Source organism: Lissotriton helveticus, chromosome 8 (assembly GCF_964261635.1).
Source record: "Lissotriton helveticus chromosome 8, aLisHel1.1, whole genome shotgun sequence".
Classification (NCBI taxonomy): domain Eukaryota; kingdom Metazoa; phylum Chordata; class Amphibia; order Caudata; family Salamandridae; genus Lissotriton; species Lissotriton helveticus.
The window spans coordinates 1,296,938,429-1,297,010,517 of record NC_136069.1 but is presented as its reverse complement, the minus strand read 5'-3'; positions in this window follow the sequence as shown (position 1 = coordinate 1,297,010,517).

The window sequence follows — 72,089 nt, the reverse complement described above, 5'->3', positions numbered from 1 at the left end:
CACCCAATTGACCTGTAATCAGTCTCAGGTCAGCTGGAAATGTATCTTAAGTTATACTGAATTCAGAATGGTCAGAGCGTATGGCGGTAGATGTGCCCTGAACGTTAGCAAGGGTACAATATCTGGCCCATATATACTATGTGGATTTCCATAGATGAAATGGAGTGGGCAAGCAATAGTAGCCATTTTACATCAGTATTCATCAAGAGTATTTGTGGCAATAATGTGGTCACTGTGTTCATGAAAGAGGCCAGAAACTTTCATTCATACATCTTCAAATGAACTGGGGGAATTTATGTGTAGATTTCCCTAATTTTTTGTGGAAATGTCCAATTGCAGAATTATATCCAGGAAGCAAATCGAGAATTAAAGGTACAAAGCTTCGGCCATATGAATTGCATCGCATAGAGAAGGTGTTCTACCTGAGGTCAAACGAGGAAACAGCCAACATCTGATTGAATTTCAACTATGTTATGTTATGTTATGTTATTGGGGGATTTATATAGCGCTCAGCTACTCAGACAGAGTGTCCCGGCGCTGACAGACCCGTCCAGGCACAAAACGAAAGACACAGGTGAAAGCCATGTCTTAAGCTCTTTTCTGAATGATAAGAGATTGTCGATCCTGCTTAGTGTCACTGGCAACGCATTCCAGGCCTTAGGCGCCAGATATTTAAAAGAGCGCCCTCCTGTTCGGGCCCTTTTTATGGCCGGTGTTCTGGCCATGGCCCGTAAAGCTGAGCGAAGGGTCCTGGATGGATGGTGAAAGCCAATCCTGTTCCTCAGATATTGCGCGCCCTTGCCATGCAGGGCTTTGAATGCGATAGTGAGGGTTTTAAAAACAATACGCTGTCGAATGGGCAACCAGTGGAGCGTTTGCAGGATCCCAGATGCATAGTTGACACTGATAAAATCATCACATGTGCTGCTTTATTAATTGACATTATAGATTAAAGTAAAATCAGGCAAACCTGTCAAGTAGAGACATTTATTAGGACGGACCAGTCTTTCGACATTACAACCTTATGCTAGCAAAGAATGACATTGGTTTAATAGGATTATAATTGAAACAATCGCTGACATTATTAAATACATTTTCCACAGAAATGTCATCTGAAGGCTATGTCAGGCAATGACAATTAATGAAGATAAATGAAAGAAAATGACCAAATACGAGACAACTGAAATAACGCCCCGGGAACCTCGAACTAAATGATTTCTGCAATTAAAACGTGGGGTGTCTAAAATGGCTCGGTGATCATGAGAAACTATTGTACTAAAAAATCAAAATATGCGCTGTGTGATGCTCGTGGAACATTTATATTTTGGTGAAAAAATTAGCTTACGAAGTAAGGTAATTAAAATCTAAAAGTCACAAACCCAACGACTGCAGTAACTGAATTAGTCAGGGAAAATAAGAACCAAAAGGAACAACAGTAAGAGTACTGAAGTACGAAATAGGGAAACCAAGTTGGAAATTGACATTATTATGAAAAGAGATATTTGTAATAGTTGCCAGGATAAATTGATGCTTGCGTTCTTCACCTGCAACTTATACTTACAATTACAGGATTCCTACAAAAATGAAGAATTGAGAAAACCAACATGTCTGGATTTTTTCCAGATGTGGAAATGGGTTTTCATTGATTGGTAAGTTTGTCAGTAAGCGTGTGAGTGACAGCTGAGTGTGAGAATGAGTCAGCTTTAGATGAATGAATGAGTACATAGATGGATGAATTTTTGCACGTTGAAGAGCGTGTATAAGTGAGATGGTACATGGGTGGACAACTTGATGAATGGGTAAGTGCATGGACGAATGAAGTCCAGACCAATGTATTAGTTAATAGCGCTGTCTAGTGGACAAATGTGTTTTTAGTGCTAATGGTAATGTATGGGGTCATGAGCAGTGTATATGTGGGGCAAAGTAAATGGGAGACAAACAGCAGCATATAGAGGAGTTGGCTTTGTCTGCTTAGGCAGAGGAGGTACTCAAGGAGGTACACTATTCTACATGATGTTTGGGGCCACAGCAGAATTTCCTGCCTCTCGATCCTTCATTAACCAATCATCAAAATCATTGCCCAGATGTGAGGCTAAATTCTCTCCTTTTGCCTCTATGAGTGTGGGGATTATATCACTGCTATCACTGCTAATATTGATCAATGCCACAGTCTGAAGCAGCTATGCAGACACGGTTGAGAAATTTCCTCTGAAGTGGAGATACGGCAAGCTGGAGAGGTGGTGGTCTATGGTAGAGGCATATTGGCTCCATCAGTGGGGTAGTATGGGCCCTGGGAGAACGAATATAAGAGCAGCTTATATCCATGCATCGCAATTGCAAAGCATGGATGGCCCATCCTCCGTGCACTGCATTGAAATGCAAATTCTATAAACCCCTTCCCTATGAAGATGCATTTCTACCTTCTTAATGAACTAGCATATGCCAATGAAGAGGAAAATCTCGATGCAGCATGATTGACCATTACCATCCCTTATTTGCCTCAAGGATGTGGAGTGATCAATGACAGTTACTACATTCAATGGCTGAAGGGGGCATAGCTTTCCCACTCTCTCTCTTTCTCTTTCCCTGTAGTGTATACAATTTACAAGAACTTTCTCCAGGCTTGCTAGAAACAATATTTATTATCAGAATACAGTGACAAACTAAAACAACAAAAAAATTGTAATTTTTAAAATGTAATTTCTGAACTGTCGGTCTAACGGTCATCATATCTTGGAGAACCGGGAGGTAATCAATTTTTTTTCTGGGCTCATTCTAAGGTCCTAGGTATGTACCAGTGAACTATTAATGTGCGGTCATCTTTGGCCTCATTTGGATCTTAGTTTTGGTCACCAAAGGCAAGCATGCCTGCACCCATCTGCACTCGACTGGCCTTGGAATTACAAGACTGCTGGGCTGCATTCGTCATACTTTCTACTTCAATGAAGATCTTCTAACCATCTGCCACAAAGATAACTATTACCCAGCTTACATCATCTCAAATCTCCGCACACTTAACACATTTTATGGGTAATAAGAGGTAAATGTGGTATTGTGTTGCCTTTCACATTATTTGTCTTCCTATTCTTCTTCTGCTTCTCATTCTTATTATTAAGCACCTGAATGTTAATGTAAGAAATCACTTTCCTTTCGTTCCCTTTCCCTCATCCTATGTTCCTCATTCCATGTTGTTGATTCCCCAGATTATATTCCAGTATTCCTTTGTCTTTGAACCTATGTCAGTTGTTTGCTCCTACTGTCATCTTATCACTCTCTGTACTTTCTCAAATCTCTCCAGTATTTTGAGCAATCAATCTACTCTTTGATATGAGTTCATAGAACCAGTAGACCCATGTTTTCTATTTCGGCTTCACTCAGTTCCATTTTAAATATTCTACACAAGTACTTACTTCTGTACAGATCAGTTTCACATTCTTCTACTAAATCATCAAGCCTGTGGGATGCTTGCCTAATCAAATATTTTGGTAAACATCCTTTACAACGCAACTTTTACCACGCAGTGCCTTTACGACGCAACTTTTACAACGCAAACCATTACAACGCATTGCGCTGGGGGGCGCTCTAGGATAGGGAATAGGTTTAATGTACTATCCAACACCTTCCCTACTATCCACGGGGACTGAAGATGGAATAGTAAATTAAACTATTCACTATCCAGCGCCCAAAAGCACTATGTGTTGTAATGGTATGCGTTGTAAAACTTGCGATGTAAAGGTAGGCGTTGTAAAAGTATGCGTTGTAACGTCATACATCCAAATATTTTAGTTCATCTGAGTTATATACAACATTAATCCTGAATCAATTGTGAACTGCAAAATTTCTCTAAACTCAATTTTGAGATTGACAATATTAATTTTGCTTCTCTCAGATGATGTTCATCCCACTAAGATGAGGTAAAGCTGACAATGCACTCTCAAGCAGAGCGCTCTCAGGTGGAACACTTGTGATACCAAATGCTATTATTTCATGTATACTCAATCCTGACTCTCTTATACCCATCTCACGTGCTAGCATTTTTGGTGCCTGCTTTATCAGTGCAAGGAGGAGTTCTAGAGTCCAACATGTTTAAGAAATGATCCTCTTTGGTGCCATTTTCTTTGTCTCTCTTTTGATTTCAGCATTAGAATCACCAGAACTATTCACAATTTCGGTTTTATCTGTCTCGCTAATTACTGTAGGAAATTCACCACACCTTGCATTGTGCCTTTTCCCCATCTCTTTCTCTGCATACCGTCCTGGATTCTAACCAGCGACTCACTGTGTTTCTAACCTGCTTCTTCATTCTTTCCTTTCTTCTCAATTGCATCACACTGACTGCCTAATATTGCTTAGGTCTAGAGTCCGGCTTTCTTTCACACATTGTTTGCCTTTGGTAATAGAGCTTCCTAATATTGAAAGTACCCTCTAAGGGAATCACAATGCCTTTCACCACCACAACACATGCAAATAAACAAAATAAATTGTGTATTCTCAATCTTATATTTGAGGAAAAAGAAAGAAATGAAGGAAACCATTATAATACATCAAAGGAAATAGAGCCAGCACCTCTGTGGCACTTGTAAATCATAAATTCACACTAAGGCTAGATTCTCGTCCAGTGGTAATCCATCACTAATCAGCGCGTTAACTCCTGTGCACAAAAGAATAAACCAACACCAATCTAGATCAGAACTTATTCAACCTAAAGTTCAGATTAAGTCAGGAAAATCCCTGTCCCAGTGTGCATTCTGTGCCTCACAAACCACACCACTGTGCAGACAAATTCAACAATATCTCGAGATCCTGAATTGAGAGGAATCGGAGTACCTTAACCAACAATAAACATAGAAAATCCAACAGTTCACGCGCAAACAACACAAAATCAGACCATTCTCATTTCAACAGATGCAATGACAAATATCTACTCTCTAACTCACAAATACAACAAAAACATCATAAGCACAGTAACTAAACTACCTAATAAACCACAGATCAGAAGCACATAATTAAAATACTCACATGCAATGCAATTCATGACTCTACAGAAATCTGCACTCTCAACTGCAAATCCGACAATGTAAAATCAGATTGCCACAATGACTCACAATTCAGTTGACCCTACCAATACTCTCCATCCGTCACTCGGGAACACATAGATAACTGGAACACTACAAATAATCCAAATCATGGATTTTGAGGAATGCAGAAATAATGCAGATTGGGGGCAAACATTATCTCAGGAAATACCTTTTATCTTATCTCTAATCTTCTCCACACTGGCCACCGAAAACTGTGGGATCACTGGTGCTATCACTTACATAATCTGAATGATAGTAGTTTCCAGATTGACGGGTGGGACATGGTGTTGACCTCAGCAGCAGATGAGGCAATGTGTCCCGAAAGATTTAAAACAGCATTGCAAAAATACATTTAAAAAGTAAAGAAAAACGGACTGAAAAAGGGTATTTGAGATAGGTAATTTTAGGACATAGAAGATCATTTGCCATGAAGGCTCTGAGTAATAGAAATAGATGCAGTAATGAACATAATCAGAAAAACAGTTTAAGTCCAAAATCTGCAGAAAATCAATAGAGATTTGGGCAGCATCTCTGGACATTCAGTAAACAGTTACAGCTCACTCCAAAATTCAGGGGTCTTTTATAATGAATTTCACCATAGAAAGCAATGAGGAACTGCACAGTCAGCATCGGATGAGCAAATGTATTGTTTAATTTACAAATTACAGTATTATAAAATGCAATATAAACACATTGTGTGTATTATCCTCAAAAATTAATATATCAAACTCGTTTTGTCCTAATGTCATCGGAGGTGGCAGAATAAAGGCATTACACTAAACAATGGAAAGAATCATGAATGTTCTCTCTTCAGCCCACCAACAGGAAGAGCCTTGGATGCAGCAAAGGCTTCCCCTGGAGTTCTTTGAGAACTGCTTATCATTAGAAAATTCACAGTGCACATTTTGCGATTATTATGAGAAAGCAGGCATTATTTTTAAAATAAAGACGAGGCTTCGTTGAGCCCTAGTTAAGCACGGGCTAGAAAAATGCATTTCTAAACATCTCAGTGTTTTCTTTTAAATTGTAATTGATTAAAGTTAATAAAATATATGATTCTTAATAGACAATATCTTCCATGCCACCATATACTTGGTACTGTTTTCATATCCACGGCATGTGCCTGGGTACAGCGGATCACTAGTTCAGACTGGCTGCTGCTCTCTGGGGTTTCATGGGGGTCACAAAATTGTTGGTTCTGAGTGTAAGGAAGAAGTCTATGCCTACACATCCCTGGATGAGGTATGAGGAGTGGGTGCTCAGTTTGACACCAAATTGGCTATGGATGAGGGTTAGGGAGTGGGAACTCAGTTTGACACCAAATTGGCTCTGGCCCACATTAAGCGTAAGGGCACATGAACAGCCAGAGTGGTGTCATATCTGATGCTGCAGCCACCATTATTGAACAGAGCCACCCCTCCTGCAACACACAGATCAATAACAAGCTCCCTGAAGGGTCAATGGTTGATGTAACTGAAAACAAAATATGGAAAAAAGGGTCTAAGGGGAAAGTCTTTAAAGACCAGCTTGCATCCTATCCCCCAATCTAACTGGTACAAAACACACAGGGGATGCTAAGGGTCTTGAGAGAGAAGTGGGAATCTGTACACTCAAATGTAGTGTAAAGGGGTAGCCAATGTAAGGAGAGATCAGGACAGCAAAGTGGTATAGCAAAGTGTAAGAGAGATGAGATATAGCAAAACAATGGTTGATGTGACTGATAGTGGCTGGAGATGGACCGTTTTACCTTTCCACGCTGCACATGAAAAGACAGGAATGCATTTCCTCAAAATGGCTGACACCTCAGTGAAGCCAACAAACCAATGCATGAAGCAAGCTGACCCATTGCCCTGTTCTGTGTATGCTCCCCTGTGGGCTGATCCAGAATGTGTACGCCATTGCAGCAAAGCAAAAGTCACAAAGACTGACCGAAGACTCAATTCTGTGTATTATTTATGAGGTATTCATTTAAAGAAAACTGACAGGCAGCTATAACATTGTCTATGAATTCACCCAGGCCACTGTACTGGCCAAAATGAGACAGCAGTACCTGACTGTTGCAACGTGTGACCCACAAGGATAAGCATAAGCCTTCCTCCCATCAAATGAAAATTTTGACAATTAAAAGAAATCACACAGAGTTTAATTTACAGCCATAATCAATAAATATTTGGAGAAATAAAAATGATACATATTCATCGGTGAAGTTTTCTGCTTTCAAATCATGTAAATGAGGGAGCATCATTAGCACACAGCGCTTCACATTCCCCAAGTTATTCAGTCATAAAAACACTTAATATGATTCCAGTGTAAACACTTCGAGAAGCAAATTGGGAAATATATTTCTACGTAGTGGAATATAGTGTTTTCGACTTTATCTTGGATGTTTAGAAGAAGCCACACAGACCATGGAAACAGCTGGTTATGTACACATCTTGGCCCGAGTTCTATTTGGGTTTATCAATGCCTCCCCTGTGGTGTAATGTATGACATACAACACTAGCAGTTATATTTAACAAAATACACCCAGTTTTTGCATTACCATTAACTGTTTAGCACTCCCACATAAACAATCTGCATATTACCTAGATACAAATTAAAATACGCTTGCCATTCTGCCCATCACATAGTGCTGTTTAAAGTTATTAAGGTGGTGCATTTTGTGACTACCCATCTCCCTTTTTAGGCACCCATTTAGTAATTCCCATAGCAAGGGGCTCCATATGAAATCGAATATGTGGCCTTTTCATTGCCATTACTTTCTAAGCATTTTCAATTATTACATTTTATGGGTCTGCATGTATTTAAAAATGGGTTGAGAAGATCCGAAGGAAACAAAAACCCGAGAATCCGAATAAGCCAGAATTTTGTTTAATTATGACCTTTACAGATGAAGCCCAAGACATTTCCACAATCATTTAACATAATTGGCATATCTTGAAAACGGACCATGTAATAGGAAAGGAGCTATCTACCTATCCTAAAATTACATAAAGGAGATGCAGATCACTAAGAGACAATCTAGTGCTGTCATTTGGATAGTAACAAAAAGAATACCTGTTTGAGTAGTTTAACCGGCTTCTATCCCTGCACACGGTGTAAGGCTTGCAAACACAGCAGTAAGATACTGTCTTTCAAGGTACCAGGCTTAAACAAGGATATAAAAATCAATACGTTTCTTACGTGTAATACCCCATTCTGTGTATACTGTCTCTCCTGCCCATGCAACTTGTTATATATAGGAAGCACCATACATCCCACAAAAAGACACACCCTTGAGCATGCTCGAGCTATTGAGAAAAAGGATCCTGCATATACAATTGCAAGACATTTTGCTGAATTACACTCCAGCAATAGAAATCTTTTACGATTCTTTTATATTGACCATGTACCTCCGAATGAAAGAGGGGGAACAGAGAACTCTGTTTACGCAGGCTAGAATCAAGATACCTAATTGACCTGCAAACGAGGGCCCCAGGAGGTTTGAATACGGAAGAAGACTTGGCTATTCATGTGGGTTGAGGCTTCTCTCAGATATAACATCAATTGAGTTCTTAGAACAGACTATTCAGTTAGTCTAAAATGTGACAAAACAATGCCTTTGCTATTGACTTAAAAACATAGGGAAGGTGCTTTTCTCACTTTAAATGATTGACAGTATAGAGGGTTAAAATGCTCATTGAGAGCTTAATCGAAGACACACAAACTGTGATATAGATATTTTTAGCTCACCTAGAGCGGAATCAGTTCACGGTAATGACATCATGTTAGAACTCTATCTGTCCAGTATATTATGTGATTGGAAAGATATGAACTCATTGATGTTATATATATATATTTTTTCATTAGACACACCCCGGATGTTTATGAAAAGTGAAAGAAATACCCACTTTAAACTGATGATCGCTATCATTTGAAAAGACTGGCTTCGCACACTTTTTATTTTGAACATAGGATAGCTAGAAATTAATTAATTAATTTTTGTAATCGTTGACATTACTTTGAATGAAGAAATTAATGAATTTTGCTTTGAATATTGATGTTAAGCCAAACGGGTAGAAAAACCACTCAGTAATGGCGTCCGCTATCAGTCACAAACATCGACTTGTGTAAGCTGCTTTTCATTTCTATATTGAATGCAATTGTGCATGTGTGAGAATACGTTAAAATGGCGTGTAATGTTGGTAAACGATTTGTGGTAGAGGAAGGCGCCAGCCGAAACGCGTCCCGCCTTTTGTTAATAAATGGATATGAATTTACACCTGTGAGTGCAGTACCTACTTTCCGTGGAATGAAAGTCTGAGCTGAATATATGTATATATATATATATATATACTAGCAGCCCGTCCCGACGTTGTCCGGGTATGAAATGTGTGTATTTGGCAAGGGCAATTTATTTTAAAATCTCGCGGTAGACAACATTTTTTGTTTCATTAGAATAGGGACGGAGGAGGCCCAGCTAAAGCCCTGGTTGATGTTAGCAGGCGCGTGTAATTGGTGTAGTGATCCGCCGCCTGAGCCCGGCTACAGCCCTGGTTGATGGTAGCAGGCGCGTGTAATTTCGTTGAATGTGAGAGTTCAGTAACAGCGAGCAGGAGAGGCTGCAGTAATGTTACTTACCAGGCCTCCAGGTGAACGCGTTTGTCACGCCCCTAGCACACGGCCACAGCAGACGATCTTCTGATTAATGTACGTCCCACATGGCATGAAGGGCGGAACGTAGCACATGCACCCAGCGTTTCTCACACCCCCAGCGTGCCCCTTGATGCGGCGCAATTGCGTTCACATGGCATGAAGGCTGGACTCAGGCCACCAGTGTTTCTCGTGCCCCCAGGGTGCCCCTTGATGCTGCGCAGCAACGTAATTGGTGCTTGTATGTACGACTCACATGGCATGAAGGGAGGACACACGCCCCCAGCGTTTGTCACGACCCCAGCTTTTGTCACGCCCCCAGCACACGCCCATAGCCCACGATGTGATGGCCGTACCACACGCCCCCAGCGTTAGTCACGCCCACAGCACAGCGCAGACACGCCCACAAGGGACTACTTTGCTGCCACGGTTCCTTTACCTTTTAAATGTATAGAGGAGTTGGCCTAACGGCTAAGGCGCTCGACCTCGGACCTGGGGATCTGGGTTCAAGTCTTGGTAACGACGCCAAACATCCTGTGATTCTGGGCAAATCACTTCATCTCCCCGTGCCTAACAAAAATGAATGTGTGTCCTCATGTAACGTAACTGGTGCTATGTAAGGCGCTCTGATACCTGATTCAGTTCAGGTCAAGTTTGCGATACATAAAACTCTGCAAAAAAAAATAAAAAAAATATGGTGGCTGTCTGCATAGCCTATGTCCTTCTGCTGCAACTGCCCTTTCCAATGCTGTATTGGGTGTTGTGATTGGTGCTGTGGTTACTGAGATTACCCGCCTCAAAGGTTTGGGCTCTCTCTTTATAATATTAGTATGGAGATATATATATATAGAAATATCTCCGTTTCCCTTCTGCAGAGCCCAGCCGGGACAAAAAACTAATACTATATAGTGCCGGTATTCGAACTCGGACCGCCCGTGACAGCCTGATACCTCTCTACTGGCAAATGTGGAGCGGGGAGATATATATATACATATATATATCTCCCCGCTCCACATTTGCCAGTAGAGAGGTATCAGGCTGTCACGGGCGGTCCGAGTTCGAATACCGGCACTTCCGTAAATCCTTTCCCACAGGTCCCCGTCACTTTCAGGAATCACTTGAACACTCCAATTGCTTCAAATGTTTATTTTGCAAGTGAAAAAACAACGCGTTTCGGTTGTTACACCTTGATCACGATCACAAATACATCTACATGCCATGTTTAAATACACTTCAAAGCAATGTCATTAAACAACGGACTCACCACCCATGTGATTTACAGGCAACTGGCGCGGGCATTTTTAAATGAGCAATTCATCACAATTGATTATACAAAATTACCATAAATATATGTGTGCAAATTGAAAATATTGTGTACTTCAGTTAAATACATAATATTACTTGAATGACACAAAATAAACGTGTGCAAAATGAAAAATTCCAATATTGAAATATGTTGCGTACTTCAGTTAAATACATGATTTTGCTTAAATGTCCTAAGCAATACTCTGAATTAGCACAATACACATAAAAAGCGGAATGTCTATTGCAAGGATTACAAGCCTCGATATGGCTCTTCGACAAACCAACCCCCAATTCCCAGCACCGACGTTGTGACGCGTTGAGTGGGTGGGCATATCTCTAGCATCGGGACGCGTCTTGCTTTCAAAACACTAACGTGAATAACTTTATTGAAGCAAATCCATATACAGACAATAAAGCCGAAGTGGGCATAGTGCTGCAAGAGACACTGCTACTAAACGATCTAAAATAAGACCCACAGTAAGACAATAATGCACAAGTGGGCAAGTTCACCACAACGAGTTTAGTCACTCCAGGCTTTCCCCAAGACAGTTAAACACTTTCAGTTCATTTTCTTAATACTATCCCTCTTATAAACTAGGTATAATACCATGCAATATAATTCTTGTCCCAATCATGTAGATTATAGTTCAAAATTCCACGTGTCAATGTAGTTACTCCTTGCGTTACCCATTCCTCCATCATTTAATCAATATTCCGACAGTTGCGAAACAGAGTGCCCCAATCTGGAATAAAAACATGATTTAAAATACAGAAACAAACTAACTGAACACAGATATATGTACATTTTACTCATACAAATGAATTGCCAGTTCTTCGCTCATGTTCAGTCCTTTTGGTGCCAGACTTTCCAGATCTATATTGTAGCGCGATTCGAGTTTCCTCAAAGATAACTCTCGGTTACCATCCCTCATACCTAGATTCACATTGTCAATAACCACCATGCGTACCAGAGTTTCATCCTGCAAGTGATTCTCATGAAAGTGGCGGACTATGGGGTACTGTTTATTGTTGTTCTTTATTGCTCATAAATGGTCTAACACCCGTTTTTTGGCTTCATGCTTGGTACTGCCCACGTACCACTTGTCGCAAACTATAGGTGGAAAATGTCAGTTGAAGTTTCCTTGGAAGTGGGGAATGTGGGTGTACCCCCAGGAACTGGAGATCCCGCCACCCTGGAATCCCTGCACCAACATCCAGCAAACCGATTCAGAGAGCCTAAGTAGTAACTCACACCCACAAATTCAGACATTATAGTATATTTCTATATTATTACATAATATTTTTTCTTACCTCGTTAAAACAGCTTCATTCACCAAGACTGGTTCCACAATTCATAGCTGATCTTCATCACATGGCAGGGTCAACCCCAGTTAGAATGGAGGATAATGCACTGTTGTGTGCTTGTTTCAAACCCAAAAAGCCATCTGGTTTCAAATCCAGGGTTTATGGAAGTGACTTCTGAAATAGAAAGAAATACTTTGGTAAACCATCCAAAAGCAATAACACATAGATTCAAGATGATGAGCATGTAACAATTTAACACTTCTTATTTACTTGTCTCTTTAAATTTGCTACCTAAAAAACATAGAACGGCCATAGTTTAAAAAGGCACAGTGTAAACAGACACAGAACCTAAATGCTCATTTATCTATCAAGCATATTTTAGATGGGAGTTCAAGCTGTGTTTCTAAAAGGAATAGTCGCAAAGCTAATGACCCAAGCAGCATTCAGAAACTTCTCAGAACAGGCAGTCAATCACTCCTTCCATATTGACAGCATATGTTAGACCTCTGCTAAGTATCCTACTAGGTCTTTGGCCAAGTATACCACTGTTGTTTTCTCTCCTACGAGTTGCATAAATGGGAAAAAGCAATCATAGATAAGTCATATGTTACAAAGGATCTTGATCTGAGGATATTCAATCTGGCCTAGCTAAATAAGCCTTCTCTCGTAGTGGTTTTGCACGGAAGTTAAATATTACTTTGGCTGAGTGTTAATTTCAAATGTGCCTGAACTAGGAAGATACACATGTTTCTTTCTTTCTAGCATAGGCCACTTTCTTTATTTTACCCTTGTGAACTTTAGTGCTTTTGTTTGCAGATCGGCAGTCGGAACGAGGGGAATATTGACCGTGCAAGCACACTCGCCTGCAGAGATCACCTTACGGAACCTCTATAAATAGGAGTCACAACTTTATATTGGGAACAGAAAATTTAACAAATATACTACCGGGATGGAAGTAGAACCGTCAGTAAGGTTTATTGTACCTTTCATTAATGAAGTGAGAAAGCCCTGAGGAAGTCGTGGGTTAATCCTGACATGCCGAGAACACATGTTGGCTAAAGGCTTAATGAAGATTGAAAATGAAGAAAACCCAACAAATATTGATTGCATTTGTATTAAAATAACCTAATCAATTATATTTTTCACAGAAAGTGTGTGCTCAGGGTTAAGCTTGAATAGTATTAGGACTACATAATTAGGTCCTATTTGGGGAGTTGAAGGGTGATTATCTCCTTCCTTTAAGCACTGCAAGATTTTACTGTCTAAGAATATATGGACACTATATACAGTGGGTGCCCAATCAGTCTCTCATCTCAAATTCACCCCCTGAGACTCCTATGGTTTATTTTAAACCAATAATAACGTATGCTTTTGATAATGCTAATATATTATTATTGTTTTTAACAACAGCAGCACAACAACAGCATTTATCACAATAACACTAAAATGAATGACAGCGATGATGAGGATGCTGATGATAATAATAAATATAATAATAATAATACCATTGTAGCCTTAAATGCCTCAACATTACAGAGGATTTTTAACAAATTGTATGCCCTTGACACTGGGCTACATTTCTATAATATTATTATTATTGTTGTTAAAATTGTTATTTAGTGTAAAGCTACTTTGAAGCAAGGACATGCCTATGATTTCTTCGTGCTATATTTTTAAATGAACAATTCAGCTCTCAAAATTGGCATATCATACCCTCTGGACTTGCTGTAGAATGTAATTGTAATGGACCATACTCCAGTTTTTAAATCGTATATTTGCTGTTTTGCTAAATGTACAAAGCACAAATAAATAATATGCCATTTATATACGATACAAGACATGACACAAGAATATTGCATGTCTGACAACATAATTCACAATAACCAGTTCTGGCCATCTTTAAATTATGTGCTTATTGGTAATTTCCACTCAATAGTAATAATAGTGGGCCATCTGTATGGATACAAAAATAAAATATTTACAATGAAAACTGGATTACCCAATTTGTTCAGATAGTCCAGAATAATCTATTTTGGTTTGAGGTTCGATTGTAAAGTCAATGTCTATTGTAGCCCAAATTTCTTTATCCCAAAACTCGATTCAGCCCAATCCCAAAGCACAGGCTTTCAGTTGCTTTTCATCTTTAAGGTGCATTTTGGACAAGTATTGAGTATGGAAGGTGAAGTTGTATTCAATCTTGTGGGAGTTGACTAAAATAGTCCATCCAGGGATGGATTATATTCTATGCAACTTTGTCCCTCTCAGTGTAATGCAACCAATTATTTTCAAATCTTACCATTCTGTTGGGCTGCACTTGACATTCAACCAATACATGTATCAATTTCTTCAAGATTTGCTAGTTTTGGAACTCCTACCTTTGTCCAACATTTTACAAACCTTCTTGTAATAGTCTGTAACAACGACCTTTGGTATGGAGGTATACCAGGGGCATTTCTGCACGAAAAGAGTAATTTTACCCATAAAGTAAAAGGTCACCCTTTTAGACTAAATAGAATGAACAGTCTTAACTTTTTGGCAACCATGGGAAGTATTTATAAAAGTGGTTAAATCCAGTATATTCAAATTAGAAAGCAGATTTTTGAAGATTCCATTATTAAAGCCCATTACACCTGTTAAACATCAATTACATTTTATAACAGCTGCCACGAAGTCAGAATCTGGTAAATGGAGGCCTCGATCATCCTGTGGCATTTAAAAAGAATCATTCGTATTATGGGACTTTTTATGGTCCAAATGAAACTGGTATAACGCCTTTCAACTTTATTAAAGAAACTACTTAAAATTATACTAGATATCGAAAGAAAAAAAGAGGAAGAAACCGATTTATCATTTAACTGACTAGTAGACTATAGTTTAAATCATAAAGATCGTCCAGATTTTCAGAAAAAATTAACTTCTAAAAATCTCTTTGATTTAACCAGATAGTTATACCTTAACTTTGGGGGTAAAACCTATTCAGCAGCATGGAATAACAAAAATGTAGTCATAGCTTCATTTTTCCCATATCAGTCCTAGACTTGAATACATTTTAAAAGCATCTTGAATGAATTGGATATTTTATAAATTCATCTTCAGGAAAAGAGCCACATCATCTGCATAAAGGCTTAATTTACAGATCTCAGTTAATGGTGATAAAAAATGTCCTCAGAATAAATATGTTGCAATTGTGGTATGGACTGTCAAGTTTCCAATTCGGAAATAGGATTTATAAATTGCATGAATGCTTCTTTTTCTACAGCCATAACAGAAAAATCCTGATGAAAAGAGCAATAATGTTAAAACTATAATTACCATATTATACTATATTCCCTATCAACGGAGTAGAAACTGGGCCTCTGAAGTGCGATTACATTGCTCTCTGGCTGACCAAGTTAAGCAAGCATTTGCAATGCAATAGGTCTCGCATTAGGAAAGTTTGAGCATTGGTATTGCGAATTACATTTTTTTTATTTATGTGTTGGTTGTGAAAATAGCTATAGTAATAGCTAAAGTAATAGCTTTGTCATTTACAATGCCAATAGTTTTAACTTTCACAAATGTGACACCTATAGCATTTGCAATGCAATATGTGTTGTATTTTCACAAAAATCCAAGAACAGAAGTGAAATATTAACATTTTTTGTGACATTTATAAGACAGACGTTATTGTTGTTCGAGTACTTTACGCTGGTGTTTGGATTCCTGTAAATCCCCAGTGTTGCAGGGTGCTTAAGAATTTTGTGATCACAGTGGTACTGTATTCCGGGCTACCTTTGATACTTGCACAAGTGCCACCTTGCCCATGTAACGCTTGTTCCTGAGCCTGAGTGTCTAGCACTTATTGCAGGACTATACCTCTAATCATATTCTGTTTTCTCTTATAACTGCACACTTGTCACTTTCATTTCCTCTGGTGCACTTTTGACTACCTCATGTATTTTGTTTGCTCACAATTATTACTCAAGTATTTTGTTTGCTCACGATTGTCACTATTACCTTTACTACCTCATGTATTTTTGGTTGCTCATAGTTTTTACTACCTCATGTATTTTGTTTGCTCACAATTATCACTATTACCTTATGTAAGTAACGTATGTTTTTGCAACCTGTTCTTTTGTAATGTTTCTCATTATGTTTCATTTCTGTAACTGTTGTGAAGCCTCCGACGCCTTCGGGTAAAGTCCGCGCTATATAAAAATGCATAAATACATGAATAAATAAATACCGCCTTCGGGTAAAGTCCGCGCTATATAAAAATGCATAAATACATACATAAATAAATACCGCCTTCGGGTAAAGTCTGCGCTATATAAAAATGCATAATTAAATACATAAATAAATACCGCAAAACATCCTCGTTACTCTGCCGGCCTGCGACCAGGAAGTTAGGCAGGCCGGCGCGACAACAGGAAACAGGAAGTAGGAGGGCGGGAGCCTACCCCGCCTCCCACGGAAGAGCCGCGATTGGAGCCGTGCACCGGAGCAGGCAGGAGCCTACCCTGCGCCCCGGTGCCTAACGAGGGAAGACGAGTCCTGCTGCCGGGCCCTGCAGCTGAGGGGAGCCGGTGAGTGCGGTGCTGAGCTGCGGGGGGGGGGGGGGGAGGAGCATGTACGCGCGCGTGCGGGGGGGGGGGTTGGCCTGTGTATGTGTATGTGTGTCTGCGTGTGTGCGTGTGTATATGTGTCTTGGAGTGCGTGTGTGTGACTGTGGGGGAGGGGGTGTGCGTGTGTGAGCGAGTGTCTGTCTGCAATGTGTACGGCGCGGGACGCGGACGCGACGTGCGCGTTCGAGCACACGAATCCAGGAGAGAAAAAGCGCGGGCACCCTCTGGTCCGTCATTCCTCCCACAGTGATCGCTACTGGTCTCCAGCTGGATGCATCCTTACGGATGCTTTTCCAGCGAGACCCAAAAACGAGAACCTCTTGAGTTGGAAGAGTTGGGATAACAGGGTAGAGACACAAGTAAAGGAGGATAAGGTGACAGAAGACACGGACCAAGGAAGGTCACAAGTATAATCCTACCCTAAACAGAGTCATTATAAGGACTCCCCTACCTCAACAGATGCAGACAACCAATTAACACAAACATTTGCATTACAATAGGTTTCCCATTTACCAGAGTTTGAGCTATTGGCATTGTAAATGACAATGTCTTTTAATTGTGTGTTTGTTTTTAAAACATAAATAAAAGGCATTGTCGTTTATAATGCTAATAGTTTAAAAACTCTTACAAATGTGTGACCTATTGCATTGCAAATGCATTTTTTTCTGTAGGGCATACAAAGAGTGTGACATTTACAGGGCGGCACGGCAATGTTCACATGTATTTTACTGTAACAGTCCTTATCTTAATAGACTTCACTGCTTGCGATTTTATCTTTTTTTCCGAGAGCACTTTGTTTAAATAATTTTAAGGAGCTTCAAATGTAGCTTATTTTATATTTGTCTGCACTTAAATGCATTAACTGGCACTAAATTGAACCGAAAATGTATTTGTTTTATGTAATCATTTTATGGTATTAGAAAAAATTGCTTTAATTAACTTGAAATAAACATGAATGATGTGCAAGGGAAGCAAAGGCTGAACGAGGCAGACCCAGGGCCCACTGTCTGTATTGCAATCTTACAATATACTGCTGCACTGTCAAAACCAATACCCAAAAAGCCAACAACCTCACCTGCAGGAAGGGCATAGTAAGGGGCAGTTAGAAATAGTGAGAGAGGGGTATAGGAGGGAAAGAAGGGAGGAGGAGGGACATAAAGGCAGAGAGAAATAGTGGAAGAGGAGGGACGCTCTCCTACCACATTTAATCTTCATATACACATTTTCCATTATGCTGCCGGGTAGGCCGATGCCAACAGCTCACTGGATGCCACAGGCATGAGGATTAGGGGCATCTCTGTAGGGCTGTGCTTCTCTGGGCACAGTAAGGATTTGGTGTACTTATTCTTCAGTCCTGCGCAGCAGACCACCGTTAGCCCTCCCAGCACGGATTAGACTCCATGTTGTCAGTGCCACACTGATGGGGCACAATGCGTTTAGGTGGTTTACACAGCATAGAAACAGTGCTGTCGTGGTGAGACATACCCGTTACGCTTAAGTGGCTTGTTTTCTAGAGTGCCAATGTCCCCTTTAAATATGCACACTTGACTACCACCCCCGCTTGAGGCCTGGTATCCTACAACATAGGCCGGCACTCGGTGGGTGGGTGCTGGGATACCACATGGCAGCGATCGAAACAAGTTGACTCCAACATAAGTGAAAACACTAAGACATCAGACTCTGTGCCTAAGTCAAAGTTAAAGTGATTTTCTCCTTCGCCAATATTGAGAAAGGCAACAGTACAAACTATTTCACGTCCTGGAAAAAAATATATATATATATACAGCTGGGAACAATGGTACTTCCTGCCATTATGAAGACCAGCGAAATGCGGGTTTATCAAGTTATACGAACGCAACATATATAAGTGACAAGAGGCCAAGAAAATGAAAGCCGCTTCTGTGTGTGGGGGCCCGCACCTCGTGTCTGGAAACACTTGTGCCTATTGTGAGCTGTGCATATACCGCTGCTTGTGTCGCAACCTGTGAAAGCATATGCTGGGCGTCGACATCTCTAGCTCAAGGAGGCTCGCTGTTTTACGAGCTGGCTTCCTAAACCCATCCCTTACCTCCTGGAACCTAAGAGAACATTTCCAGCCCCCTTCCAACAGCCGAGCTGGCACCGGAAAGAATCAGGAAGAGACGAGACCCGAAAATCATTATTCCTGAAGGGCAGCCTCCTGCAAGTGGTGTGTGTGACCGCCATTGTAAAACGGAAAGCTAATGGTGCGTTGAAAAACAAACAAGCAAACTCACCGCCGCAGCCCGGCTTCAACAGGAAGCCAGGCAACCTTTGTTGGGACGGGGGCGGGGCCGGACACGCGACTGGAGCTTCCCAGGAGGCAGGCTGCAGTGGCTGGCGCATGGCTCCGGTGCAGAGAGAGGAGAGCCCTGCGTGCAGCCGGCGTCCGCCCGGGAAGCCAAGGAGCGGAGTGCCGGTGTCCCTGTGCCCGTTGACGTCGGATGAGTCCTGCGGAGTAGAAGTCCCGGTGAGTGGGGCTGCAGCGTGTGTATGTGTGTGTGTACGCGCGCGCGCCTGTGTGTCCCAGTGTGCGCGCCGTGTTTGCATGCAAGCCCTGCGGTCTGCGCAAGCGCGCTCGCTCCCGCGGTGAAATCCGACACTGGGAAAGCTCGTGACACTTTGGTGTCCACTCTCCCAAATACGGATAGCATTAGTTGGCGAGCTGACAGCATTCATGCTTCGCATGAATGCTAACGTCAGCTCGCCCTAAAAATGGTCAATCTTTTCACCTTCCTTGTAAAATAAGGTTTTATCGTTCAGTATTTCTTTCTACAAGCACTAGTCACAAAGTTTGTTTTTAGCTTGCTCCCTTTTAGACCTGACCCTCTCTACAGGATCACCCCAAATGTTTTGTATTCACCCCTCCTGTTTTGTTGAATTCGTTTTGTTGGAATTAGGGCTCTGTGCACTTTATCACTGCTAATGAGTTCTAATGTGCTTGTGTTCACTATCTTAAACATGGTAAAAATGGCTTACACAATTGGCACCTTTAATTTACATGCACATCCCTAATAAGGTTGTACTATATGTACCCAGGGTCTGTAAATTAAACGTTTCTAGTGGGCCTGCAGCACTCATTGTGCCAGTCTCTTATGTAGACTTGTTAAACATGTCTCAGGTTTCCAATTTCAACATGTGTGCAGTTTAACACCTTGGCTGCGTCGAACGTTCAGCTCCAGTGCTGAACGTTCGAAAAACGGGTGGGGCACCGTCGGCCAACGGACGTTCGCAGCACTACCAAGGTAGTGCACGCGACAACCATTGGCCGACGGTAGCAGCCAAGGGGTTAAACTGCCACTTTGACCTGGCAAGATAAACATTTGTCCGGGCCTGAACCTTCCTTTTAATACAAATAAATCACCCCTAGGTTAGGCCCTAAACAGCTCATTGTGCAGGGTGCAGTGTTTTGAAAATATGGGACATGTACTTTTATGTTTTACATGTCCAGATAGTGAAACACTATTAACTAGTTTTTTACAACTGCAAGGCTTACCTCTCCAATAGGATAACATTTGGTTATCGTATTACATCTAATAAGTGCTAACTTTTGATTTGAACAGGTAGGAAAGTTGAGTTTGGTCCCTTATGAATTATAATTAAGGCTCCCGGTTTTATGGTATTTATTTTTGGCCATTTTCGTCTGTATGTATCCATATTTATTTTTTGGGCATTTTTTCTGTATTTATCCACATTTATTTTTATATTCACGCAAAAGACGCCGCTACAGCTAATATTTTTCCACATTTATTTAAATTTACAATGCACACCAGCGCCCGGTTGTTATTGGTCAACACAATACATTCATCTGAAAACTTTGCCATTGTAGTACAAGCACAGGTGCATTTCAAGAGACTTTGCAGACATTGAGGCTCTTTCTGCTTTTGTCAGAGAGACCCTATTGTTACTTGCAGTTAATAAGTAAAAATATTAACATAGAACAGTGAGCTATTAACTGTCATGTAAGAGCTGCATGCAAATTGCAAGGTATAAGTTAGAGCGTTATGGTTTTTCTCCCAGTCTTTGATTATCCTAATGTGGCAAAAAAGGGTTCATTTGGGTAAAAATCAATTCTGAATATTAAAGAGACTCTCCAACCATGGTAGTACGTTTTAAATTCTGAGTTTGTTTCTCCAGGGCAATCGCTATTAAACTATGCTGCCTACTATTATGGTTGTCATGTGACTCCTACACCTTGTAGTCCTTTGTTGCAAACTAGGATATTTTGCCTTTCATGTTTGAACTACTGCTGTGGAAAAAGGGAGGAGAATTGCTGATGACAGAAACTCCATGGCTGGGAGACAAATGTGAATAACTCATATTATCCTGGGAAATATTTCATTCTTTGTGCTTTGATTTTTTTTACTCTGTGGTGCAGGTAATACTGGCTTCCCTAACTCACTGTTTGTCTGCCCGAATCTAAGCACAGGGCACACAAAGCGTTTTGTGGGTTATTCTGTTCGATTTCGCTCAAAAGACAGGGGAGACGCAGAGTGATTGTCAGATAATGAGAACTCGCTGATTAATGCACATTTTGAGGAACTTACAGATAAAAGGCCTTATATACTAACGCGCTATGCACGTGCCCACAGAAGCACCCACAATATCTCATATGGGAACCTCAAAAGGAATTGAAATATTTTGAAAGCAGGCGGCCTAAGTAACACAACGTCTATTTGTGAAGCGCACGTTTACCTAAGGGCATCTTGACACCGAATAGCAGAGGTTTATTGTTGCCCAACTGTCCTATTTTTATCGACCTCAGAAGGATGAAAGACTGAGTGGGCCAACCCAGATTTGAACCTGTAACCACGAGAACAACAACATGCCCCTACAGTGGGCACATTAGTCCACTAAACCACCAGACCTAACAAGTACGATTGAAAAAGCACCCCTCCTACTCAAGTTTAGATGCACATTCCAAGCACTGTGTGGTGCTCTGATAGGATTTCGCCTCTCTCCGTACACTCGGGTTTAGTTCTTCTTTTTCTCAGCTCCAGCCCCCCACCCATCGTTCTCCTTTCTAGTGCTCTTCTTGTCCACTATGCTCCACTCTTTTGCTACCTCCTTGCTGTGTCCCTCTTGCTCTCTCTCTGTTTTGCAGTCTCTCTTGTTATCTCTGGTAACTTCCTCCCTGTAATCTCTACTGATTTACAAGTACTCGCACTACATTCAAGTATAAAATACAGCTTTAGCATAGGCTTGGAGAACAACCGAGGAAGTCACGTAAAGCTTAATGTTTGTTTAATGTCAGTTTAACTTAGAAATGTATAAATGTATAAATGTATAAATGTAGTTGTGCAAGAACACAAATCATTCACATCCCTGGCTGCAGCAGGAGGACGTTTAAACCTTCAAAAGCAGGTCTCTCTAAGGGGGAAACAAAACATAAAGGTGAATATTATAGGCTGTAATTCTTGGCCACCTTTACTGGCTTTATTCTCTTCCCAAACCAACTTTATGCCCGATGGTCACCTAGCCACTTCTAGTGGATTTTGGTGAAGTTTGCAGAGTGCAAGGAATGGATGGCCTTCACAGTGTGCACAATAAAAGTAAAGAAAAGCATGCACACGAAAATATGCGTCAGCTCCATAAGTTTTAAAAAGACAAAAATCGGATTAAAGGCAATGGTTTTGGAAGTGATGTTAAACTACCGGTGAGGGGGTTCATACAATGTTGCTGGATGGAATGCTCAAGTTTCCTCCATCCATTGCACGCTGCTCCCCGCTCACTCCCAGTTATTCAACAGAGGTGTACTCTATGGTGTCGTGCAAACTGATGCACCCCAGCTGGGCCGGCCTTCAGCATGGGCGAGCTGGGCCCAGGCCCCGGGCGCCAATATCCTGAGGGGCGCATGGTGATGTGTGGATTAAGGTCATGCTAACGGCGGTACTTCCGTCATCTTGCTCCAGCCTTGTCAGTGTCGCTAAGAGCTCGTTTCTGTCTCATTTGCCAGTAAGTGGTTTTAATCCTACACTATCATACTGTAGACAATGTTTTTAACACTGCATTAACCCCTTGCCCTCCCTCACCGTCTCACCACTGCTGACACACATCAACAAAACCATCCTCAGCATAAGGCAGCTAATGAGCTAAGCGATTGGTGCTCTGGGTGCCCTAAGGGAGGTCTGGGGATGTTGTGCATGCAACGGCAGCGCGGCAACACTTGCTAGTGTTTTGCCGTTTCTATATATAAATACAGACAAAGGAAATATAGATTTCCGTCTGTATTTATATGTAAATATCCGTAAAAACAGAAAACCGGGAGCCCTAATTATAATTTGAACCCCTCTTTAATGGCAAAGAGAGATTTTAAGTCACAATTCTTAAAATGCCACTTTTAGAAAGCTGGCATTTTCTTGTTCTAACCACTTGGTGCCTGCAGCCTGTATCCTGGGTCACAAGACTAGGTGTAGTTGACTGATGGCCTTTTTGTATTCCTCTGGACAGCAGCACAAAGGTTGGACTGGATGTTGGCAGGTTCGGCCATCCTGTCCCGATGGGAGGGACAGAGCTGTCACCTACCACACTTGCACTGCAAAGGAGCTGCCTCAGCACACAAACAAAGTAATTCACACTAGCCTTTTGTGATTCCAGACACCTGGGATCAGGGCAGGGAGGAAGGAAATTCCATAACCAGATGTGGGGGTACTATAAATGTTTCTTCCACTTCAAACTGAACCTCAGACCAACTCTTCAAAGCACTCCAGGACCTGTGAGTCTACAGAAGGACTGCCATGCTGTCAGAGGACTGTCTCGCTGCCGAGAAGGAAGACCAAACCTGTTCCCTTCATCCCAGGCTATCTGAAGTGACCTCAATTGTCAGCTGATTGACCTCCTGTTCAGAGATACAGGGAGATAACAATCTTTGAGCTTAGCTGGTTGAATCATCTGTGGCTGGGCTCCTGCCATGGGGAATTTCCAGCTATATACTTCAATTTCCATTGGCCACAAGAAAGGCTTCAACAATCATCTGGATGAGCCACAAAGCTGTATTCACTGTTGACTTTTCTAGATTTCCATTGAATTGTTTTAGAAATAATTTGTTCTGTTATTCTGGAATCCTAATATTTAAAATTGCACTGTAGTAAACAGTATATGGGTACCTTCTGGTTGTGGACTGTTTTCTCATCAAGTGCAGCCACTCACCTGATACATTCAAAAAGTTTGAGATGAGCCATAACACCTGGGGGAATGGAGAATACAGATGACAATCAGAAGGAACTAGTGAGCTGTTTATTCTAGAAACCTCATGCAATGAACTCATATTGCAACCATGCCAGAAAAACGACAGACATTATATTTGGAAGAGCACCAGGAAGGTAGAGCAGAGGGGTTCAAGCTACCGATATTACGATATGACGACAATGATAACTGGTAAGTTTACTCACCACTGTCATAGTACTGATGAAAACCAGAAAACATGCTGGGTTGAAATACATCAACATCAACAACTGGATTGAGTGTATTAAATGATTCATGGACATTATCAAACAGGGAAATAGGCTTTCAAAGCCATATCCTGAGACGCCATCACATAACTTAACCTCGTCATCTTTTTAGAATCAGGGACCAAAATTCATATTATTAAAAGTTCCTTTATGATTGTAACCATTAGAACTGATAACTCTGAAGAATTTTCTTTCACTTTGTAATTTTTGTTTTTCTTGGCACATTAATGCACAAGGTGTTGGCACTTCTACACATTTTACTAAATGATACTGCTATGCTCTTTTCAATTCAATTTTATTCAATTCAAATTAATCTTTTTTTGGATGTAGAAATCCATAAAAGACACAAATATCATGCAAATAAAATCAATCCTCTTATAGATTCTAATTCTCTGGCAGCAGTGTACCAATATAAAACAACTATTTTAAAAATGTCCAGACATGGGGGCGTGGCCGACCAAACTGGCCATACGGACGCAAATCCGCGCCGCTCCGAGCCCAGGAGATCTACCTGCCATAACACCCGAAAAGCAAAATAAACCTCCTGGCCCTATAGCATAGGATGTTCTGCATCAGGAGGGAAATGTGAGATGAGAAGACCAAAGCTCCTTGCTGTTTTTTACCCCGGAGGAAAGATGGTTCCGCAACGCAGAGCGGCTCCCAAGATGGTGGCGGCCAGGACACTACAGTAAGAAAGCCTGCATACATGGCACACCTGGGCCCTCTGCGGCAGCGGCTGAGACACGCCACAGCACTCAGACTGGATCCCCCACTCACCGATAAAGGACCCGTATAGATGTGCCCCAGGGAGACCCAATTCGACACAAGTGGCCCGTGGCATGGAGCGGCTGCCAAAGCGCTCCCTCCGTATCAATCGGAGTTTGTAAAAAACGAACATGGGGTACCGCTGGGGTAATTAATAAGCCCTATCTTGTTTAACACATATATGCGGCCACTGTTGGAGATTATAAAAATGATTAGGCTGATCCCCTGGAAAGGTTCCATGCCTGTATGCTTGAAATGGTGAAATGGCTGAAGAACAACTTGCTTCAAATCAATAGCGAAAATACAGAAATTTTACACTGTAAGGTGGGAAGGATCCCACGAGGACTGCCAACTGATTTTTGGCCAATAACCACGGATGGCCCTCTGACACCAGTGAGCACAGTACGTAATCTGGGGGTCAGCTTTAATGAAAAGTTGAATCTGGAGTTCCATGTTAACAAACTGGTGGGAGGTTGTTACACTCTCATCCGAGGATTCCGTAAAGTACTACCATTGCTACCCGTCCAGGTTAGAACGATGGTAGTTAGGAGTAGTATACTGAGCCGCCTGGATTATTGTAATGCCTTGCTGTTAGAGTCTCCAGAATATCTGATTGCCAGACTCCAGAGTATCCAGGCGGCAGCAGCAAGCTGGCTCTGTCTCGAGCACGCCGTTCCTCGACTACGCAAGCATTGATGGAACTACACTGGCTCCCAGTTACTCAAAGGATTTTGTTTAAATATTTATATATAGTTTTCAAAGCACTTCACGGACAGGGACCAAGACTGCTTCAAGATTGGTTCAAATGGCATGAACCTACACGCAACCTTCGCTCATCCACTGCCAGCCTTGCCAGGATTCCCAGGATAAAGAGAGTGACCCTGGGGGAAGAGCCTTTGGCGTGGCGGCTGCCCGCCTCTGGTACCGCCTTCCGCTGGAAATCAGGGGAAATCAGAATGTAATGCTTTTTCGCAAGAGAATTAAGACATGGCTCTTTCCCAAAACTTGAGCCCGGATCCGGTTACATGTTTCTTACATTAGCTGCCTTCATTTTTTTCTGCCCAGACTCTCTTTCTTCTTTGTCTCAGTGCCAGGATGCCCATAGGGTTGCAGTGCGCTATACAAATGTTAAAAAAAAATAATATATATATATATATAATGAAGAATGCAAAGGCAATGAATTAGCAACACTGATTAAGTATGTGTTTTTGCAGTATGAATGTTGGCATTAAACCAGGCCATTAGAGATACTTGGCTATTATTGGCTATTATTTTGTTTACTAAAGGCCCATCCCTTTTCTTCGGCTTTATAAGGATTGCATACCAAAAGCCTTTACACCAAGAAGGGAACTTGCTTAATATTTTTGGTCAGTTGCTCTTCCAGCTCAAGCTGTCAATTAATTTCTGTACATTATAATTTGAGACCTGGGTGTTGGCAATGGCAGTATTTGAAACAAACACAATATCCAATATCCAATAGCCCTTTTAACTGTGACTATCATGTCTAGCCATTTGAGAGGTCTCCCAAATGACAAGTTGGTATTGCTTTCTGTATGTATTTTAACAGGAGGGGAATTGGTTTGTATATATATATATATATCCCAAACGCCGCTTAGATATATATATATATATTTTTTTTTAATAAGAGATTATTTAGATTATCTAGATTCCATGATTTGTTGTTCATTCCTTTGTCCAAAGAAAAAGTCATGTATTTGATCTTATAAGTATAGAGATGTTTAATATGTGCGCTATTTTGAAGTTCACCTTCAACCCTGGCACTGAGCCATAATCTTCTTGCAGTAGTGGTAGGACCAATACCATAGGATGACTAATCAAAAGAAGGATGTACATCGACATTTATAGATATCGTCCTCTAATTTAATTGTGAAGGCAAATAAGAGTGAAAAGAAAACCCTGCCACGTCCCATCTGTATCTTACATTTAGAGGTAGAATACTGATCACCCTAGAAAAAAGGTTGTGGAATTTTTAGAGTTCCTCTAGATATCCACATGTGAAAGTGATGCCCGACCCCAAACAACTACTGTGTCTTACTCAGAAAGCATCAACTTACCCGGTCAAATGCTTTTTCCATTTATAGTGGCAATAACAGAGAATATTTCTTTGTTCTACGAACATCAACTATAATTTGTAAATTTATATTGACATTATCCCCGCAGCTTTTTTCACAGATAAACCCACACTGATCAATCTTTATTATTTCAGGCAATATGGGTTTGATTGCTCAAATCCTTGTAAAGAATTGTGCATCCACATTCATTAAAGAGATTGGTTTGTAAGAGAACATGTGCGGCCCTCAACTGGTTTGGAAATGACTGTTACCATAGCTTCTTTCATTAATGCAGCCACTATACTTTTATTTATGAAACAGTGAAATATTCTGGCCATTGTAGAAGCGATGACTCCACCAATGGTGTTGCAAAAGAATGAAGAGCAACTGACAGGCTCCAGGGATACATTTAGTTTCAGCTTCAAGATGTTAGATATAGCTTCTTTGGATAGGCTGCTCTAGTTTCTACATCAGTTCTGTTACAGGCTGCATCTGTGCCATCTGTATGTGTCCACCTGGTCTGGGTTTGTGTCTTCACCCTGTTATATTCCTTGTAAAAGGACCCAAAGGGTTTCTATACACGAGCCACCGTAAACAATATTTCACCTTGATCCTTCACTGCCACTACTATGTCTCTGGCTGTTTTTGCCTTGAGTTTGGAAACCAGTAGTCTGTCTGCTTGGTTCCTGCTGTCACAATATTGTTGCCTTGTTCTGAGTTAAAAGTATTCTGTTTTATCTGTATTCAAGGACTTTATATGCTATCTTACCACCATCAACCTGTGCCATACCATTCTTGAGATTATATGCATGAGGATCCCTTCCAGTTTCTTTTCTAGATAGGCTTGTATTTTGTCTCTATCTTTATTTAGACTAGCTGACTGTATTCCACAGTGTGCTTCATTTGACTTCACTTGTTTTGTCTTCAATCAGGTATATGTTGAGGCATTAACCTCTTCCTTGACTGTCTTGTTGTGCAGTTGTCCATTTCTCAGCTCCCATCTCCAATCTGGAAGTGGATGGTTACTGGGGGTGAAACCAAATAAATTTGGGTGTGGTCCTGTAAGGTTATGGAGTATGTGTCCGTTTGTTGTATATAAGAGAGTACTGATGCAGAGGAAAAGAGGATGGAACCACCATTCATTGAACAGGACCAGGCTCAGAAACCATTCATAACCACTGGGTGGTAGGTCCTTTCTAACAATTATTAGTGGCTCTATTATTATGTTTTACAATATCTGCACCTGTACTCTTAAGGAACCTTTCATGGCATATGTTGGAGGAATATACGTTTGCAATAGTGTGAGTGTCTGCACCCAATCTAAGCGTCATGGTCAGGGACCTGTCTTCAGTGTCCACCTCAGCTTTTGAATCCTTGTATGTGCAATGTTGAGAAAGGAGAATGGTCACTGTCACCCCACCCAGATTAAGTAGGTCACAATGCAAAGACCTGTAAAGGGAAACATGGACTGAAATTGCAACCAATCATTTTGAGGAGCTGCTTAAAGGACTCTTATTTAGCTTCTTCATCTTTTATTGAATGTAGGGTTGTCTTTGCCTTTGATGTGGACATGACAAGCACTGTTTTTAATTCATGCTTGATGATTAAGCAAATGGGGTGGTCCAATGGTAAGCTATTTTTTGTTTTCTTAGAAATTCAGTTATTGCTTTGTGGTTTTGTTGTCTTCCAAGAGTAAAAGTGGCTAGATCTTGGCATGACTGAATTCTGAGTCCTTCAAAGGTCAGGTTGTCTTTGTGTCTGGATTTCATCAAAATCTATTCTTTTTTATCTAAATAATGAACTCTTGTAAGGATATCTGGAGGGAAGTTTGTGGCCTGGACCTTTCAAATCCACTCTCAGGAGTCTGTCAAGACTTAATTGCAGACTGTCTAGATCGCCTCTTACAGACTGGAATAGTTTTCTTATGTAGCCCTAGATATTACTTCCTTCAGTTGTCAGTGGTAGGCCTTGGATGCAAATATCAGTTCTTCTAAACCTATTTTCTAAGTATTCATATCTCAGCCTCAGTTCTTCATTCTCTTCCTGAAATGTTTGTATCATGTTCTGTATCTGTGCTGCTCATCAGACTTGCCACCTACAGATTTTTCATGTTAATCTACTCCGTCTCAAAGTGAAGTTAGATCCTGTTTGAGTTCTCCAAAGCAGGTCTTGAAGTCCATCTATATGGTGCCCACCTACATTTTAATATCTGTGAGAAACTATTGGAGGAGCTCCACAGCCATATCAATTCAGTCAAGCTTGCTGGAGATTCTATCTGGGGACAAGGAAGCAGATATGTTATTACTTGCATATTTGTTTCTTTTATTATGCTTCTACCCGTGGAAATGTTTAATAGAGGCTTCCCTTTTTCTCATACCGGCAGCCAGCCTCTCTGCCCTGTAGATGATTTTTATCAGAGAAGATGCGAAAGCAGTCAGAATGGAGCCCGATGATCCACAAATTCTTCTCTGGTCAATCAATCCACTAAACTGGCCTGCTGAAAGTCTGTGCCTTTACCTCCTTTGATTGTGTATGGGTGCTTATCAGGGTTATGTAGTGTGCAGCAATTTGCAGCTCAGTATCTTTTGCTCTCTTGTGATGGCTGTCATTATCTCTGTAGTAGACTTGTGAGAAACCTCAAAGGTAAAGGTCAACAATGTCTTTTTCTTTACTAGCCTTTTAAATAGAGGCCAACACCTCTTTCTCTCTGTCAACTCAAAATGTTGAGAGTAAGGGTCCCTAAGGACCTCAGGCTTGTTCTTTACCATGATGTTTGAAATATGCTCTGGGCTTGTTGACCTGTAAGTGTGCACTGCTCCTATGAGAATTACTCCTGCTATAGATGGACGAGAGTTCATCTTCAGGCATTTCAGGACTTGCATGGTGTGTTGCCTAAATATAATTGACAAAGTGTTCTATTTGCACCCCTCACTCTTGTTAGGGTCCCACCAGCAGTGATCTTCACAGCTGCTGCCACAAGCATGGATTTGACCCTTGTTTCATCCCCTATGGGGAAATAGTGCATGTCTTTGCATCACTATGAGGCTGGGACGTCTCAATTAATGGTGCAAATCTGCAGATCAGTGTGCTCCCTAATCCAGTGCTGTATCACCACTCCATCCGCGCATCATGCGATTTGCCACTGGGCCAATAACAGTGTTATCGGCTCTGCTATCCAGCACTGGAGCTCACTCACAGCAACGAGGGAGGGAGACATCAACTCTTCACAGCTCCATAGCTCCCCTACTCACTACCCGTTTGATTTCACCCCTATGCTGCTTTCAATGTGGTGGGCCTGGAGCAGTGTTGAAAGCAGCTATAGTTGGGATATGAGTGGAGAAACTGGAAAAGCTTGGCTGCTCCTTACCTTGGCCAGACAAACCCCCTTCCACAATCAAACTTTAGAGCTTTTTTATATAAACCTATGTTTCTTAATCTGACTATATACTTTGAATATATGCTTTGAAAATCATAACCTGTTCTGACTAATGTACTTGTCAAAATATAATTTTTGCTCTCTAATATATATGAATAGGCAATGACGTATGTTTTTGTCACCTTTTTTCATTCACCCTGTACAGAGCAGTGAGGACAATTTTGCAGCTAACAATACTGAATGTGAATATCCAAATTACAGCCTTCTCCAGTTGTCTTTCTATTCAATTTGGTGCAAAGTCTAATTGCTATTGTTTTTTAAGAGTACATGAGAATAAAATGGACTCTCTTTCCTTGTATGAGTTACAAGTAGACAGTGGCTATCATGCTGAATTACAAGTACGGTGTATAATTTAATTAATGCGCTCAACTGTGGGGCACTGTTCTGCTTGTCATGGAGTGGGGAGGAATGGTAGTTTGATTAGCACATATTTGCTACGAGTAACATGCATACACACTTATGCTTGTAGAATTCTGGCCATATATGAAAATAAATATTACTACAGAAATTTGGAGGTAATTCAATATTATGGCAACAGTGACCCAGAATCAGTGATCTGACAGGGCTACTTATCCGTTGATTGATCCATTTATCTAATGTCTCTCTGCTTTGACTGTCAACAAGGATAAAAATATTGAACAACGTTGTGCATAATTTAACATACAATGGAGAAATGTAAAGGTTGGACATTTAGTTCTGTAGGGTTATTGCTAAATCTGTAGTGAATTTCCTAACTTTATCAGTATTATTGAACAATATGAGGATTGGGCCTGGGATTCTGTGACTTACATTAACTCCTGGTGAGTAGTCACATGAGTAACTATTTGGGCAAACAGCTATGCCGTGGCTCTATTTTTCCCCATGAGGAATTGTAGCCAAAAGTGTATTCTGTCCTCATCTCATTCTTACCTCAAACTTGCACAGTTTTCCTGTGAATAGTAGGCAAGCAAGAATTGGTAGTGTTGAAAACCATCAGCAAAATGTTGGTAAATACCCAAAGTTTAGGAGCCAGACAGAGTTGCTGTGTGTTGGTGGAGGACAAACAGTTAGAGGTTGTATAAGTCAGTGAGGTAGGAGTAGAACCAGTAGATTTTATTTAGTTGTACCTAAAACAACCTGTGCAATGGAAAATATCATAGTCCAGGCCTCTGCCAGAGTAACTAAAATGACTACAGAAGGGAGCTGCTGTAGCAAGTAATGGTGTTAAAACTACAGGAGATGTGTGAAAGTAGTTTGAGTGTTCGGCTTTCAATGAACTTCTAAATCCATGCTCCTGGAAGCACCAGGATTTAAGAAAAAAAGACCCATTTCAAGTTAATGTTCACATACATTCTCTTGAAGCCCGCATATTTAGAACTTGATGATTGCTAAGATAACTAGAAACCCCTCTTTTGAGAGATTTAGAAAATAAACTGAGGCACTGTTTTTAAGATACCCACAAGGGTGACCTAAGTTTTGGCTCTCACAGTTGTCAGACTTTTTCCTACAGTGTCTATTTGTGGAACTGTTAGTTATTGCCAGGAAACTTTTGATTATACATGGAACCCAGCATATGGGAACTGAAAATATATCAATAATCTGATTTTTCTGCATTCACAAACTTGTCCATATATCAGTGATACTTGCTGATATGAGATTGATTGATGATGAACTATAAATTGATATCTTTCCTTTTTCTTGGTCTCCTGGATCTGGTACATGCCATACAAATGTATTAAAGAGGTAAATAAATAAATACATAAATAAAATGAATATCTAATAAGGGAAATGGGACTGCAGATTAATTGATTGGAAACAATCCCGTCAAGTGCCTTGGAGAAGAAGGGCGTCTTGACAAGATGGAGGTCGTATGGTCACCTGACGACATTAGAGTATGGAAGTAACCACGTTGGTCTTGAAACAGGGAGGAAATGAACCTGCAAGAAGTGTCTGGCTAGGGTTTGATGCTAATTGATAGAAAGCAAGGTGAAGAGTTTGGGCAATTTATAGAAGAGAAGGATAAAATGAAGAGAAGAGAAAAATAATGGAAGGTTGTTGTTCTGGAAACAAGAGGTTGAAAGATCAAAAGGTACGAAGGGATGAAGGTAGAGGAATGTGAGTACATGTGGAGCAAGAGGACGATGGACAGCAATAGTGAAACGTAGGAGGGAGGGTAAGAAAGTTAAGACATGGTCATGATTGTTTATTTTTTTGTTAAGCGGGTGGAGAGGGTTTGAACTCTAATTATTACTGGCCAATAGGTATTCAGTGTGTGGCAATGAGGTAACACACAGTTTGGACCATTAAGGAGGGGTGGATACAAAAGGCTTGATGAGCGAATGAAACAGGCTTTAACAAGTTAAAGGGCCCAGTACATCACAATTGAAGCACAGTAGCTATTTAATTCTGTACGTTCAATACATTTGAAGTCCACTTAAATTTCACTAAATCAAGATAGGAACATACAGTACGAATAAAAGTGCATTTACAGTTCCTTATTAAATAAAATAGACAACCTGGCAAAAAAGCTGTTTATTTATAGGCTGATGATTTGTTAGGGACCAGGGCCCACTCACAGAACACTCCAGAGAGCAAGAGAGCATAGGGGCACCATATTGTGCCTCTGAACAGTTAAAAGGGCATTATAGAATGTATTCTATCTTGTAGCTGAGAGCAGCAATAATCACTAACAAGCTTTGGAAATGCAATAGGTCTCGCATTAGAAAAGTTGGAGCTATTGGTTTTGTAAATGACAATTTTTTTGTAATGTGTTGGTCTTGAAAATAGCCAAATTAATAGCTTTGTCATTTACATTGCCAATACTTTAAACTTTTTCAAATGTGACACCTATAGCATTTGTAATGCAACATGTTTTGTATGTACGTGACTTAGATGTATTCATCTAATAAAAGAACGAGTCTGTTCAAATTCAGCTACGTACTTGCTATAACGAGTAATATAATGGGTGTTGCACCTTACACCGTGCTGTGGTTCAAACACATGGGCTGGGTGCAGCGATCGGCCGCACACTTCCATTTCCATTCGTCTTGAGAACGTGATGCTTGCATGCAGTTTCAGCGCCCACGTTTTAACTCTAGCAGCATTAGCGCGCTAGAGATTGCATCCAAACAAAACACCCCCAATTCCGTAACTTGGAAGGTACAAAAATAATGTTATTAAAACAAACTGAAAAACGATTGTTAGTAGCAGTTTAGTTAAGAACATCCCACATCCGTGTGTATGCAACTCATGCTGCACTTGGGCATGCTGTGGTAGCAGGCGGGAGGGGTCTGCAGGCACTGCCGATGGCGCTGAGGCAGGCTGTGGTGGGAGGTGGGAGGGGTATGCAGGCACTGCCGATGGCGCTGGTGCAGGCTGTGGTTGGAGGCGGGAGGGGTCTGCAGGCACTGCCGATGGCGCTGGTGCAGGCTGTGGTGGGAGGCGGGAGGGGTATGCAGGCACTGCCGATGGCGCTGGTGCAGGCTGTGGTGGGAGGCGGGAGGGGTATGCAGGCACTGCCGATGGCGCTGGTGCAGGCTGTGGTGGGAGGCGGGAGGGGTCTGCAGGCACTGCCGATGGCGCTGGTGCAGGCTGTGGTGGGAGGCGGGAGGGGTATGCAGGCACTGCCGATGGCGCTGGTGAAGGCTGTGGTGGGAGGCGGGAGGGGTATGCAGGCACTGCAGATGGCGCTGGGGCAGGCTGTGGTGGGAGGCGGGAGGGTCTGTAGGCACTGCCGATGGTGCTCGGGCAGGCTGTGGTGGGAGGCGGGAGGGGTATGCAGGCACTGCCGATGGCGCTGAGGCAGGCTGAGACGTGTAATTCTTGCACATGTAAAATGTAAAGCTCACTATTTTCTGATTCTTTCTGTCCCACTCGGACAGATCAGAGTTGAATTATTACAAACCATTCATTATGATTTTTGGGTTAGGACAGGGGTGTTGTAATTACTATAGATACCACAGTTGAGAAAACATTCAAAAAATATGTGTGTATAAAATAGCCAATGCAACAACACGTTTTGCTTGGGGAGATAGCAATCATGTGGTAGTGCATTATAAAATGTGGATAATTATACTGTGATATAATTTTATATTCAATACATTCCATTTATATTGTGTTGGTACTAAGTTTGATCAGTGCCTTCGATTAAGCTAAAGAAAAACGAAAAAGTGTTTTATCAGTACGCTTAAATGAAAAAATAAACTTAACGCAGTAGACATTTCACGTAGCGAGGCTACTGACCAATTATTATACCTTCATGCGGACTTATATTTTTAACTGTACATTTCCACATAGCTGGATGTCTACATTTAGAGTGCAGCGCGGGAGACATATGTTTATTTAAGTGGAACAGAACATGGCCCGAGAGTTATACTGTCCTAGCATTTGCCTACAGTTGCACTGAAATGGAAAGTACCTACTGCAGCAGTTCGTGCAGGCACACCACAAAATGAAAGTTAAAGTATTGAAAAAAAAACAGGAGATAAAAAAATGTATTTATACATTTCGACCACTCCCAGCCGAACACACTGACACCTATGCCCAGAAATATGTGGATAGAAGACGTGGCATAACATTTAGAGCTTCCCGACTCTGTAACTGTGGAGTTGGGTTCGAGTCTCCGCGTCAGTTCTCCCCATGCCTATAAACGAGACAATTCCTTTCTCAACAAGACGGAGGGCATTGCTGTGGGGAGGGGGGAGGAGAAATGCGATACGGCGGGCAGGGGAGGGGGCGGAGTGGGGAGAGCGACGATGAGGGTGTCAAGCAGCAGGGGCCTTTGAAGTGAAGCTAAGCTTCACTTCAAAGGTGTGGGAGGAGTGCGGCTGAGGGAACAGATGGCGATTTGATGATGTGCACGCGCATTTTAGGTCAATGCGCTTGCGCATTGACCTAAAAGCGCACGGGCACAGCACCAAATCGCCCAGTTGGGTAAAGTCTGTTTAAGTCGCTATAGTCTCGCTCTGCTCAATGCGCATGCGCATTGAGAGGCGAGACCTAAAAAGGGATTTTAACATGTCTCCCTTGGCAACTAATTTTCTAGACCGCTTGCTGCTTGTTTGGTAAGAGAAAAGCTTTCCTCGCACAAAAAATTGCCAATGAATTCCTGTGTCAGGAATAAACTGATGACCGAAAAAAAATAAACATGCAATTTCTGTAAAAGTGAAGAAGCACGGTCGCTTTTGCATATTTGGGGATTTGAGTAAAGTTTGCAACTTATTTTCCAAATGTTTTAAGAAATGCATTGTACTGAAATGTATTGTAACTACATTTATAAAATGCATCTTACGACTGGCGAGGCACTTAAACACGTTTCCGGACACTTGGCACCCTACATCGTGGGAAAGTAATTGGCTGGAAGAGTGCTGAACCACACTGTGGTATATTTAAAAAGTGTTTTGTTGTCATGAGTGAGTGAACAGAGTAGCGCTGTTAACTCGTCTTAGGTCACTGCGCCTAGGTATGTAGTGGTGTGAAGAAAAATAGGGTAGAATCCTGCCATTTAAGTTCGTGAGCAATCTGGTTGAGAAGGGCCCGCTACAATCCACCCAACACTGACCAATGAGCATTACACATCATTCACTGGAATCACGCAGTAATGGTAGCTACTGTAGATACTTCCCATAGTGCGAAATTGGACAACCTGTAGGCAGAAGCTGTATGCAGCCAGCCAGGATAAATACACTGTATATTACAATATTGACAACAAAAATATTGCGCTACAAAAATATCGAATATTGAGTACCACATGAATGTAAGAGTATAAAGCTGAGTATATAATTAATGTTCTTAAATCCACCTCTAAGTATCTTAACTACAAACACACACACACACAAATTTATATACATATCCAAACGGAGGTTATAGTTACTTGGAGATTTCACTCGTACAAATGCATAGAAATTCGGCCGTTATAGTTAGTAGACCTAACTGTAACTTGCCCCCCCCTGCAATACACTGCTGATGGCATCAAATATTACATCACTCATGACATGCTCAGTGACATCACTGATTTTTTTGAAAATGTGTTTATTCGCATATCAAGTAGAGCATCAACGTGTTACATTCCGCATAGAATAAAACATGGAAAGGAGGGCATGCTCTTCGCTGTATGATAATAACAATCATAATAGAAATTTCCGTAGTTTGTTGTGACGTAATTAGCTCAACAGAGCTCCAAAAAAAAACCTCCCTCCCACCACCCCAACTATACCCACCCACGGCATTCATATCCATGATTGAGATAATCAAGTGTCATTCGGCTTCTCCCTTACATAGCACCTTCCTATTATGTCGTCCCATAAAGGTAGTTAGAGGTATAAACAACACACAGTACAGGTATTTTGGTTATCACGTTTCAAGACGCACCCGGTGTTAATTGAGGTAGGGTGTAGCCTAGCAAGGGCAGATGGCACATCAGACAGTAGATAGCGAGACATCAGATCCTTCTTCCCCATTCATTTCAAAGGCTCCCAGCATGGTGAACCAGTCCAGTGAAATCGGCATCTCTCTGTGGCCCCTACGCTCTTCACGCTGCAGTGCCTCACCCTCTGCCTTACCCCAACGTACAACTTTAAAATTGTGGACCATGTGAAATCTTTGGGAGGGTAATCCCATTAAGTGGGAAAGGGACCAAACTCTTTTTTGGAGGTTGTTCAAAAGGGGATGACCCCATTAAAGTCGTCCAAGGCATTTTGTTTGTTAGGTGGGTGAATACCAGTGAAAAACAGCAAATGTCTAAGGCTTGACAGATATGCTGTGTGTCCAGCATGCAGTCAAAGGTTCTGTCCATTATCATTTGACTAGTAATAGCAAAGTGGGCACTACTTCTAGTCCACTAACCCTACAGTAAGCTGTCAGACTAACTTTATAATGTCATCAGTGATGTAATCAATAATGACATTTGAGATGTCATCAGTAATGTAATTAATTATGTCATTTAACATGTCATGAGCAATTAAATAATGTGAGGTCATAAGCAGTCCATGCCGGGGGAACGAGTTACAGTTGGTTCACTAACCTAAATCTATAACAGGTGAAGTTCAGTGTTTTTTGTTTTCTAAACATTAGCTCTTATCTTAACTATAACGTCACATTAACCTTTGTGTTTGCAATGATCGTCTTTAGTTTTTTTTAATCATTTTCAAAGTTTAGTAAATGCCAAACCCTCTCTTGCAACCTGTGACTTTTGCCTCCACTGTGCACAACCTTTGTCTTCGGCCATACGCAGTGGGAGATTTACTGTGAAGGGAGATCTCTCACCGGGAACTGTGCCCAACTCTCCACAGGCACCCAACCACCTGGGTGGGTGGCCAGCGAGCCTGGACCGTAGCCCTATTTTGCACTCAACCCCCTGGGTGTAGCCAAATCCCCCACTGTAATTGTCTTAAGAAACTACTGTTAAAGTTACATACAATACAAAACCTAAAACCCGCTGATATTACCCTATTATGTTAAAGTGACCAAGCTCAAACCTATTCCATATATGTGCTCATGATCTTACAAATAATAACATTGCAAATTGTTGTGGGATGCCATCGATGTAGGAGAGAGAAATATATTGTACTGTTTATTGAAAGTCTGTTTTAGCTAGAGAAGAATTAACATTTTTCAGGAGAACACATTGGTGCTTGATTTTCTTCATAATGTGTTCTTTAATGTCATCAATATGAACAGAACATATAGGCTGCCACATTTCCAGTAACTAACAATACACATTCTCAGACATTCATTCTAGCTGGAATGCTGCTGTGCCACTTTGAACAGTGGCTTTACTCTACACTAAATGGAAAGAGAAATAGGGTTCTCTTTCCACAGCAGCATCAGTGATGTTGATGATAATGTGAATGTTAATATGAGTTGGAGTTTCACCAGTGATCTTATTAATGGCATCTCTGTTGTTATCTTTGAATTTTGCGAGTAAAAGGTGCTGCAACTACGTGCATATAATTGGAGGCTTTAATGATCATTAGAGGGTTCCAGTTCCACTTACAAATCTAGATGTCCAAACAGAGATTACATATAGAAAGATAACAATATTTTTACTTTCAGCAAATAGATGTCGAAAAACCCATGCATTTATATTTTTCTAATATGGGTTTGTCAGGCCCATATTTTGCTTGTTTTGTCTTTCCCAAATATGAGGACAAGCAATCACAGGGGATTGTTTTTTTATTTAAAACTCAGGCACAGCATTTTGTGTCCTCAAGCAAAGGTGTTTAGCCAGGATAACTCCCAGCATCCCAAATCCTCTTCGGTACACTCTTTGGATGAAGGAAAATCAGTCTTTTGCCACATGGATTCTATGTGTTGAAATGCTGACAGCCTTCAGGCATCAAAAGGTAGCAAGGAATCATGGCCTGATATGCCAGTCCCCCTCCCACACAAAGGGTAGGTGGAGTAAGAACAAGGCAGATGACATTTGCCCCAGTTCCAATCAAAGGGAGGGTGGGGGTACTTGGTGAAACAGGCGAAATTCTGTGGCACTTGGGCACAGCTGGTGTATGTGAGATGGTGGGCAGAATGTTGGGTAGATTCTGAAATTGTCACCTGGGAGAAGATGAGTTTTGTCAAATCCATATAACCAGCCATTTTATGGCCAGGGATGGCAGAAGTGGGTTATAGAGCTGCCTTCATGTGACTCCTCACCCTGGCATTATATTTCTTTTGACTCTCAAGCACTTCATTTACCTGTACCAAACAGCTCCTTAAATCCTTAAAGCCTTAAAGCCCGCAAAGCCATACACCATGTCTTGCCAACATTTCCCATATCTCCATAGCTAACTGGATATGGTCTACAGCAAATGGATTTGGAAGCCATTAAAGTCTTAGCCATGCAAAATGCCTTGAATTCATGTTCCCAGAGGAACAGATATTGGCACTGCCCTTTGAAACAGATTAACCTCTTCACGGGAGGGTAGGATATACAGGACCAATGTTTCATTTAAGAAAAAAAAAAAAAACTCTGCAGGGTGAACATATGTCAGTTTTTCTTTCAATCTATAGCAGAGATTTCCCTTCTGCCAGGAATAGGAAAGATTACAGAGAAATATGTTAATCATACTCTCTCCTGCTTCCTTGAAATGCACAATCTGCTCTATCCCTCTCATACAGGATTCCGCTGGCGACAGAGCACTCAAACAGCCCTGTTAGCTGTGGTGGAATTAAAGCAGAAAGATCCTGGACTCAGGAGGGTTGTCAGCCACCATACTCCTTGACCTAAGTGCAGCATCTGATACAGTGAACCCTGGTTCACTGTCTCATGAGCATAGGAGTTGCCAGCGTTGTGCTGCAATGGTTGTGTTCTTTTTTTGGAGGGAAGATTTTTCCAGGTTTTTGAGAATGACATCGCATCTAAACCCACCTCTGCATCGTGCGGAGTCCCTCAGGGCTCATCGCTTAGCCCGACTCTTTTTAATGTGTATATGGCCCCGCTGGCGGTTATTGTGGCACCCTCAGGGATCTGTATTGTGACTTACGCCGACTATACTCAATTGGTGGTAGCATTAAACCAAGCAGATCAAAGGACTAATGGCCTTTATTCTTGTCTTGAGGAAGTATCAAACTAGATGGATGCGTCTCATCTTAAGCTTAATGTTGGAAAAACCAAGCTCATGATGTTGGGCAACCCCCTAAGCTTTAAATCCAGTACCATGTGGCCAGCCTGTATGGGTCCCACACCGGTCCCTAAGTCCGGAATTAAGAGCTTGGGCATCTGGTTGGATCAGGATTTGACATTTAGGGTGCAGGCCAGGAAGACAGCAGCTGCCTGCTACAATCTGCTTAGAATAGCCCGTAAAGTCTTTCCTCTCCTCCCATTCCAAGCCAAAAAAACACTGGTCCAATCACTCATTCTTTCCAGAATAGATTATGGAAATGCCCTTTACTTGGGGGCACCAGCTACGGTAGTCACAAAACTCCAAACCGTTCAAAAGAGTGCAGCCAGACTGTTGACGGGAGTTTCCAATAGACAATCAGCGAAACCAGCACTCCATTGTCTCCACTGGCTTCCGGTGCAGGAACGAATCAGCTTTAAGGCCGTGTGCCTAGCGCACAAATCTAGGCAAGGGAATGGGCCTCCAATGAACTTGGCCATGATCCATCCCTACACGGCTAATAGGTAACTACGGTCAGCTGAGCTTCACCTGGCTGAAGTCCCCAGGATCAAGAAGGCCAGAAGAGGGGGAAGGCTTTTCTCATATAACACTGCTAAACTTTGGAACTCCCTGCCGCTGTGTCTTCGAAGGGAACCTTGTCATCTTGTCTTTCAAAAACAACTGAAGACATTACTGTTCCCTTAAGCTCTCTCTGCCTCTCTTGTGTCTAGCCTAGCGCTGGGATGCTCTGGGGTAGCCATGCGCTTTATAAATGCCTTTTTCATTTCATTTCATTCATTCATTCCAGAGGAGGTTTCCACAAGTACCCTTTTCAATATTCCTCTGTGAGGGTAAGGAAGCCCCTGCAGTGCTTTTATGCAGAGCTTTTCCTTCTGATTTGTTGAAATGGTGGGAATCAAGGACAGCTGTCTTCACCGTTCTAAATACTCATCTGTCTGTCTTTTGTGGCAGTATATGTGAACTAGTTCAGGTGTCCTATATCCCTAACTTCACAATGCCAAATTAAGATTACCAGCCTCCTGATCAGATTGGGAGAATGAGGTACAAAATTGGGGAAGGGGTGCCAAATACACTGGTCCAGACCAGTCAGTAAAGTTGGGGAGCTGCAAATGGCATAGAGTAGGACAATGTTCTGGGCCTCCATTCTGGGCCAGGCTGTGATGATTTGGTCTTGGACTCCTTGCAATAAAAGAAGCTTAGGATGAGCCCCATTCTCTGAGTCTAATCAGAGAGGGAAAATGGATCATGGGCTGCTTGTTAAAGGTCTATAATGGTGGAGGCTCCAGTGCCAGAAACTTTGTGGTTACCTATTTTTTAAATGAGGTGGGGAGCTAGTCGTGTGATTTACAGAGGGTCTCCTGCACCACCCCACCCCACCCTCAGTGTTGTCCATAGGCTATTTGGACTATCTGTTATTTCAAGACCTGGTGTCACCGGTATGATTATTTTGTTTCGCTTTGTTCGCCATCCCCTTTTGTATCGCTTTGTTCTCCATAAGTGTGGCAGGGTATGCTCAGACGTGAGTCCCTTGCTCACTTGGCCACTGGATTCAAGATAGCCTGGCTGATGAGGATTATGAATCCGAACCCGGTCCCAGGATGCTTGTTTCCGGTCCAGGGAAGACATGGCTTGGCAGTTCGGGCTGGACTGTTCCCATGAGGCACAGGGTCAGACTGATCTGCATATGGCCATGTCTGAACTGGGGTGGCTGAGTGAGCTAAAGAACGGTGATGGATTAAACCCAGATCAGTTGACTGGGGGTGAGTGTTTGATTTGCTCAAACTCTCCATCCATCATCCCCTGTTGTTTCGCCATGATTCTTTATGCTGACATGTTTAAACTATAGAAATATGCAAGGTTTTCCTAATTCTTTGAAGGCAACACTGCTAAAAAAGTTACATTTCTAAGAATGATATCACTACCCTGTTTGATTATATAGCCACCAACTTAGCTGATCTGCATATATTAACTATTGTCTTCCTCACTAAGTACACCCTGCACCCTTGTCTAAGAGAGTTGCAGGGAGAAAGGGTCCCTATCATCTTCGGCCTAGATTTATGTGCCATGGGCTCCTTTCTGGAACCTGACATTTGCAGGTGATGTAGCCACAGTGATACCAAGAGCACTGCAGAAGCATTTCGTAGGCTTCATGTTTTCAAGTGTATCTCTATTTTACTACAATATTAACACCAAATTATAAAACAGTGATGTTGTTTCAATCACTGTGACGTGTATAATAAGGAGTGAGTTCAACGACAGTTGCAGTGAAACACAATAATATTCCTTTGGCAACGATTTTACCGTGAAACGTAGTACTTCCAATGTATTCTTTTGTTTACAGAGTAATATTTCTTACCTGCAGTGCTACATTAGGGTTGAGTAAATATGTAACCTGGCTAAAAACATACTTTTTCTTGCCATTTATTCGAAAGACAGTGAAATGCAGGCACGTATTACATTTACTTGTATTTTAGCGCTTAGTATCCCATAATGTGATATTCACAGTTCTGTTGGCTGTTCAGCAGAGTGAAATCATTTTGTAGAATGTGTCTGCTTTTTAGAGCTGATTAGCAGCTCACCTGCGATCATCTCGCCTTCCAAACGTGTGAGAATATCATGCAGTTGTAACTGGTGTAAAAACAACCGGCTAATATGAGCCTTAATAACCACTTAACAGTGAGCTGCTAACATACACCTAACACCTCAAACCAATTAAACACCCCGCACACGGTGAACTAAATACAAAGATTGTTTCTATAAGGCCTCAGGCAAATGAGAGTGTCTGTGAGTTTTTAGGTCTTGGCTCTAGATGGCACGCACCCGCTGTCTTGAACCGAGATATGCTGTATCCACTTTGCGGGCTTCAGCTTGCACCTGGGCTTGCTATTTGCTGGCACATTTGTTGATTCATTTACAATTCTCCCCATTTGGCAAGGGCATGCATATGTCATGCCTCTTCTGGTGTTTGCACTCCCCAAGTGCACCGGCCAACTACTCCTTAACGTACACTGTAGCCATTTTCTTGCATTGTTTTAGGACTACTTTTTTATTTTGTTAGGAGCCTTTTTCACCAGTGCTCTTGTTGTCCTGGAATTCTTCTACCTTTTCTAGTGGGCTTTAACGTCGTCATTCTTTCTGATGCCTGAGGTGTCCCCATCTTTTCTACATTTTCCCTGGTACTAACACCACTTTCAGTGGAGATTCAATACCCCAAAAATTCTTGATGCTTTCATATTGCAGCGAGTTCCCCCCTAATTTTCCCTTTCTTTGAGATCCATCCCACCTTTGGTAACTACTAGGTAGAGCTGCATCTGATCCTGCCCGTAATGGCACAAGTGTCATCTTCTGCAGTTAACTGTGTGTGGTGGCCCGTGGAGATGTTTCATGTGACATGCGCAGTTCTCTGGTGCTTTAAACGGCCCGTTGAATGTGACAGTTCAGGCCTCCTCTAATCACGGACACGCACAATCAAGGGGCAGGCAGAGTAAGTGCTTGCACACCTTCCTCTTCTGTGGATGTGGATGTTATCCCGCCAGTTCTGATGGGGGCGGAGTGGTAGATCAACAACATACCCTGGAGCAGGAGGAGGATACGGGAGCAAGCAGCCTCATATATAGTGGTTCACCTACAGTTGTGTGCAAACTACGCTTTCCCCAAAAGGAAGGCATCCCTCTCTAATGACAACTACTACAGCCTGTGGGAAACAGATTACTCCTTCGCATTTGAAAGTTTCGGGGGGGGGAGCGGCTCTAAGAAGGGGTGAAAAAACTACAAAGCCTCGTTAACAAGTAAATGCTCTTTTAAAGACTTGTGAAGTACTCGGGTGCAGCTGCAATAAGAATGACGCCAGATCAGCCAGCCTACAGCAGCTCAAAAAACTATCTGTATGTATGCCTGGGAATCTGTTTCAGCCCAGGCTGATGCAAACGACGGGGGGTAGTTGTTCAGGCCCTGTGAGCCCTATGGGTATTGTCCACCTGCTTATAGGCTCGTAGTGCGTAAAGAAAATATGTGACCTCCTGTAGTAGTGTGTCTCATTTCAAACAGCAGATTATGGCAGCTTCCTCTGGATAACAAGCATTGGCATAGCCAATAGGCCTCGCCTTTGGGACCTTATAAGTGCTTAGCCATGCAACAGTTAATATTGTTGCAGTAAGGATATTGTGCTGCATAACTAAATACTTATAAGGTCCCAAAGGCGAGACCTATTGGCTATGCTAATGCTTGTTCAATCAGCTGAGTTCAAGCAGCTGAGTGCATGCGCGGGTACAACCTTCAGTGGGGCACTGCAGATCGAGTTGAGTCCCACCAATATTTCATCTTGGGGTTCATCAAAAAGCACTAAACCCTGGGATATGCTTGGACCCGAGATGTACCGTGACTTGAAAAAACAGTTCACAACCTCTCTTTCCTTCCTTCATTTAGTTGCTTCCCTGTGACATGGATCCAAAAAAGACAGCCGTCTGATAGTTTACTAAATCGAAAAGTGTGATTTAATTCCAATACAATCAATCGCCCTTAAGACCCCCATCCTCATTTCGAATCTGTAATTGTATATACCAGCAATGCTAGGCCCTCTATTTCTCAACCATTTACGTTTAAAATTATATCGTTTCTCAATATTGTTGAAATTTTATACTTGCATCCACCGGAAAGCCCAATAACAAGAGAGGCCCATAACTTACCAAGCCATGTTTTATTTTAATACGAATTTACAGGAAACGAGGTCGTAGGTTTCTGTGTATAGTTCCTATGCTTGCATTTGCAGCCGTCACTATCTAATGCGGCTGCCTTTCGAAAATAAAATGCTATTTTGGCATTGTACTTCCGTCCTTTCGACTCATAAAAAACATAAATCAGTGATTAGGATGCTACCTATTCAGCTGCGCCACACCTGACACTGTGACTGAACCTAGTGAGCTTTAACAACTGGAAACAGATAATAGCCCTTGTTGGTGGACAGCTTTTTCAAACAGCTACCTGCATGCGCGGGTGCAACCTTCAGTGGGGCACTGCGGATCGAGTTGAGTCGAGTCCCACAAATATTTCATCTGGCGGTTCATCAGAAAAACACTAAAGCCTGGGATATGCTTGGACCCGAGATGTACCGTGACTTGAAAAAACGGTTCACAACCTCTCTTTCCTTCCTTCATTTAGTTGCTTCCCTGTGACATGGATCCAAAAAAGACAGCCGTCTGATAGTTTACTAAATCGAAAAGTGTGATTTAATTCCAATACAATCAATCGCCCTTAAGACCCCATCCTCATTCCGAATCTGTAATTGTATATACCAGCAATGCTAGGCCCTCTATTTCTCAACCATTTACGTTTAAAATTATATCGTTTCTCAATATTGTTGAAATTTTATACTTGCATCCACCGGAAAGCCCAATAACAAGAGAGGCCCATAACTTACCAAGCCATGTTTTATTTTAATACGAATTTACAGGAAACGAGGTCGTAGGTTTCTGTGTATAGTTCCTATGCTTGCATTTGCAGCCGTCACTATCTAATGCGGCTGCCTTTCGAAAATAAAATGCTATTTTGGCATTGTACTTCCGTCCTTTCGACTCATAAAAAACATAAATCAGTGATTAGGATGCTACCTATTCAGCTGCGCCACACCTGACACTGTGACTGAACCTAGTGAGCTTTAACAACTGGAAACAGATAATAGCCCTTGTTGGTGGACAGCTTTTTCAAACAGCTGCCTGCATGCGCGGGTGCAACCTTCAGTGGGGCACTGCGGATCGAGTTGAGTCGAGTCCCACAAATATTTCATCTGGCGGTTCATCAGAAAAACACTAAAGCCTGGGATATGCATGGAAACCGAGATGTACCGTGACTTGAAGAAACGGTTCACAATCTCTCTTTCCTTCTGTCATTTAGCTGCTTCCCCGTGAAATGGATCCAAAAAAGACATGCGCGCGCCTCACGCTGACAACGAAAGGAGGACGCAGCAGGGGGAGGGGAGAGAGGAGGGGCTGTTTCCCTTGCAAGAGTGAGTTTTAAAACCATCCGTTAATTACAAACAGATGGTTTTAAAGCCCGCTCCCGCAAGGGAATCGCCAAACGTGCACGCGTTGCCATTAAAAGCAATGCAACGCATGCACGTTTTTGGGGCCAAAACAGAATCGTTTACTAAAGGTCTCCTAAGTAGCGCATGTGCGCTGCGTAGGCGAGACCTGAAAATGACACATACGCACTAGTAAACTGTGTTACAAGTGCCGCTATTTAACGAGGGACAAAAATCCAAGCTATGCAATCTTGGCAGCCAGACAGACCGACTACAGTTCTGTGGGTTAAGGTGCTTCTGTATCAGTCCCTTTGAAGCCAGTCTAATAGGGTTCTGTTCTAAAATATTATGCAAGCCATATCATGCTTCCGCTAATGTTAAGAAATACATATTTAAGCTCTCTTTTCCTATGTATTTAATGTGGTCGATTAACTGTAATCTGTGGATCTTTCGGGGTTCTCTGAATCCCATGTACGTGAACCTAGGAGCTTTTGATCATTGTAATGTCCAAAATTAGCATCATTGCTATCGTTTATAGTGACAAACACTACTTGAACTACTAGGGAGCTTCAACACTGTCAGAATATGCTATATAAAAGCAAGTTAGTTATTATTAAGTCTCATCTAGGGTCACTTAATTTGGAGAGCGAATATTTTTTTATTTTGTTTGCTGCGTGCCTGCGCCTCCCGTATAATGCCATGGGCATGTGTACACAACATAAGCGATGCGGCTGCAAAATATGTTAGAACTGGGATTTCTGGTAGGCTAAGGCTGACGCCAAAGCCAGACAGAAACCACCATTCCAAGATAACCCCTGCTCACCCCCTTGGTAGCTTGGCACGAGCAGACAGGCTTATCCCGGAGGCAATGTGTAAAGCATTTGCGCAAGCACACAACAGCAACAACATCCTAGGCACACCACAAAAGGAACTCCACACAAGGTTATATAAAAATAACTTCTGTATTGTCAAAACACATCAGATAGAAATCACACATGTACATTGTGCCAACTGGCACGGGCAATATTCACAAGGGATTATGTACAGGACAGGGCCACATGGGCCACTGTCAGACTCAACACTTTTAGAGAAAACACTTTGTAGATCATAGAATAAGTGTAGCACAAAAGAACAAGTATAGGTCACAACCAGTAACTACTGGTAAAGCTAGGTACACACTACGCAATCCTAATAACCATAGGCCTAGATCACGCATGGACACATAACCTCTCTAGTATAAACTCTACTAGGCAAAACACGACCACCTAAGAATAAAATACATTTAGGGGTATAAGCAAGAACACATTACACATGATGCATCACAACATTCAGAGGTGTAGGGAAGGAAAACACATGATGCATAAAAACACATTCAGAGGTGTAAGAACAAGGAAGACACATGATGCATAAAAACATTCAGAGGTGCCAGAAAAACACATTTAGGGCCTTGCCCCCTACCCACATACCAGTCCCCTGGCCAACTGGCCATCCAACAAGGGGACTCAAAAGCCCTGTGTCCAGAATTTCAAGGTGCGCTACCAACGCAGCTGTAGAAGGCCTGGCACCCCTGTGCCATCTCTGTCCCACACAGGAACTCTCTCTCTTGCGCCTAAACGGTGCAGCTGCCCACTAATTGCTGGGCAGCTGTAAATCAACAAAACTGCGCCAGGGACCTTACTGGCCCTATAACAAAAGCTGCGCCAAGCTGGAGCCACACAGGCTCTGACACAAAACATGCACAGGTTGGAGCCCTCTAGGCTCTGGCATCAACTGGGGCCTCGTTGGAGCGCGCAGGCTCAGTAAATAACTTTGCCCCCTAAGAGCCCTCTAGGCTCTTAACTAACATGTGCATTGGGGCCACAGAGGCTCTAAAAATAATCAGCCCCATGGTCGTGGGAGCCTCGAGGCTCTAAATACAAATGCCCCCAGGGAGCCTCGTGGGCTCTAGACAACGTTGGGGCGACCCACTGCCAACCGGGGCCGCCCTTAATGCACCACAGTTAAATAACACTTCTCCCTACGTTGAAGCGGCCCACTATCACACAGGGCTGCTCTGATACCGTGCCACGCACCGGCACCACTACAATTCCTCTGCTCCCTCGTGGAACAGAACCAGAACCGCCCCGTGTCCCCCCGGCCCAGCACTGACTCACTGGGCTTCTCGGGGAAGACGGGCCGTTCTCCATAAGCGAACGCGGCTCTCTCTCTTGGGCGGCGGGGCTCTCAGCATATCTCTGGTCGGGGCTCTCACAGCGAGCCTCTGCAGACACCTGGGAGTCAGCCAATGGCAGTGCGGCTCCCGGGACGAGCCTCCGACGACGCTGACGCCTCAGCCAATCGCTGCGCGGCTCTGCCGATGACGCGGCGGGGCTGGGGCCAATCCCAGTGCGGCGTCACTGAGGGGGCTCGTCGCTCTCCACCAATGGGAGCGCAGATGCTTCGATCTTTCTCCGCGATCCCCGGCCAAGGACTCTGATGATTGTAGGCCCCGTGCAGCGGCAGTGAAAAGCGTAATAAGTCAAATAAAGCGCTCCCAAGTGCTAAAGGCAATTCACAGCGCTCCCCAGCGCTAAAGGTCCAGAAAAAGCGCCCTCAAGCGCTAGAAGGGGAAAATAAAGCGCTCCCAGTGCTATAGGCAACCAAAGGTCACCAGTCCAGCAAAGGTACAAGTAAAGCGCTCCTCATGCGCTAGTGCCCCAAAAGTCTTCCACAAAGTCCTTCAGGGGTCCAGGGGCTGCAGTAGTCCAGGGACTGGGCAGGGCCCAGGGAGGCAAGCCTTCCCCTGGGCCCAAGCAGCAGCACGCCCCTGGCAGGATTCAAGTTGGGAACAAGAACATTTTGTAAGGGGACACAGCCTCTTTTTATACCATAAAATCATTTGTCTAGCAGGGTGCAGGCAATGTGAGAACCAGCTACAACTGGTTATAGGGAACTCCTTTCAGTGTGAGGGGCAGATGCTACAGCCGCCCAGCAGGAGGTGGAGCCAGCATTGTGGCAGGCAGGCACAGCCCTATTCAATCCCAGGTGCTATCACCTCCCACCACTCTAGTTGCAGATGCAGTCATTCAACCAAGGGCTGACTCAGACAACCTCCTGGGGGCTCCCCAGCCCCTGTCACCCTCAAACCAGACAGTCAATCCACAAGCAGGCCCAGGCCTTGGCTGGAGCCAGGCGCCAGCCAATCACGTGCCAGCAGATTCAATACACACGCACACCCATGTCTAGAAGTGGCACTTCCACACTAGACACATTCATGCCACATGCATCATTACGCAGCATTCAATCTCACGAGTTCGCACATACCAAACTCGACCCTGCACTCCCCACACATCAGGAACTACCATGGTCACACAGATTCCCCATGCATTCCTATGGGAGGGCAGGTCACTCACCACACATACACAGAGAGCTCACACACTTTACTCTGTACCACAGTGAAAAAGTGTGCAGAGGCCTAAAATCACCAACACCAGGTTCCAGAAACAGGCTAGGCAAAAGCAAAGAGTTTCGGGGTGAACCTGTCAAAAAGGGCCAGGTCCAACAGTGGTGTGCTGCCTTTTTGATTGAAAACTTTTTTTAAGTCAGCAATTGTTCTCCTCGATTTGTACAGCACACAGAAATATAAAAAATGTTTTAATCCTGCACTGCAATCAAGTTGCCAATTTATTTCAAGCGTATTTCAGAAACTCTTGCGATACTGTTTGCCATATGGTTGCACACACAAGGAATGCAAACAGAATCTATTTACTTAAGTGTTACGGTTCTTTACGCTTGAGCATTGTCAAATAAAATCAGAGCAGGAGCTTTCCCTTGGCTGGGTCGTTCTTCTTTCACAAGCAAATTATCTGTGCGCCCTTTCTTTTCAGTTGTGATATCTATTAATGTTAGAATCTAATTATCGGCAGCTCTTTTTTTTTCATTCTGAGGACAGTAAAAAGGTGCAATGCTTGTATTCAGCAGGAAAGGTTCTGCTTGGCTAGTCACCTATGACTGTGCTCAAATGCCATCCGCAGGGACACGTCCAGAGCTCTTGTATCTAGTTTTAAGGTTTATGCTAGAGACATGAGTTTTAGTTAGAAACAGATAAGCCATATTCGGCAAGTAGTTCTTCCCAAAAGAAAATGTTGTGTATAGGGCCCTAACACCTACTTTATTACAATTGTGTGTAAATCAAGGTTGCTTTCTGTGAGCATGCACATTTCGTATTTGATACTTTCACACAGCGTCATAGCTATCAATATTGCAGCACACAGAGGTGTAACAATAGCCCTCGCAGACCCAGAGGTGCGGGTGGGCGAGCTCCAGGGGCCCCCCTCTGGCACTGTGCACGGGCGGATGCTGAGAGCTCCTGACTTGGTCGGCAGCGTGGGGGAGCCCTCCTCTATGTACTTTTCAGGGGGGCCTTCAGGTTTCGTTACGTCACTGGCAGCATGTGCATGTTTCTGGTTGCTAGAGTATTGCACCCTGTCCAAGAAGGAACCAACACTCTAGTCAGGGTAAGTTAGATACACACTAAAAGACAAGCTGTGTAGTCAGGCTTATCTAAAGAGGCAATGTGTAAAGTATTTGTGCAACATACAATTATACAATGAATACAACACAAAAATACTGCACATAGGGTTAGAAAAATAGATTATATTTTTGTGAATAAAGCGACCAAAACGGCAAAAATACGATAAGCAGAATCAGAGGTATGAATTTTTAAAGAAAAAATCCAAAAGAATAGCTTAGAAGTAAAAAGTGCTTAGGAGTTACCTGAGGTCGTGCTGAACCGGGGTAAATCCAAAGTTCAGGCCGATCGCAATGGAGGGCAGGCCGGCTACAGGACTCATACAAGTCCCACTGAAAAAGTACCTTGAATGGAGCAAGTTTTGATGTCAAAGACTCGATCCGTCGGTTCCGATCTGCGCAGGCGATGAAGATTTTGTCGACGAACCCATTCACGATGCAGGCACTGTGTCTGTTGAAGCAATGTCATAGATCGGTTCCTGCATCAGTGTCGAAGGGCAATGCATTGGTCCCGATCAGTCCAAAGTCGTCACTGTGTCAATTTTGATGGTCCTGGACAGCAGAAATCACTTTTCAAGTGCCCACGACTGGATTGGCACTACTTGGCAGGGCAGGGCTCAAAGATGGCAGAATCGAGATGCTGTGGCCGGGTTGAAGGAAGTCTTTGAAGGCCTTGGGACTTCAGAATAGGGGCAAGCCTCCAAGCCCTTGGAGTCACTCTGTGTTCAAGTGGGATGAGTCCAGTCCTTGTCCTTAGCAGGGCAGAGTTCATCAGGCAGCAGAGCAGCACAACAAAGAAGAAAAGCAGTTCTTCCAAAGCAGCAGTCAAGAAGAGTGGCAATCCTTGTAGCACATCAGCCTTTATTCCTAGCAGATTTCTTCACAGGTCCAGTAGTGTACTGTCTTGGTAGGGTCAGAGTCCCAGTACTTATACCCAATTGTGCCTTTGAAGTAGCAGTGACTTCGAAGCTGGCCCCTTGAAGTGCAGAGGTCCCCCTTTTTCCCAGCCTCACTCCAGACTACCAGTGGGGGGTAATCAGCCCTTTTTGTGGGTAACAGTACACTGACTATTCAGGGTTAAGGGTCAGCTTCCCCTCTGTCTTCCTGCCCACGAAGATCTATCAGACAGAATGTAGATGAATGCAGATAAGATCTATGTTACACCCACCCTTCCAGTGTTTGTGGCAGTCTAGAGGGAATGCACAAAGTGTAGCTGTCACCCACCCCATATGTATATTGCAGACAGGCAGCAAGGCACACAGAACAGTAAGAGCAGAAAAATGCTCTTTCTAAAAGTGGCAGACCTAAAATAGTAATATTAACTCCTACGTTACCTCTAAGGAGGATTTGTCATTACAATTCCAAAGATATAAGACATGATGCAGCTATTCCTTTCTGATCAGGTATTACAGCTTAAAAAGAGTTTTATGGAATACCCAATGCTAGCCTATGGGACGAGTAGACCTCACAGTAGTAAAAAATGAATTTAGCTGTTTGTCACTACCAGGACATATAAAACTTAAAAATACATGTCCTAACTATTAGTTACACAGTACCCTGGGAGCTACTTGGGGCCTACCTTAGAGGTCACTTATGTGTAATAAAATGGGTGTTTAAGATTTGGCAAGTTGTTTTGAATGCCAGATTGAAGTGGCAGTAAACTGCATACACAGGTCTTGCAATGGAAGGCATATAACAGGTTTGAAAGGCCACTTGTGTGGGTGGCAAAACCAGTGCTGAAGGTCCACACATTTTTTATAAACAACAGTGGTCCCAAAGACTATGTAGATATAGATTTGTCAGATAAAATACAGTCCACAATAGGAGCTATATTGGCCACTGTCCAGCCGGACAGGGTATTTTTTATTTTTCAATGAAATATATAGTGGGATAGTGAAAGGCACAATCCTGTACCGTTTTGTGAACAAACCAAAAGGGGTTTTCAGGCAAGAGAGAGCATAGTTGGCCACTTGTAATTCAGTAGGGTTTGTAAGTAGTGCCAAGCAAGTGTTAGACACAGCATAAATCAAACAGAATAGTTAGGCTGTGAAAACACTTTAAACAAGTCGACGTTTCGATCCCTTATGCTTAATATTACGGGATCATCATCAGGACTAACAATCCATACATTTGCTTGCCTGGTATATACATTTTAACATTCAGCCGCCTGTTAGGGAGAAAACATAAAAAATGATAAAGAAATGAAAGAAAAATAAAAAAGAGAGAGAGAGGGGCGTTACCCACTGTGTTCAACTCTGAAAATAACTGACACTGCACTGTATTCGGAACCGACTTAACGTGCCTGAAAATTTTGTGCAAAAAATGTCTTTAGCCTTGACTCACGCCGATAGTGAGGTGGGTGACATGTGTATTGAAAAATAGTAAAATAGTAAAAATCTTCTTTCAAATACTTTAGATGGTTAATTAATTATCATCCTAAAAACACTCAACGGGCTTTAGGTATATCTAGCGGTTTAAATGCGTGTTCTTCAATCACGGGCATTCGTATCTACTCATGCACCATGCACGTTCGTGCGCATTCATTCCGTGCATATCCGGGAGGGCGCTTACCCAATGAGGGTCGGAGGGGTTCAGGGATAAAATTATAAAAGTGGACACTGCTTTAGGTTGTTACCTAAGAAATGAGGAGAGATACCAATCAATAAAAATTGGCCGGTAAATAGTTACACCACTTGCAATTAGTTCGCGGTTTCAGCAATTACCTGGTAAATACAGGTTAACGTATGCGGTCCGCCTCGTTTTCAATTTGATAAGATATGTCTGCAGGATAGAGGACTGGATTCAGTAACAGGTTGAATAGAGTGGCTCAAAAGTAATGGCTACAGATTGAAGGGCTTACCTTGAGGGAAAAATTGGCGCGTATGGTCCAATGATGGCTCGAAATCGAGTCTGTAAAAGATACTCCGTTTTAGTCTACTATTGTGCAAGGGCGAGCAGAACGGCAAGGTTCTGTTGGCTGTTTGGCTTACCTTGGGAGGAGTAGTCCTCCTCGGTGTCCGTTAACCCTGGGTGCTCTGTAGAATCACAGTCACTCTGAAACACGGGAGGGAACGCCTGATAAGCGTGACCCATGGGAAAGGGAGGAAGGACTAAGCGCGCATGGGCGCCATCTTGGAGTGGGGTTTTGTATTAAGTCATTGCCAAGGAGTTCTTACTGGGGAATATACAGGGTAGTTCGAGTCTCACGGTGCAACGGTGATGTGCTGTGATAAAGTACGGCGGCGCAGTGACAATATACAATACAATGGCGGCGCAGTGCTAGTGTGACTGTGACTGTCATTAAAATCATACACAAAATAATTACAGTTATGTACAGAATGTTAATTTACATATGCATGTTCAAGGAGAAAAGCGGAAAAGGTCCAGTCTCTCAGTGTTATTTGCAAAGTTTTTAGTTCCATTTAGAAATGTTCAAAGTATTTTAGCCTGATCCTTTCTTATAAAAGTGTGGTCCAATCCTCAGCTCGATTTAGACCATCACGAATAGTGTTGAAGTGGATCATGATTTTCAACTCTTCTCTGTTCAGCATTTGCGCAAGGTTTCCGCCTCTCAGTGGCGGTTTGACAACTTTCAAAATTGTCCACTTGATGTCATTTTCATTGTGGCCAGCTTCATTGTAGTGGTCCACCAATGGGGCATTGGCTGTCCGGCACCTGATTCTGCTTCGATGTTGGCAGATGCGGGTCTTTGCTTTCTGCGTAGTTTGCCCTATATACATCTTTGGGCACGGACATTCGATGGCGTAAATCACATTATGTGTGTTACAATTTGAAAATGAGCGTCTCACATACGTGATACTATCGTGTGTGAAATCTATGCCCTCCACCGTGAAGTCGCAGACGTTACAACAACCACACTTGGCATGTCCTGTGATTGGGGGCAGCCCCCACAGTGATTCAATGGTGGGATTCTGCATAGGGGGTGGTAATGCAGCTCGCACAAGGTGATCTTTTAGATTTTTACTCTTTTTGAAAGCAAATAATGGCGTTTGAATGTTCAGGGTGCCTACATTTAGTGTTGACCAGTGTTTAAGAACTGACTTCCTGACTTTATTAGAAATTGTTGAGAAAGTTGTTACACATGCGATTATCTCTTTATGGGTTTTGTCTTTTGGTGATAGTAAGACTTCCCTCGGGCAGTACCAAGCTCGTTTCAAGGATTGTTTTATTATCCTTTTTGGGTAGCCTCTGTCTTTTAATTTGTTTGAGAGGATTGAGGATTCTCTAAAATAATCTTCTTTACAGGAGCAATTTCTCCTGATCCTCAAAAATTGCGAATAAGGTAACGCATCCCTCAGGGCCCTGGGGTGGTTACTTTTATAACTTAAGAGGGTGTTTCTCTCAGTCGGCTTTCTGAAAAATAGCCCCCATGCTGGTCCCCTTAATTTGCTGATAGTAGGTATCATCAAACAGGAAAAAATTCCTAGTGAGGCAAAGTTCCAACAACTGCAAAATAAACAGGGTGGGTACTCTGTGGGGACGTGGTCGTGTGTCTAGAATCTTCTGGATGGTCAGTAATGCTGTAACTTGTGGAATATTAGTATACAATGATTCCACATCCATTGTACATAAGGTCTCACGATGGGGATCAAAATCAAGATTTTCTACTAGATTAATCATTTGCATACTGTCTCTTACATAGCAACTAGTCGATTGCACAAATTCTTTAATGAAAAAATCCACGTATGTTCCTAAAGGCTCTAAAACTGAACCACACGCCGAAACAATGGGTCGACCTGGGGGGTTTTGTGAATCCTTGTGTATCTTCGGTGATACCTACTATCAGCAAATTAAGGGGACCAGCATGGGGGCTATTTTTGCTCCAAATCTAGCTATACTGTTTATGGACCAACTTGAGACTGGATCCATCCTGTCAGATTCTAACCCCTTCCACTCTGGGATCAGAGTGTGGAGGAGGTATATAGACAACATTTTCCTTATTTGGAACTCTCCAGTTGAAATACTCACTCAGTTCCTCCACTGGCTCAATAATAACTGCTGTGGCCTAACGTTCACGCTAGTGTGGAATAAGGAATCTATACCCTTCCTAGACCTCACTATTTACCACTCAGACGGCAAGCTTCTCACAAGATTGTTCAGAAAGCCGACCGAGAGAAACACCCTCTTAAGTTATAAAAGTAACCACCCCAGGGCCCTGAGGGATGCGTTACCTTATTCGCAATTTTTGAGGATCAGGAGAAATTGCTCCTGTAAAGAAGATTATTTTAGAGAATCCTCAATCCTCTCAAACAAATTAAAAGACAGAGGCTACCCAAAAAGGATAATAAAACAATCCTTGAAACGAGCTTGGTACTGCCCGAGGGAAGTCTTACTATCACCAAAAGACAAAACCCATAAAGAGATAATCGCATGTGTAACAACTTTCTCAACAATTTCTAATAAAGTCAGGAAGTCAGTTCTTAAACACTGGTCAACGCTAAATGTAGGCACCCTGAACATTCAAACGCCATTATTTGCTTTCAAAAAGAGTAAAAATCTAAAAGATCACCTTGTGCGAGCTGCATTACCACCCCCTATGCAGAATCCCACCATTGAATCACTGTGGGGGCTGCCCCCAATCACAGGACATGCCAAGTGTGGTTGTTGTAACGTCTGCAACTTCACGGTGGAGGGCATAGATTTCACACACAATAGTATCACGTATGTGAGACGCTCATTTTCAAATTGTAACACACATAATGTGATTTACGCCATCGAATGTCCGTGCCCAAAGATGTATATAGGGCAAACTACGCAGAAAGCAAAGACCCGCATCTGCCAACATCGAAGCAGAATCAGGTGCCGGACAGCCAATGCCCCATTGGTGGACCACTACAATGAAGCTGGCCACAATGAAAATGACATCAAGTGGACAATTTTGAAAGTTGTCAAACCGCCACTGAGAGGCGGAAACCTTGCGCAAATGCTGAACAGAGAAGAGTTGAAAATCATGATCCACTTCAACACTATTCGTGATGGTCTAAATCGAGCTGAGGATTGGACCACACTTTTATAAGAAAGGATCAGGCTAAATTACTTTGAACATTTCTAAATGGAACTAAAAACTTTGCAAATAACACTGAGAGACTGGACCTTTTCCGCTTTTCTCCTTGAACATGCATATGTAAATTAACATTCTGTACATAACTGTAATTATTTTGTGTATGATTTTAATGACAGTCACAGTCACACTAGCACTGCGCCGCCATTGTATTGTATATTGTCACTGCGCCGCCGTACTTTATCACAGCACATCACCGTTGCACCGTGAGACTCGAACTACCCTGTATATTCCCCAGTAAGAACTCCTTGGCAATGACTTAATACAAAACCCCACTCCAAGATGGCGCCCATGCGCGCTTAGTCCTTCCTCCCTTTCCCATGGGTCACGCTTATCAGGCGTTCCCTCCCGTGTTTCAGAGTGACTGTGATTCTACAGAGCACCCAGGGTTAACGGACACCGAGGAGGACTACTCCTCCCAAGGTAAGCCAAACAGCCAACAGAACCTTGCCGTTCTGCTCGCCCTTGCACAATAGTAGACTAAAACGGAGTATCTTTTACAGACTCGATTTCGAGCCATCATTGGACCATACGCGCCAATTTTTCCCTCAAGGTAAGCCCTTCAATCTGGAGCCATTACTTTTGAGCCACTCTATTCAACCTGTTACTGAATCCAGTCCTCTATCCTGCAGACATATCTTATCAAATTGAAAACGAGGCGGACCGCATACGTTAACCTGTATTTACCAGGTAATTGCTGAAACCGCGAACTAATTGCAAGTGGTGTAACTATTTACCGGCCAATTTTTATTGATTGGTATCTCTCCTCATTTCTTAGGTAACAACCTAAAGCAGTGTCCACTTTTATAATTTTATCCCTGAACCCCTCCGACCCTCATTGGGTAAGCGCCCTCCCGGATATGCACGGAATGAATGCGCACGAACGTGCATGGTGCATGAGTAGATACGAATGCCCGTGATTGAAGAACACGCATTTAAACCGCTAGATATACCTAAAGCCCGTTGAGTGTTTTTAGGATGATAATTAATTAACCATCTAAAGTATTTGAAAGAAGATTTTTACTATTTTACTATTTTTCAATACACATGACACCCACCTCACTATCGGCGTGAGTCAAGGCTAAAGACATTTTTTGCACAAAATTTTCAGGCACGTTAAGTCGGTTCCGAATACAGTGCAGTGTCAGTTATTTTCAGAGTTGAACACAGTGGGTAACGCCCCTCTCTCTCTCTTTTTTATTTTTCTTTCATTTCTTTATCATTTTTTATGTTTTCTCCCTAACAGGCGGCTGAATGTTAAAATGTATATACCAGGCAAGCAAATGTATGGATTGTTAGTCCTGATGATGATCCCGTAATATTGAGCATAAGGGATCGAAACGTCGACTTGTTTAAAGTGTTTTCACAGCCTAACTATTCTGTTTGATTTATGCTGTGTCTAACACTTGCTTGGCACTACTTACAAACCCTACTGAATTACAAGTGGCCAACTATGCTCTCTCTTGCCTGAAAACCCCTTTTGGTTTGTTCACAAAACGGTACAGGATTGTGCCTTTCACTATCCCACTATATATTTCATTGAAAAATAAAAAATACCCTGTCCGGCTGGACAGTGGCCAATATAGCTCCTATTGTGGACTGTATTTTATCTGACAAATCTATATCTACATAGTCTTTGGGACCACTGTTGTTTATAAAGTATAGCTACCCACGGTCCCTGGATAACCGAATGGGTTCCCTTGTTGTTTAAAACAGAAGGTCCACAAATAGCATTTAGATTACAGGCCCTGGGCATATGTCATACAACTTTACAAGGGATTTACAAGTAAACTACATATGTCAGCTGTGTATACACGGATGTTACCAAGTTTAGGGCAGACGCGCATGCCCTTTAGCACTGGTCAGCAATGGTAAAGTGCTAAGAGTCCTAAGGCCAACAAAAAGATACAGCAAAAAGAGGAGGTAAGCAGGCAAAAAGTTTATTGGAAGGTCACCTTAAAGGTGACAGGTCTAACACTTGTCCCACCCAACTGAAAGTGGTGAGATCTACCCACCCCCTAGAGAGGTCTCCTCACTAAGGCGGAAGAACATGGATAGACCATCAGCATTGATGTGGTCTATCCCTGGTCTGTGTTCCACCCTGAAGTTCATACCACGTAGGGGGATGGACCACCTCAACAGTTTTTGATTTTCATCCTTCATTTGCATGAACCACATGAGAAACCTGTGGTCAGTCTGAATTAGGAAGTAAGTACCAAAACAGCTATGGCCTCAACTTCTTCAGTGCCCAGACCACAGTAAAAGCTTCAGTTCCTGTAGCACTCCATCTTTGTTCCCTGGGGAGTAAACTCCCGGAGATGAAGGCTACAGGTTGGCCCAGGCCCTCTTCATTGAGCTGTGATAAAATGACCCCTATGCCATGTTCTGAGACATCTGTTTGAACGGTAAACTCCTTGGAGAAGTCAGGGGCCCTGAGCACTGGGGCTGTGCACATGTCCTGCTTCGGAGAGTCAAATGCTTTTTGGCATGCCTCTGCCCGAATCACATTTCTGGGCTGTTTCTTAGAAGTTAGCTCTGTCAAGAGAGCAATAATGGTGCCATATCTCCTGTAGTACCCAGTGAGGTCCAAGAATGTTCTGACCTCAGTTTGTGTTTTAGGGGGCTCCCAGGCCATGATAGTCTCTATCTTGGCCTGGAGGGGCTGCACGTTAACCCTGCCCACCAGGTGTCCCAAGTACACCACAGACCCCTGCCTTATCTGGCACTTACTGGCCTTGATAGTCAGGCCTGCCTGTTGCAGAGCCTGAAACACTTTCTGGCGGTGAAAAAGGCGTCACTGCTACTGAAGACAGCTATGCCATCCAGATTGGCTCCATACCAGCAAGAACCTGGTTCATCGACCTCTTGAAGGTGGCAGGGGCATGTTTTATTCAAAAGGGCATCACACAAGATTGGTAGTGGCCTCCTCGACTGGAGAAGGCTGGCCTCTCCTTGTCACCTTCTGTTAGGGTGACCTGTCAGTACCCTTATGGAAGATCAAAGGTACTCAAGTGCTGGGCAGCCCGTAACCGGTCAATCAGCCCCAGGAAATGGGTTAAGCATCTGTTTTTGTAACTGAGTTGAGCCCGCTATAGTCCTCACAGAACTCCAGTTCAGGTGTGGTGCCTGGTGGGGCAGCTTTTTGTACCTGAACCACAGTGCTGGCCCAGAGGCTACTGGAGGGTTCTATTATTCCCCAAATCAACTTTTTAGAGACGTCACTCCTAGAACTTGCCCTCACCTTATCTGACATGCTCAATCTCATATCATGCCTTAGAAAATATACAAGTAGAATTATTTTTTTACCTAAATAATGATTTGATACAACTATGTGCACAAAAATGCATATGTGCTTAGAGGACTGCCTTAATTGGTGAAAACAAGAGTAAGGCTCCTACAAACATGTTCCATGGCAAAGGCCTGCTTCTATAGTACTTTAAAAAATAGGAGACGTTTAACTTAAATTAAGCTACACTAGAGTGATATGCACACAGGGGACATACTTTGTTACTCTTTATGGACAGCGTTTTAGCACTATTCCCTCTATTGTCAACTCAACAGGTACAACACAGATCATAGAAAGCACCAGGTGCTTGACTAGGTAACAAGCATCACCACCCCTGGTAACCAGTATGAACCCCAAATCTCTTGGGACCATTCACCTCTCGCAACAGAAATAGGGAAGTGATGCCACTTCCCCTGGGATCACAGCTTACTGGACTTTGGACATTGCTTTGACTCGTCTACCGGTTTGTGCCCCAGTCGCCCTTTCCCTCCTCTTTCCATGCAGTGTCTCTCACCCTCCCCTCCTCTTTCCCGCCTTCATTATCTGTCTACTTCCCCTGCTCCTACTCCCTCCCCTGAATCTCTCCCCTTGCCTGCTTTTCCCCTTATGTATTTGTGCTTATTGTTTATCTCGACCTTACAAGTAACTATGTTGCCATGCTCTAATAACTTTGTAATTGATGTAACTTGTAACTATGATCTGATACTCATGTAAAGCGCTCTGGTACCTCCGGGTCTAGCCAGCCCTATATAAAATCTTTAAAATAAATAAAATAAATAAATCCACTCAAAGCACCCCAATACTACTTGTTCTGCATATTTAACCCCTTCGCTACGGGGGTTATTCCCCCGCTGTGCTGGGGGGGAGGGGGGCGCGCACAGCACCCGCATGCTCATGAGGCACGGCGCTCCTGTGCTCATGACGAGCTCAGCTCGTCACAGGTGTATTACCTCCCGTGGAACGCCAAGCACAGGAGGTGAATTCTCCCCGCACCTGAGCCTTCCACGGCTCATGACGAGCTGAGCTCGTCATGAGCACCGGAGCGCCGTGGCTCATGATGAGCTCAGCTCGTCATGAGCCTCGAAGAGGTTAAGCTGCTCGGTGTGTAAACTGCAAAGGGAAAAGCCCCAAAGAGGAAACAAATATTAGTATTCACCACAATGTTTAGTCAGAGCAAAAACTCGAATACGAGACATTATAAACCATAACTGTTATTATTAGTCGAAATTCAAGTAACGGAAGCAAGAGCAGTGGCATTGTGATTGTTTTTGTTATCATTAATTGTTATTAATTATTCAAATGTTTTATGTGATGGCTGTCCAGTGCTTGCAGTAGATAGCCGCTGCTGTTCAAGTAGGAAATGTCACAAAACCAGACTAGATAGCCAGCACCAATCATGTACAGGGTTGGGTCTAAAAGTTAGGATACATCGTTATTATCATGAATGAACGCACACACTACTGACATGGCGATTCAAAAATGACCCTAAAACATAACAGGCTCTACATCAACACTACTGGCCTTCCAGAGGCACTGATATGACCGGATAAATTCCAACCCAGTGTTACGGCCTCCAAAAGAAGGCATACAGAAGGAAAGACAACTCTTGATTTGGCAAAACTTGCTGGTTTATTGATGACAACCCCATTTGACTATGACAAGCAGCAACTGATGCGTTTCAGCAACAAGCATTCAATTGGACTCCATCCATCCATCCATCTGTCTGTCTACAGAAAGCTAGTTATAGGCATAAATATAGGTATACAGATAAAGGTAGATTTTTGGCAAAATTTTTATTTTTTCATCACTTTTGCAAGAAAGAACTATTTCTTCTGTGTCACTTAATTACTTTTCTGGTAAATTCGGAAAAGTTTCCCTCATTTTCGCAAAATACTAACGGCCTTAATATGAGGTGCGTGAAATTTAGAGGAGAAGATATCAGAACGCCAGACCCGTGGCATCGCTGAGCTGCATCTAAAATAAGCCATTGCGCTGCCAACGTATCATTGAATACGGACGCTCGCGTACACCGCGTAATTGAATTCCGGTCATTTCTAAGATTTTCTGTCATAGCGCAGTAACCCTCTCGGTACCGCTAATTCTTCCAGCAAAGAAATGTCACCACTAAATGTGGAATTTTAACCTTGACAACAATAATGTCATGTAATGTCCTGATGATGATGTCTGCATTTTAGAAAGGCATCGAAACGTCGACCTTTAACCCCATATGCAAACGTCCTAAATAATTACTGAATGATGCAATGGTGCGGTTTATGTAAATATCCTAAGTCTGACTCACTGAAACACAAGTGTACAGACAGATCCCCTGCTTTTCACATCTTTTTGTTGTTGTCTCTTGTATGTTGAAGGTCACGGCTGTGCCCGCTTGACATTACCGAGAAACGCATAAACTTAATACTTAAATAAAAAATTGAAAGCCTGTCCGGACGGACAGTAGACATACGACTTATTAAGTGTATGATCATTGTGCTCTGCGTTCATTACTTCCATATAGGGACCAATGTTCTCTACAATATGTAATGCCCAAGGTCCCTATGCTATACCTTAAGGGTTCCCTTGTTCTGTCTAAACAGAAGGAAAGACAACTCTTGATTTGGCAAAACTTGCTGGTTTATTGATGACAACCCCATTTGACTATGACAAGCAGCAACTGATGCGTTTCAGCAACAAGCATTCAATTGGACTCCATCCATCCATCCATCTGTCTGTCTACAGAAAGCTAGTTATAGGCATAAATATAGGTATACAGATAAAGGTAGATTTTTGGCAAAATTTTTATTTTTTCATCACTTTTGCAAGAAAGAACTATTTCTTCTGTGTCACTTATTTACTTTTCTGGTAAATTCGGAAAAGTTTCCCTCATTTTCGCAAAATACTAACGGCCTTAATATGAGGTGCGTGAAATTTAGAGGAGAAGATATCAGGGCTGGAAATCCTGACTCCAGCCAGTACCTCTCCCCACCGCTCTATGGGCATTCCAAGTTTAGACCCCAAAATAGGGAATAACCTTGTTGTCCCAGGTTATTTTTCGGTATGTTATTCCAGGGATTTCCTGCGTATCGGAATGACCTAATCATATATGGTGAGAAGTTGGAGCAGGTGGCCGTGGCTGGGCGCAGAGGTGGGAAGGATGGAAGGGTGTGTGAGGGCATGGAAGGCTCCACTGTGCCATCTGCCAGGGGAATGCTTCTCAGGCTGGCTCATTATGAAGGCCTAAGAATAGGATTTTGGCCAGTACCACTGCCATCACTAATGGCGGCACTCAGTTAACACCTTTTATGATTAAGTTTGATCTATGGGCTTCTCACTGTCAATCTCCTTGTGTACACAATTTTAAAAATCACTGCAAGAGGCCAGCAGTTTGCAGCAACATAGCCAACGAAGCCAGAATAGACTAAAGAATATTAGTTCCATGCCTCTTAAAGGGGACTTAATATACTGCACATTTTGAGAAGTGCTGTACTACTATTGCATCACAGCATGGAAATGCCATAAAAGTACAACCACTGTCAAGTAAGGGCAATAGCCAACCAAAGATAAATAATGGTAAAAAGTGGTTGAGAAAATGTGGCACTAAAACAGATAAGTATCTTGTCTCCCAATGGTTTTTGCTCTAGGGTAATACCACTCCACCAACATGTGGAAACATTACTATTTCATAACAGTATTAGCCTATAATCTAGCAACTTTTCTGAAAGAGAAAATTAGCCACTTGTATATCATGCCCAAGTTTGGTATAGGCTGAAATATGGGAATATGCATTTTTCCCGGCCTGTTAGTATCTTTAGTATTATTTTTGTATTATATCAAAGGCAAGATTCAATTTCATTTCTGCTGTGTAAATTCCCTAGTTCCAAGTCTGTACAATAACAACAAGAAATACGCGCATTCTTCAAGAGCAAAATCCCAGAGCACTCTAAAGAAACTGTCAGCTGGCAGTGACCTCATTCTACGTTCCCATTGGGAAATGGTGAGAAAAAACCAACTGCATTGTGCATGCATGCTGCAAGTAGCACTTCCTCTGAAACCTAGTAAAACCTGCATCAAAGCAAAATATGAATAAACCCTTTGATGTCTAAAGCAAAGTAACATTAAAGGCTAACTACAATGTGAAGCACTTATCATCTAAATGTACCTAGACTGCTGGCCATTAACCTCATAGTTATAAACTATATACCGAGCTACTTTTTCGTCGACACAATATTATTACTTCATTCACAATTTCACAGTTAGATTTGCTGTACTCTAACGTGAAATTTAAACAAACTTTGCAAAAGACAAAAGGTCGTGCCTTAGCAAGCTAATGCGATAATTACATTTTTTTTATTTCTTTTTACTGCAAGCATGAGCCACAAAAATAATCAGGTATTTCAATTCTTTATTATATTTTCTCATTACATTAACAAGAATGGTACTATAAAGATACACATGCCAAGCAGGTTGAGAATATCACCATAGTAAAATGCAATCCCAAAATCCATCCAAAAACCAGATCCTCATTAAAGCAATTAATGAGTAATAATATAAATGAGTGGGAATGAAACACAGAACACAACCATCGAAGGAGGTGAAGGGAAAAGGAAAAGGAAAAGGAAGCACGCACCTTTAATGAAGGGGAAAATGGCATGATAGAACACCCAAACAGAAGAAAAAAAATAATTAAAGACCCCCTATTCCAAACCTCCTATAATCCGGGTCAATATTATATGAGGTCGAAGTCTGGGGAACCTCAAGGGCAAGGGGGCTGAGAACAGAGCTTATGAATCTGCATGTTATGGAACATGAAACAGAATGTGATATCTTATAGGCACCTGGAGTGTATGGGTGAGTACAGCACATCAATCGTTAAGAAAAGGGCCCCATATCGCTTGAAATATCTACAATTTGTCATTTTGTTTATAAATGTGGTCAAAATTTGCCATATCACACATGTTCTCCAACCAGTTCTGAAAAGTGGGTATTAGGACTGATTTCCAACGTCGCAGAATTCCCAATTTAGCCAACCACTGGCAGTGGAAAGCCATATATTAACACATCTGGTCACTGAAGGGAGGTCAAAAGTATCATGCAAGAGCACTACCCAGGCAGGCAATGGTCTATCTACCCAAAGACGTTCTCTCATATGATCCCAAACCTGCAACCAAATGGCCTTAGTCGATTACATTGCCATAAAATATGGACTATGTTGCAGTACCAAAGACCACATCTCAAAAAACGTTAGTGCACACTAAGACGGGCCTTGTGTAACCTTGCTGGAGACCAGTGCCAGTGGTGAAGCATCTTATCAAAACTAAACTAAGACATGCTTTCCATAATCATTTATTATAATCCGTCAGTAGAGAATCCCGGTCAACATCCAGGAATTGTGTGTTAAGACGAGATTCTCACCAGGCTCTCAGTGCACCGAATGTGGGGGGCAGAAAAGCAGTGATCCAACAGTGTAACATACAATCCCGATGTAGTTCCCCCAAAATTTCTCCCGGTGTGGATATAATGAACAATGGGAGATCTTGAAGTGTATTATAGCTGAAACTCTGACATTATTGCAGTTGGGTGGGTGATGAGATGAGCCTCCGGAATTCGAATGGCAGGAATAATTAGGGACGAGGATTGTTGGTGGAGCTGATAAGCCAAAGTCCTACCTGCCTTCTCACCCCTTTCACAGTGTCTCTGTCTTATACGGAAGAGGCATTTCTTTATCTCTGTAGTATATTGTGTACTCAGTTAACATTTAGCCAGTAGAAGCTCAGAGAAGAGATGGTTTTGAAGATGAGGTATAGTCAGAAGGCAGGAATACAAGCCATGCTTCCTGTTCTCACCTACAGTCTGTAAGCCTCCGTTTGATCATCTCTGAGACATTCATCAGCATGCCACGAAGAATCGCCTTTCCCGCTTCCCACAGTGTCTGTGCCAAGATCACTGATCCCTTATTGTCCTCCAAATACCTTTCTACATATTCTGTGAGGCGATGTTTTGCCTCAGGGTCTTTACTTTATGATGAGTGGCATTGAGGCGCCAAGGTCCTCACAGGTATGTATGCACACCAAGTCTATGTGTAGATCTATAAGGTCATGATCTGAGATCCAGCAAGGAAATAATGTTTGCGTCTACAAAGAGTTGGGTCACCAAGGGGATGCAAAGGAAGTCCTCAATACAAGTGCAAATGTTGTGAAAGTAAGAGGTGAAAGTATAATCTCTTTTTCATGGATTCAGGAGTCTCCAAGTTTAACAAAGAGTATGATCTTGCATTAGATCACATAAAGCACCACAGTCCCCATCATGGTGTATATCTGGCCTACCTGGTCTGTCCAGATAAGAGTCTAGAGCTACATTTCAGTCTCCTCTAATGATGATTCCAGAGGTGCCAAATGATGTCAGTAACCTACTGATTTGAGAGAGAAACCCAAACGTAACGGTCTATGGAGCGTATACTGAGCCCACAATGACAATTGTTCCCTTTATAGAGTGGTTGGCAAACACATAGCTGTCATTTGTATCTGACCAAGGGCTTGATTTAGATTTTGACAGATGAGTTACTCTGTCACAATGGTAATGAAAATATAAATCCCACAATATCCAATGGCATTTATATTTTGGCAGACCGGATATCCGTCATCGTTGTGACCGAGTAACCTGTCTGCCAAAATCTAAATCAGGCCCCACGTTTGGAGAATTCTATAAGAGAGGTGCTTTTGAAGGTGTATGGCAATGCCTCTTTTCCCTAAGTGGACCACCTGTGTCATGTGCCCTGTGATGTGTGAGAGACGCTAGCATGAAGGGTCAGCCCACCCAGTATCTCTATAACTTGTCACCCTCTGTTGGAGAGAGATGGGCAATCTAAGGTTTTTGATAACCGAAAAAGGTGAAAGTTTTATTCCATTTTATAAAATGTGTCAAACTTTGCACATTTAGGGAAACTACATTCAATGACCTTTGCTTCACAGGGCATGCCATGTGATTAATATGTGCAATATGGTTGTGAGGCAAATTCCAAGAAGTAAGATCAACTGGCAAGCTGGGATGCGGAAGTGGAAAAAAGGGATAGGTGCATGCAGTGGGAGAGGTGCTCAGTGAGAATGGAAAAGTTGGTGTCTATAATGGGACAAGATCCCGGGGCTGTGAACGGACTCAAATCGACCTTAAAAATTCAACCTGTAAGTGGGTTGTGGAAAGAGGCACCAATAACGAAAGGAGTAGGGCCTCTTGCAAGATGGAAAAATCTTATTTGGCCAAAACAAACAATGCCCTAGAGAGGCATTGAGACTACAGAGAGAAGGGGCTGCTACAAAGGACCAAACTGGGAGTATATCACAGCAGAAGCTGAGTGCAGAAATCATATTCATCACAACATTATCTTTTCTGACTCCTCTACCTCCCATCACAGGCAAACATTTTTTAACTTAGGTCTTAAAACAATTAACAGTATACCAGGTGATATACACATCCCCCATGATGATGTGACATAATCATGAAACGTCTGGGTTGTTCAATCAAGCATTGTAGATTCACGTCTCAGATACACATTGCTGAACAAATAATGCATACTTTTGCCAGCGATACGGAGTCCATCAAAACTGAAGAGGAGACCTTGATTTATCTCTTGGGGGGGAAAGACTTTGCTGATCGTGGTCTGGCGATTTGCGACCATTTCTGTGTGACTGAGTGAAATTGTTAAGTTCATCCTTAGAGGTGGAGCCATCCCCATGGGATACATCTTTTCGGGGTGAAGATAAAGAGGTTGAGGGTGTGACAGAAGGAGCATCCTCTATGTAGTGTAATCAAGGGCATTTAGGAAGGAATCCAAGTCTTGTGGATCATGGCATTTAGATGTTCTGTCCTGAAACATGAAGAGCATAGCAGAAGGTTCTAGTACCCTATACTTAATGCCTTTCTTTTCAGGTTTGGTGCAGAGAGCTAAGAATTGTTTCCGTCTGGCGGTGGCTGGGGCAGAGAAATCTGCTACATACAGAATTTGAGTGTTCTAATGTTGGTAAGGACCAAGGTTTTTGGCTTCCTGGAGAATCTCTCTGGCATGCTAATGCCATACACAACATGCTAAAACATGGCGTTCAGCCACGCCATGTTTTAGCATGTTGTGTGCGATTTGAAGGGATCCTGTGAGCCCTATGGAATTTCAATTGTCCATCAAACGTGAGGCTCAAAAGGTCAAGGATTAAGGTGTTCAAAAAGCCAGACAAATCCTCCTTTTCAATGTGATCTGGTAAACCAATAATCCTGACATTGTCATGTCAACTGTGGTCTTCCAATTCAATGACTTTCTGCTGGATTGTTGGATCTGGTACTTTCTGGTTGGCTGCGAACCGTTGCCCTAGCCAGGTAGAACCTACCACTCCTATCAGGAGTAGGTGATTACACTCACTGTATAACATGCCCTCACTCTTAGGTAGCTTGGCACTGAGCAGTCAGGCGTATCACAGAGGCATTGTGTATAGCATTGGCACAGCACTCTCACACAATAAATACACTGAGCATCACAAAAGAGACTTCACACGTGGTGCATGCAAATAAAGTTTGTTTTCAACACACACAATAATTAACACAACATAAACATAACATATTTCTGGGCATAAATCACATTTGGAATATTACTAGCAGTACTACGCCCAAACATGTTAAAATGACATCAGTAGTATGCACACTTTGGAAGATCCTACTTTACCCCCCAGCATCCTTATTCAGTGTGAAACATCATCAGAACTAGGCCCACCCTGGCAATTACTAAAAATCAATACCACACAGGTATAGGGTGCACCCCAGTTCACAATAATACCAGAAATGTGCACACTTTTAAACAGCACGGTGCGCCAAGGCTGCATGGGTAAAAAACAATGTCAAAAGTAGCATTCTTTTGGCAAAGAATCAATGTGTAAAGCAACACTGCCGGGCGGTGTAATTAATAACAGGCGGTCCTTATGCAGTCAGGTCAGTATGGAGAGCACTCAAAAACAGGACCGTAATGCGGTGCAACTGATATCCAGCACGTCAGTTAATAATACACATGCGGACCCCATGGCCCAAGCCCTCCTTCACCTTTCTGCTAATCCCAATTACCCTACACCCATGGGTTGGAGATAAGAAACCCTCCTCTCAGATACTAGACCAATTGAGGCCAGAGTCACACATAGGCAGGGTCTCAGGGAAGAAGGTGGGGGTAGGTAGTAGGGCTAATTCTGTGGCAGTCGACAAATGGGGGTTTGGCTCAGGGCAATACTCAGTCAATCAAAGGGTTCCACAATTGTCTTTCTGGCACCAGCCCATTCTGTGAAATACAGGGGGGGGTGCGGGGGGTCACACAGTCTCTTGACCCACCTCCGATTGCTCTCAGTAGCGTTCCTTAGCTCAGTCAATTATTCTCACCACCTAGGCCAGATTCAGGCAATACTACTGGGCAACACAAAGCCGTTGGGGCCAGATGAGGAGAGGGAAATTGGTCTGCCGCACTGAGGGCACAAAAGGAACAATCGATGAATGGGGAGTGAAGTAGGAGGCACCTTGTCAGACACACGTCATTCAAAGCAGCACCCAGGCAATCCAGACACAGCGGAACATGAATCTGCTTCTCTGCACCGCCCAGGAAATGAGGCACAACTCCTGGTGCACTTTAACACGAGTCGCACCCTATAGTTCTGGTCACACAATGAAGAGTTGCAAATTCGTACCTCCCTGGAAATAAGGCACAACGTCTGTTATGCATTGATACGGGTCACACCAGGCAAGTTTGGTCACACACAACGAAGAGTTGCAAGTTCTGTACCTCCCAGGAAATGTGGTGCCGTATGAGGTAGAATGAAGCATTACTACGGGTATACCATCCCTCTGAGGATCGCAACCTGTGAATCGATCACCGCACGCATTAAGCATGCAGTCAGTGTGTCACACGAGAGAGATACGGCATGTTCGACAAAGCAGGCCACGCTGGATCCCGCAACCGGCGAATCCACTCACCACCAAAAAGACGCTTAGGCGTGATGATGCCTCCACAATGGAGGGAACACACGCCTTAGTTGTAGGCAATAATTTTGGGGGTCCAGCAGAATGTAATCCGGTCTCCAGGCACAATATTTAGTTCCACGCTCATGCCTCGCTATCAGTTGGGATCCAGCAGACGATGTGGGCACTTAAGAAAGCACCATTCTCCAGGTGTCACAAGTAGATGTGTGGGTGCCTCGGAGGAGGGCTTTGAGGTCCATGAGACCACCACAAGAGAACAGGGGGCAAGCTTACAAAACCCCTGGCGAGCATACTTCAGGGTGCCACACAGCAGTCAGCCCAGGCCAGCCACTGTTCAGGAAGAGGCCCCTTCCAATGGCAATAATTCTCCTTGTGCACAACAGGTTCCTCTGGCAGTGTGCACCACACAGTTCCAGGTTCTCAAGTCCCACATCCTCACAAGTGTATATCTACCCTGCTGAAGTATGGCACCATTAATTATACTGTAGTGTGCCTTGAAGTTGGGTTGGTTCAGAGGGTTTCCCTTTGAACCACAGATGTCTCCCCAAAATTTCAGGGTTATCTGCCATGAGGCCGTGGGATGCAGATCTTAATCTTTAGTGGGGCATGATCTGGCTTCCCAGAGGCCAAGTGTCAAAACCTCTCCCTCCAATCCATCCAGTCAGGCACTCAAATGGCAGAGGTCTATCATTCAAGTTGCATGCCCACTGTTTATAGCTGTCCCAGCGGAAGGTACATATGTGCTCCCCCAGCCTTCAGTGTGGATTGGAGTCAAGCTAAAAGCACACAAAGAGTTTTAGAGCAGAGAAATGCCCACATTCTAGAAGTGGAATTTCTAAGCTATTAATGACAAATCCACCTTTACCCCAGTAAAGGGTTTGTCATTGTGAATCCAATGATAGAAAACATTAAGAGGCTGCTCCCCTGCAAACTGCTATTGCACCCTGAAGTAATTGTAACCATTCCCCCATGTTAACCTATGGGAAGACCAAACCTCATAAGTAGAGAAAACACACATGTGTATTCTTCACTACCTGGACAGGGAACACATATGTACACCTGCCCTGCCTTCCACTTACCACTTGTTTCACCCCTTAAGACTTACCCCGGGGTGCTCTAGTGGGAGTGGAAGGTCAGCTCAGGATTGGCTAGTGATTTAGAAATGTCAACCTGAGTATAAGTGCAATTGTACACACACAGGCCTGCAATGGTAGGCTTGAAACATGTTTAAAACATCATAGGTGCAAGTGCGCACACACAGGCCTGCAATGTCAGGCTTGAGACAAACATCAGATAAGCACCACTACCTAACGTGTGTAGGAAGGGCACAAGCACTTTCACATTGCATTTACAGTGGTAAAGTGCCCAGAACCCTAAGGCCACAAGCAGAGAATCAGTTAAACCCCAGTGGTGTCCTAAGGAAAGAGCCGACCTCATAGTTAGGGAAACCCACATGGGGGTTCTTCACTACCTGGGCATGGAACACCCATGTGTACGTGCCCTGCCTTTCGCCTACTACTTGCTCCACCCCTCAGGGCTTACCCTATGGGTGCCCTAGTGGTAGTGGAAGGCCCACTTTGGGTTGGCTTATAAGTGAGAAATGCCAATCTGAGCATAAGCGCAACTGTGCACCCTGATACATGTTTGGCAGGCTATTCTGGTGGGTGGCACAATCAGTGTTGTGTTCCACTATTAGCTAGTACAGTATCTGCCCTGGGTATGTGAGGTACCTTTTTACAGGGCACTCACAGGTACAACACCTAAACCAATCAAGTAAGCACCACTTACTAGCATATGTAGGAAGGGTGCACATGCTTTCACACCGTATTACAGTGGGAAAGTGTCCAGAGTCCTAAAGCCAAGAAAAAAATCAGCAAAAACCAGGACTGGAAAAAAGCTAAAAGCTTAAGGGGTATCCCCCAAGGATGGCCATGTCTAGCA